Below are 72,089 nucleotides of genomic sequence, written 5' to 3'. Positions count from 1 at the left end.
ATGCATAATGGGAGAAATGGTGGTCTCTCTCTCTCTCTCTCTAGCTTTCTCTCTCTCTCTCTCTCTCTCTCTCCTCTAGCTTTCTCTCTCTCTGTACCCTGCTTTCTTCACCTTCTCAATGGACCTGCACCCCGAGTAGCCCGCTCCCTCTCTCTGGCAGCCCCTGCCTAGCATTCTCGCCACAGCCCCTGCCAATGGCTCCAATCGCAGCACAGGCTTTGAAGATGCAAGCATATGTCACTTCATTTGGAAGGATACCCTTTCACTGCATTTGTTCGAAACAGTCTAGAGCCTTCTGGCACTTTCCTTTTCAAGCATAGCCTGCTACTATTAATGTAATATAGCTGCTGTTATACATGTCAAGTAATGCTCGTGCTTTCTGAAGCTCACCACACTTTGCATACATTGCACCGGCCACCTGTAGTGCAGCAGCAGATCTGAGAGAGAGAGAGAGAGAGAGAGAGAAACCCTAATCTCTCTCTCTTTCTCTCACGCTTTTGCTTTCTGAAGCTCACCACACTTTGCATACATAGTTAACTAAAGCATCTGAGTAATTCTTGTTAACTGAACCCCTTTTCTGTAGCTCATTATGTATCCTGGTGCCTCTCAGCAGAGAGAGAGAGAGAGAGATCAGGGTAAAAGAAGAGGGAGAGAGAGAAGAGACTAAGTGAGGAGAGAGAGAGAGGGGAAACAAATCAGAGATTGCAACGCAGGGGTTGCGCAGACAGAACGAGAGAGAGGGGGGGGAAAAGTACCCAAAAAAAAAAGGCGCCCGCCCTTTTTTTTTCACCCTTCAATTTTTTGTTTCCAAGCCCCCCCACCCAAAACAAATTAATGAATACAATTTAATAAAAAATTGGGAGGGCATAACCCCCGAACCCGTGCTACTCGCCACGTATTAATTTGTTACTCACAACAAAGCCATTTAGTGAAAATGATTTAGAATTTGAGATAATTTGAGACACTTTTCAAAGATTTGGAGAGAGAGAGAGAGCTCAGAGCTTGGCTTTCCTTTACAGGCTTTAAGAGCAGAAGTCGAGCGCTTGTAGGGAGCGTCCATCTGTGGCGTTTCAGAAGAGGAAAGCTTGCAATGGTGTGCAAGTGTGAAGGACGGAGAGGGCGGGTACCTGTGTCCTTCTTGGAAAAGACATAGCCATGGCGTTGGCTGTTTTCAAGTACATGGCTTCAATGAGCGGTGTCAAGCAAACGAAGAGAATGAAGGAGATCACCAAAGGGAGTCCTGGAATGTTACTGCTCTTTTGAGGTAACACTGAAACCCTAACTCTTTCTTTCTTTCTTTCTTTCTTTTTTTTTTTTTTGGGAAAAACGATCCTTCTATTAGTTAATGAGAAGACGCCATAAGGCTACAAAGCTCACCTCACAAGGAGGGATAATATATACAGTGAACACCGGAGCTCCACCCTCGTGGTGGCTGGCCGCTCTCTGGGGGGGGGGCTACCTAGTAGTACATGCGGGAGGTGAGAAGAGCCAAACTGGAGGCCTGTAGTGCCAAGTGACATCCTCGCCCCTCGCGGTGAAGAAAGGGCCAGGCTGCCAAGTGCGGAGGAACGCCTTGCGGCGATCTCTCATGCGATCCGAGTCACCCTCCCCCAGTGTCCTCTCAAGGTGTGAATGATGTCCACCCAGAGAGCCTGTATGACCTCCGCCGGTGGAATCACCTGGCGGTCTATGGCCTCCCTGCATATCGGGCTCTCCATATGTGCCAAGCCGTCATGCTGCTGATCATCTCCCATCTGTGCCCGTCCCCCTCCTGGGAGACTGCCGAAGAGAAGTCTGGCGTCGGAACCACCGCCATCGCCCTGTTAGAGACCTGGATGGTCACACTGCCAGGGACGTCCTCGTATCCAGGGGACAGGCCGCTGTCCGTGGCCCAAGACACCGCACCCCACGTCACCATCATCTCACCTGGCGAGCCTGCAAAAACCATCCTGAGAGCGCGCTGCCAGACCTGCTGTGCCTGTGGGCAATCCCATAAGCAGTGCCGCTGCGACTCCTGTGCATGGCCGCACCGAGGGCAGGACACTGGTGGGTGTCTGCCAAAAGCTAGCCAAGCCCCCCCAGCCAGTCCTCTATGCGCTGTAAGCCAGAGAAAAAGCGTCACCTTCCGGGGCCGGAAGCTGTCCCAAAGGCGCTGCCAGAAGTCCCTAAGGAAGGCGGGGGAGAGCCCCTGTCGCCGCCAATGCTCGGCCGCCGCCGGGGTGCCCTCTATCCTGTGCCTCTGGATCCGCCGCCCCAGCCTCACTGTGTACTGAAAAAAGGGGGTGCCTGGGTTGGTAGGGGCCGAATAGGGATCTCGCCAAAGCCACTCGCCTGGATCCCACTGAAGGCGAATAAGAGGCCTGCTGTCCCAAGCCCATAATCTCCAAGAATAGTCCTCCCCTATCGAGGCCGGTGAGGGGTCTACATGCCATTGTCTCTGATGAAAGCCGACCACCCGCACCCTCTGAAAGATACAACCCTGGAACTCATCCAAATCCAGTCGGGTCCTCTGAAGCTGGCCTCCCTCTCCCACCTCGAAGGTGAGTGGGGCGACTCTCTCTGCTGAGCCGCAGACCGCTAGAAGGATCTCATGCCGAGTAAAGACGCCCATCCACTGTGGAGGTGGAGGGTCCTGTACTGGAGTCCGCCACTCCCGGGGGATGGCCGCCTCAATGTCCTGCCTCATCAACTCTCTGCCCCTCATCCCGCTGAGTCTCCTCTCCTGAACCTCTAGAGGCAGCTGCTGAAAACATATCCAGTTCTCTAAGGACTGGGCTGGGCCGGAGCTCAACGGGCCTCACGACACATGAGATCGCGATCCAACCATATGACCACTGGGAAGTCGGATCAAGGGGTTCCAGATCAATGGCTGCCTCAGGCGCTCCTCATCGGTGCCCGAGGGAGTCTGGAGGAAGACTGACGGCCTCAGATGCTCCCAGGCCCTCAGAAGGCTAGCTGCAACGCTCCTCGAAACCAAGGCCCACTCCTCTGGATCGCTGCTCTGTAAAGATCCACCTGATGCTGGGGGTCCAGGGGCCGCTAAGAGAAGAGGTGCGGCTGAGAATCCAGGAAACAAGAAACTCCTTCCACGGCTCAGCGCCTGGTAGGAGGCCACGAACCACCAACTTGCCAAGCAAAGCTCGGCTCTGACAAATAAGATCAACTATGCCCAGGCCGCCTCTCTCCCTCGGCTGAGTGATCACAGCCCATGCCACCTTGGCCCTGGCGGGCCGCCCGTCGCCACCGGACCAAAGAAAGTTCCTGATGAGCCTCTGCACCTGGCCAATGCACGCCTGAGAGAAGGCCCAGCAAGAAGTGATGTACCACATGGTAGCAAGCAGAACCTGGTTGGCCACAACCACTCATCAGCCAGCCAAAGATAAACGAGCGGTACTCCAATACAGAAGCTTCTTCCGAATGCTCAGAAAGGGGGGCTATCTGCTGCTCCGGAGATATGTCAATGCCCACATAGCATCCCAAATAGCGCACTGTAGTGCCGGGGGCCAGCCACTGAAACCCATCAACTGGCCTCCAAGTCGGGGGGGCACAGAACTGACCCACAACCCACACGACTTGTGCCAGTTGATCAAAGCGCCCGAAGCTCTGCAAAACCTGTCCATGGCTGAGGCGAAGCGGCGGAGGTTCTCCTCCCCTCCCTGAAGATAGACAGCAGTGTCATCCGCAAACTCCGAGTCTAGGAGCTCCTCCGAGGTGCGGATGGGGAGCTGGAGGCCCCGCAAACCTGTATCCTGTGCCATCAAGAAAGTGCTCATGGCCTCCGCCACAAAAAGAAAAAGAAAGGGCGCCAAGGGGCACCCCTGCCGCATCGAGCGCGAGAGCTGGAACCTCTCTCCGCACACGCCCTGTATCAGCACCTGGCTATGAGCCGATGTGTAGAGTGCAGAGACCCCACGGATCCACTAAGGGGGGAAGCCCATCCTCTCCATAGTGCCTTCCAAGAAGGCCCAGTCCACCCGATCATATGCCTTCTCGAAGTCGAGAAGGAGCACTGCCAGATCCTCCTGCCGAAATCTAGCCAAAGCCGTAGCCTCCCAGAAAGAGAAGATGTTATCCAGGATGCTCCTATCCTGGATGAAGCCTGTCTGCGTGGAGTGGATGATGTCCGGAAGGTGAGGCTGAAGCCGCCTGGCTGATCGCCTTAGCTAGGACCTTGTAGGCCGTGCCTAGCAAGGTGATCGGTCTCCACTGTCTAATCTCCAGTCTGTCTCCTCCCTCTTTGGGGATCAAGTGAATCAACCCCTCTGCCATGCTGTCCGGCATGTCTCCCGACTCCATGATCTCTTGGAATGCCAATCTGAAACCCCTATCAAGAGACCCCAATACCTCTGGAAGAAAGCCACTGAGAGACCGTCCTCTCTTGGGCATTTGCCTCGAGGAAGTGCCTGAAGAGCCGCCTCCAGTTCCGCATCCGAGAAGGGGGAGAGAAGGGAGTGCTGCAAAAATGGGCCGGCACAACCGGTCTCGTGAAGCTCCAAACTGCCTCCCGAGCCTCTCTCACCCTGTCATCTGCTGGCTTAGCAGAGAGCAGATCCCTGTAAAAATCTGTGGTGGCGATCGCCCGAACCCTGGGGGGATCCACCACTACCTGGCCATCAGCCTGCCGAAGACGCCTGAGACCCTCTCGTCTGAAGCGAGGCCCTGTCACCTCAAAGAAATCCCGAGTCACTCTGTCTCCAGCCTGTGTCCAAAAAGATGCCCGAGCATGGAATCGGAACTCCACCCTCCTCTCCTCGATGGATCTGATCTCTGTGCGAGTTGACTCCATCTGCTTTGAAATCCAAGGGCTCGTAGGATCCCTCTCCTGAAGTCTCTGAAGGGAAGCTAGACTCCTCCGCAAGCTCCTCTCCTGCTCTCTGAAAGCCTCCAGACGGTCCAGGGCAGCTTGTCTGAGCATCCTACTGATCTCCTGCAAACCCCTGTCAAGATCGCTGGCTGCCGATCCTCTCCTGAACTGAAGCTCCCGCCAGACCTGCTCAACTCTGGTCGCAATCTCGGGCTCCTTTATGAGACAATCTGGAATCCGGACGCTCTGGCCTCGCTCTCCTCTTGTAGGGTCCTCGATCTGGAGAAGCACTGGAAAGTGGTGTGAAAAAGAAGAGCCTGCAAGTATACCCACAGTGCCACCTCTATCGCAAGCCCACTCATCAATGTAAAACCTGTCGATGCGGGAAAGGTTAACTCTTGTATCCCGTCTATCCGAGCGTGAGAAAGATAAACTCCCCTGCATCCTGCCAAACTCCGAGAGAGTCCACGGATCCTGACCTCTCACCTGCAGCACTAGCTCCTCCCAGGCAGCGAGCTCCGGCCCATGAATGGTCTCCTGGCTGCCCCCCATCCTGTCCTCTGCATCCTCCAGCATGTTGCAATCCCCCCCTAGGCACCAATGGTCTGCCATGGGAAGGGACTGCCTAATGGTGCTCCAGAACTCAGCTCTCCCGGTCGCCCCATTAGGGACGTAGAAGTTGAGGAAGCCAATGCGGTCTTCCCCAACCCGAAGGATGAACCAGAGTGCCAGAATCCACAACCTCGGATAGAAGCTGCTCACTGACTGAGATGCATACTCCACCCTGGTTCCCCTGGGAGCCATATGCCGGTGACCAAAAAGTGTGACTCCTGCCTGGCTTGGAAGGGTTTCCATAAAGGCTGATGATACTAGCTTGAACTTGAGAAAGTAAGAGTTTTCGTTTTTGACAATGACATGAAAATTTTTAGCTTTACACAGTTTCTATGCAACTAGCCGAAATTTTGTGTGCTTTTTCAGTAATTTGTTGACTTACCTATTAGTGTCATATTGAGAAGGAAACTGCAATACCAGCTGCAATTTACTTGCTTGGTAAAAAAACATTCAAATCTGTCTAATATTGTCTATGTAGGTGTTAATTTTATCATATGAAACTTTCAGAATGCATGCAAAGAAGCTGCAACAGGTAGGCAGTTGCGATTTGCTTGTATTTGATGAAGCTCACAGACTGAAGAACGATCAGACATGCACCAACAAAGTATCAGATTTATTATGTTCAGTATAACTTACCAAAGTTTTCTCAAAAGTAAGTGTAGACTTTCTTAATCACCCTACAATCCCCTGCTGGTATCTTATTGCAACTTTTGAAGCAGGCTTTAGCGGGTCTTCAATGTCAAAGACGTGTGCTGTTATCTGGTACACCCATGCAGGTGAATTTTGGCTTTTATCTTCTCAAGGAGATTGAATCAGTACATGTACACTAACTATAAACTGTGTACAGAATGATATGGAAGAATTTTTTGCAATGGTCAATTTTACAAATCCAGGGATTCTTGGCGATGCAGCTACATTTCGACAATACTTCGAGGTTGTTACTTAAACATGGCCATTGGCACACCCAACTTGTACGCTCATTATGTTCAAGCATTAGGAAGGAGATCAGCTCACTTTGAGTTTTATACAGGCTCCGATTCTCAATGGGCGTGAACCAAGTGCAAGTAAAATGGACAGGGTCAAGGGGGCAGAGCGATCTGTTGAGCTTAGCGAAAAAGTTAACCCGGTAGCATGTGTGCTGCACTTCGATTGAAAAGCTTTTACTTTTTGAGAGAAACAGGTTGCTGACTGCTTGTTCTCTTGCAACGCAAAAACACAGTTCATATTACGACGCGAACAAATGCTTTGCTGTCAAACCATTTACCTCCAAAGGTATTCAACATTTCTTCAATTCAACTCTGCCAGACTGCCTGCCTCTATCCCTCTCCCTTGCACACACACACACACTCTAATCACGAGGGCTAACAAGGTCGGCTTGGCAACAAACCAGGATCAGCTTATTGGCAAAGAAAAAATATTTCTAGAGGTGGGATTAATGCATTTGCTCCCTCTACTTCTGGAAAACTTCGTCTTCAAGGATCAACACCTCATCAAGTGGTAGATTGGAGGGGACAAGATGTTTTTCCGCAGCCTGTTTTTAACCAAGGCACATGTGGAAGTTGTTGGGTCGCTGCGAGCTTGGCTTGTGTTGCTGCAGTACATAAGATTGCAAAAGGGGAAAAACCGGAAGCTTTGTCAGTTCAATATGTGTTGGACCACTGTGAAAGAGGGTGTCGAAAGTTGCCAACAAGAATTTGGACGAGGATGGAAGAGCTCCTCGGTTTCCATAAAGGAAAAGGGTGTAGTGGTGGCGATCCTTTTGATTGCCTTAAGTTTGTGGAGGAGAATGGAGTGTGCACGGCAAGGGAATATGTGGCATACAAGCCCGATGGTGATAGGCCTTGTACAGATATCTTCCTTGACGACAAACGGATGAAGCCAAGGCTGCTACACATCGACTCAATCTTGAGAGATGATGATGTGCCCCAACAAGCCATCGAAGACTATCTCACTAGGTCTCCGGTCATCACGGGCGTCAAGTGTGGGCTGGCAGCCGAAGGTTTGGATGGAGATGGGGTCTATAGGGGCCGGTACAGCCCAAACCTCCAACATTGCGTTGTTCTTGCTGGATACACAAGAGACAACTGGATTGTCTTGAACTCATATGGCTGGAGATATGGTTCTAGAGGCTTTTGCTTTGTTCCAAAGCGTGATCCATCTGGCATTGGTGATTTTATTCTCATGCCTTTGGTGGTGAGAACCTAAATGTATCAACAAACATCATTTGTGTAGATGCTGGACATTGTGGCCTTGGACCATATAAAAGGCTTACTTGGTGCCTGAAGTTTCTTTGTTATATGTGCTTAAGACTGTCGAGAAAACAAAGTGGTGTGCCTATTATCGATGGGGTTTCTCAAGAAGTCTCTGGTCTCCTCCGCATCCTAATTGTCTGTGTGTGTTTAATTTTCATGATGTTAATTAAATATGATTCCCTTGTTGAAATTTACTCTCTTTTAAGCATTTTCAACCTTGATATAATGCTGAATTTTCCCTCCATCAGTGTCACCATTGCTGATTTTTCCTCATTGGCTTGCCCATTGATGAGATTTACCCTTTGCAGATTTACTATGCAGCAGCTTAAGCCTTAAGATGGACCATGGACACATGTTGGAATTAGGGTTGCAGGAATGCACACACAACTTCAAGAAGATGAGGAAGCTTGAGCACAACACAGTAGTGTATTATGAGTGCCAAAAATGAAAGATAACAAGCCCTAGAAGATAATGGGCGTATATACAATGCACGGGGGAAAAAACCTCCTAGTGAGGGAAAAAGTGCCCCGGCGGTCCTAAGTGTGTTCACACACATCACTACTATAATATGGTAACAAATCCCCCCTGGAGTGATGCGGTGAACAAGAGCTAGCACTCATGTATAGGGAAGTGCCTAGCTATGTGGACGAATCCACAAAAGGGAGTAAGCCCAAAGCTTTGCGAAAAGCTTCGAACTTCTCACGAGGCAGAGCCTTTGTGAAAAGGTCTGCAAGGTTATCCTGTGTTGGCACATAAGCCAAACTGATCTCTCCTGCAGAGAGTCTCTCCCTGACATAATGGTAGTGCACCTCAATGTGCTTCGTACGAGCATGGAACACTGGGTTCCGCGCAACTGCCAATGCGCTCTGACTGTCAGTGAAGATGGTGGTGGCAGATGGCTGCCCAACACCCAAATCAGCCATAAGGCGTCTGAGCCACACACACTCAACCGTAGCTGTGAAAGCTGCCCTGTACTCAGCTTCACAACTAGAAGTGGCCACAGTAGGCTGCTTCTTGCTCAACCATGATATGCATGAGCTTCCAAGCATGAAGCAAAAACCACTCGTGGACACGCGTGTGTCATAACAACCAGCCCAGTCAGAATCTGAAAAAGCATGTAAATCTGGCGGCAATGATCCCCCCTTGGGATAAAACAACCCAAGATGCCGAGTACCACTCAAATAGCGAAAGATACGCTTCACTGCCTGCCAATGCTTAATGCCTGGGCTATGCATAAATCTGCTCACCTGTGAGACTGCAAACTGAATGTCTGGCCTCGTAATGCATACATAAATGAGGCAACCAACAGCTGTCTGATAGAGTGTGACATCAAAGTGATCTCCAGCATCATGAAGACTCAACTTCAAACCTGTCTCCATTGGAGTAGCAATAGGCTTGCAGTCTTCAAGGCCAAATCTCCGCAACAATGTTTCAATATACTTTGTCTGACACAAAGCAATACCTCCATCACACTGCTTAAATTGTATCCCCAAATAATGATGCAAATGCCCCAAATCTGACATCTCAAAAGAGGCATTCAAATCAGCCTTAAAATCAGCAATATGACTCTCATTTGGTCCTGTGAGCAGCATGTCATCGACATAGAGAGGAATGATTAGATGTACACCATCCACACGTTTAGCATACAAAGTGCTTTCTGTTGGACTATTCTGAAACCCATGTGCAGTCAAATATGCATGTATTTTTTCATACCAAGCTCGTGGAGCTTGCTTTAAACCATATAAAGCCTTTTTTAACCTGCACACTTTGTTTTCCTGCCCTCTTTGAACAAAACCACGAGGCTGCGATACATACACCTCCTCATGCAAATCTCCATTTAAGAACGCAGTCTTTATGTCCAGCTGATGTACATTCCAACCATTATGAGCTGCTAATGCACAGATGCTACGAACAGTGGTCATACGACATGTGGGAGCAAAAGTCTCATCAAAATCAATGCCCTTCTCTTGAGCATAACCTTTTGCAACAAGCCTAGCCTTATGGCGATCCACTGTGCCATCAGGCTTACGCTTCAATTTGTATACCCACTTAGTGCCAATGGCCTTCTTGCCAGGGGGCAAGTCACATAAGGACCATGTACCATTCTTCATAATAGCATCGTATTCTGCTTGCATAGCAGCCATCCAATTTTCTGAACTTTGTGCCTCATCAAATGAAACAGGCTCACTTTCATTGCACAGACTAGAAACAGCCAATGCATAACAATCTGACGCATAAGAGGCACCATGAGAGCCAGAACGAGTGCGACTAGACAAAGGGGCATCCAACTTGCTGTCACGCAAAGTCTGCACCAGCCATCTAGGCATGTTCCTAGAGCCCTCAATCTCTTGTCTCTCATCCTCAAGTGCATCATGCACATCTGCATCAGATATAGGCTGATCTGTGCCATCATTTAAAACCTGCATAGGCTGAAAAACTGCCTCATGAGGTATTGCACTTGACTGTGCACCACTGAAAAGAGGCAACAATGTATCATAGACATCACGTGAGCTGATATCTGTCTCCTTAGTACATGAAACCAAGGGCTGAACTGCATCTTCCACAAATACAACATCACGGCTAACCAAAATGCGCTTTGTCTGTGGATGATACAAACGATAGCCTTTGCTCTCAGCACTATATCCAACAAAAATACATTTGACAGCTTTGTCATCCAATTTTCTGCGATGTTGCACAGGCACTAATGCATATGCCAGGCAACCAAAAACACGTAAATGGCCAACAGATGGCTTGCGGCCATGCCAAGCCTCATATGGAGTGACAACCTGTAATGCTTTAGTGGGACACCTGTTTAGTACATAAGTGGCACACATGACAGCCTCAAGCCAAAAACCATGTGGTAGACTTTGACTCTTAACCATACATCTTGCCATTTCCATGAGAGACCTGTTTTTTCTCTCAGCCACACCATTTTGCTGTGGTGTATACGGCACTGTACATTGGTGTTTTATCCCACGCTCAGCCAGAAATGCATTAAATTCTGAAGACATATACTCCCCCCCTCGATCTGAACGGAGGGTGCCCATCTTACTTTCTGACACATTTTCAGCCATAACCAAAAACTGTTTGAAGCACAAAAACACTTCGGACTTTGCCTTCAAAGGATATACCCATGCATGCCTGGTAAAATCATCAATGAAAGTCACGAAGTAAAGGTAGTTTCCAAATGATGGAGTTTGCATGGGACCACAAACATCACTGTGAACAAGCTGCAATCTGCGTTCAGCTCTCACTGATCCATCTTTGGGAAAGGAAGCACGCTGCATTTTACCCAATATGCAGCCCTCACAAACATGCTTGACAGGTGCCTCAAGCTTAGGCAAAGAAGACACCATTTCAGATTTCTGCAGGCGCAGCAAACTTGCAAAATTCAGATGACCAAAACGTGCATGCCACAGTTTTGCATCTGAAATAGCCTGCGTATCCATAATAGCACATGCTGAATCCTCTACACATTTGCCATCCATATTGAGCTTGTACAGCCCTCGACATAGTGAACCAGATGCTACAATGATGTCACCACAAGAGAGATCATGAACAGTACATCTGTCATCCACAAATTTTACAACCAAACCTGTTTTGGCAAATGCGGAGACTGACAGCAGATTCTTTTTGATCCCTGGCACATACAATGCATCAAAAAGTGTAAAGGTGTTGCCATTTGCAACATTCAGCACAATCTGTCCAACTCCTTTAACGGGATAAGAGGAGTTATTGGCACAAGTGACAGTATTCCCTGTGGGAGCAGACTCAAGGAAAGTGAATAAACTGCGCTGCGAGGTGATATGCTTAGTGGCACCACTGTCAAAGTACCATACATCTGAATCTACTGCAGACATACATGTGTCATGCAAAGATGGGTCATAACTGCACTGCGCATTGAATGCCCATTCTGTATCTAGCACAACATTAGCAGATTCATTGTTAGAAGGAGAGGCATCTGCAACAGCCATACCAGCCTCTTTCTTCTTAGCCTCTTTCGCAGCCAGCTTAGGACACGCTTTGATGACATGATCATTTCCCTTACAGTACTTGCAAAATGTCTTCTGTTTGTCACCCTTCTTCTCATCTTTGTCTTCCTTCTTTGGTTGCGCAGCATTTGCAGATTTCTGCTTACTAGAAGAAAAGCCAGCTTTACCTTTCCCGCTTCTCTGACTAGCAACGAAAGCTTGATCTGCGACACGCATAATATTCCTGTTTTGCCTTGACTGGTCTTCTTGCAGCAAAACAGAAACTAACTCCTCAAATGATAAGGCATTGGGATTGCCTTTCATCATCAAGCGAAGAGTGGAAGCAAAACCCTGATAAGAATCTGGTAGACCATTCAAAACAGTCTGCACAAGTGAACTGTCTGACAGGATTTCATCTGCAGAAATGAGCTGCTCTTTGAAATCCTTGATCTTTGTCAAAAAGCTATCCATAGAATCACCTTCGTTCATATGCTCACTCTCCAACTGTTTTCGGAGGTAAGCAACACGAGCCTCATTTCTTGCCTGATACAATGTGGCAAGTACATCCCAAGCATCCTTAGAAGTCCTGCAGGAGCGAATATGTGGGATAATGGTACGTTTGACAGACAGCGCAATCAAGGCATGAGCCTGCGCATCTCTACCATCCCAACGAATCTGCTCTGCTGAAAGTGGTGGTTCTCGAACAGCTGCTACAGCACTTGTGCCTGCACCATCATCAACAGTACCTGTTTCTGATGTGTTTGCAGCATTCCCAGCCACAATAGGACGTGCATCAATACCCTGCACAATGTTCCATAACCCCTTTGCTACCAATACATGTCGCATCATATATGCCCACAATGGATAGTTGGTGCCATCCAACTTATCCTCAGCAGCCAACATGCGGAATACATCATTGTTGTCAGCCATGGCCAATGACTGTACTACTAGATGTAAATGCTGTCTGTAAGAGGAAAACCTGTATAAAATCGACCTGTGCTATGTAGCACAGCCCAAAACAGACGAATGGGCACCTGTCCTGCAGATTTTAATCTTGACAGAAAATCTGCACAGTAGGACGATTTTGCCTGCGCAGTACTTGGAATGCAAAAACGGAGGGCGAAATGACCTCAGATCAAAATTCTGAAATGACCAAGCCCTACGGGCTCTCCCACGGCATATACTAACCTGCAGTCGCTCGTGAAACCTCGTCGCAATCGGAGGAGATGAAGCGGCAGGTGCTGGTGATGCTGCCCGGGAGGAGGAAGCCTGCTCTGATACCAATTGTTGGAATTAGGGTTGCAGGAATGCACACACAACTTCAAGAAGATGAGGAAGCTTGAGCACAACACAGTAGTGTATTATGAGTGCCAAAAATGAAAGATAACAAGCCCTAGAAGATAATGGGCGTATATACAATGCACGGGGGAAAAAACCTCCTAGTGAGGGAAAAAGTGCCCCGGCGGTCCTAAGTGTGTTCACACACATCACTACTATAATATGGTAACAACACAAACATGGATTAGCTTGCCCCAATTCATAAGGTTTCCATACCTCCACAAGCCTATTATGTCGCCTTGTGGATAACCAATTTCTTCCAGCATTCCAAAGGAGTCTTTAAAAGAAAATGCAGTCCTTTTACATGCACACCTTTGCATTGATTTCCATGGGCATGTAGCTCTAGATGCTTGTGCTTTGACCATTGTGCATAGGCATCTGGCAGGGTGAGAGGGGGCAGAGAGGATGCACCTATACAAGCAGTTTGGCAGCAGGAAACTTATGAATTTTGGCCTGAAGAGAGCCAATCTATTAATGTGCTATTATTTTAGCTCAGCATCTACATGTAGAGCAAATCTCTACCTTAGCCACGTAGGAGACGAGCCATTTTAAATAAGGAGACTAGTTAAACTCCAAATGGGTCAAAATGTAAAAATTACAGATTCTCACTAATCCCCATAACTTTCACTATTCATCATGAGGTTGGTGTGAAGCAAGTGGAGGGCTATCTAAAACAGGGGTCATGTCTGCATAAGGTATGCATGCGACCATTCAAGATCCTAGTTCTCAAAATAGGTCAAAAATGGACAAATTAGCACTAGTCACCATAACTTTTGCAACACTGGTCTTATGTTGGACAGAATTCAATCATCACTAGGTGGGTCCAAGGACTTGAACTATCCTATTCTGACAAAGTTACCCACAGTCGAGTTCTTGTTGCACAGCAAATGTTTCAAGAAAGCCTGAGGGTGTTGACTAGAAAAGGTTAAAAACCCAGAGTGGAATAGCTCTTGGTGCAAGACATGTGTTTTACAGGTCCTTGTGAAGTATCAGTGAATTCAAAAAGGGAAAAATCACATATTTGCACTAATCCTCAAAACACAGATTCACATTGTTCTCCGGGATGAGGAGAGTAGTGTGAAAATTATCCTTGGAAGGCTATGCATGGCATTTTTCTTGTAAAAAAACAAAAGTTTTGCATTATCAGCGAAGATGAATGGGTCACATCCTGCACGTGCCCCAAATCCTAACCCTACCTCTGCGTGCGCACTCTGCCCTTGCCCATCAACACTGAGCTCCTCGGCCCATGCGCCCTAATGTCCCATCCTCACTCACTCTCCCCCCCCCCCTATCAGCTCTCCTTTCGACACGCTGCTCTCCTCCCCTCTCTGTGGAATTAATACAACTTGGAGTGGGAGTACGGAGTCCGTCTTGCTTGTCAAATCCCCGTCCCCCTCCAGCGCGTGGGGAAAGGGCCCCTCCCACACTTTAATCCTGTTCGCAACGCCGTCCTCCCTGCCTCCCCTGTATCAGCCCTTCTCTGTGGAAAAGGAGCGAAGACTCCAATTCCTAGAAGATCTTCTCAGATAGCACGAGGGGTCCAAAGAAAGGTGACCTGACCTCCAGGGAGCAGACATGCATATGGAAATTCCTCAGCAAACTGCCATGGGAAATAGGGGTGCCGATACCGAGGTCCTTCTCCTCGACCAAAGCAAACCTACTGCTGCGAATGGCGATAGTAGTCGTCTCCAAGGTAAACCCTTCCCCCTCTGTGATTTTACCTGCATCTCTTATTAGGAAAACAGAAGAGGACTTCAGCTCCCGCGCTGTTGTTGGGCTCCTCTTTGGCCCCCGTCCTCCCATGGAGATTCTGAAGGCCTGGATGAGAAACTATTGGGACCCCCTTCGGGTCGAGGTCTTCATCACCCAGGTGCTGCCCAAAAAACACTACATATTTCTAGTGGATGATACGCAACTCCCCCTTTACCTCTTCAGGTGGTCACCGGACTTCACCCCTGCAAAACCCTCTACCGTGTCTGGATAGAACTCCCCAGCCTCCCCCTGCAATATCAGCCCTTTCTGAAGAGTATTGTGAGCCCTCTTCGTAAGGCCTTAGGCGTTCGCCCTGCTCAGTCTTTTAACCCCCGTTGACACCCGCAGATCCTCGTAGAGGTAGATTTGGAAGGAGAGATGCCAGAGAAGATCAACATCGGGTTAGATGATGGCTCGTCTTTCATGCAACCGGTGGTTTACAAGCATCTCCCGATTGCATGCTTCCACTGTGGACTGACCAACTGAAGGCACTACCAAGCAGGGCGCACAAAACAGGCCAAGCAGCGGAAAAAACCCCCCAAGCGGAGGTGCATGCAGAGCCTCAACCTGAGGCTCCCAAGATGGGATGGACATGGGTGCAAAGTTTCGCCCCCATCCGACACCGAATGTGGGTTGGGGTTCGCCCAAATCGTCATTCTTTGCACGCATGTCTATGGGGATGGGATGGACATGCGTGCAAAGTTTCGCCCCCATCCGACACCGAATGTGGGATGGGGTTCGCCCCGCGTTTGTGAAGTAAAAAGCGACGATTTAGGCGCACGCCATCCCACATTCGATGTCCGATGCGGGTGAAACTTTGCACGCAAGTCTATGGGGATGGGATGGACATGCGTGCAAAGTTTCGCCCCCATCCGACACCGAATATGGGATGGGGTTCGCCCAAATCGTCACTTTTTACGTAGGGAATCCCTGCGTTTGTGAAGTAAAAAGCGATGATTTAGGCGCACCCCATCCCACATTCCATGTCCGATGGGGGTGACTTTGCACGCGTGTCTATGGGGATGGAATGGACATGCGTGCAAAGTTTCGCCCCCATCCGACACCGAATATGGGATGGGGTTCGTCCAAATCGTCACTTTTTACGTAGGGAATCCCTGCGTTTCTGAAGTAAAAAGCGACAATTTAGGCGCACCCCATCCCACATTCGATGTTCAATGGGGTTGAAACTTTGCACACGTGTCTGTGGGGATGGGATGGACATGCGTGCAAAGTTTCGCCCTGTGAGACTAGTGGATGTGAGCCATGCGATTAACCACCCAACCATGACCTTATATAGCCCCTGGCTGGCCCATGGCCCTTTCACACTAAGGACGCCCACTTAACTGCATGGCAGGGCCCGTGTCCTCACATTACCCCCCCTTGGAAAAATGTTTTCGTCCTCGAAAACAAAGGTAGGGAATTACTTCTTAAGCGTAGAGACTTTCTTCCTAAGTGGAACCTTCTTCAGATCTTTCTATCCACTTGACTAACACCCTTGTGTTTATCAAAACCTAGGTGACAACTGAGCCACTAGTCCAGTCTTCAAATTATCTGAATGCTCTCAGACCATAAGACAACCTCTTTCTCCTCCTGCTAAAGTAACGAGATAGTGATGCTAATCTATGTACTTCTTGCAACTCTCCTGAGCTTACATCAGTTACTAGTTCTTTATTATCAATTTTGGGTGATCAAGCCAAAAGAATAACCCGACTGCTAACTGCCTGAACGATACGTATAGACCATAAAGTTTATAAATATGTTTTATAAACAATCTTGCAAGTTTTGGTCGCCTAACCGTCTATAACGGCGATGTCGTAACCGTCGTTTCCTATGGGAATAAATTGACACATTTTGGTAAGATAGTCTCTCGGACTCATAAGTGGTAATCTTACTATAACATTCATAAAGATTCGTTCTCACATACTTTGTGTAATCTCGAATGTTTACCACAGGCCACCTTCCTCAAGGTGCTTTAGCTTCTTCTGTTAACTCTGTTGGCACTCTAGTACGTACTCTTGAACATCATGATGCAACTCTGGCCAGAACATCATGACGTAATCCTTGCCGAAAACTATCGCCTTCCCAGAGCATACGTTAGTAATGCCTGGATCAACAGCGTATGGACTATCATGTGACACTCTCTTCACAAAGGTGGGCATGCCTGATGTCTCAGTCCATTGGCTCTCCTACTCACCTCTTGTGAAGTAGTAGCCACCATATAAGCTCATCCTACAAGAGGGTAGAGCCCTGTGGGGAGGACAACTCTGCACTTGTAACATCATGTAAATGTGAGGGATCCCTTCAAAACTTGGCTCCACACTTTCTCGTAAACTTCAAGAATCTCAGCTCTTGTAGCCGTTCGATTCTTACAATGTATCTGGGTAGTATACGATTTGATACTTTTACGATCAATCACTACCTCTAACTTAACACTTTCTCGTGAAGTTTAGCACTTAGCTCGTGAATTTTAGCTCTTTTGCTAACCTTCCAAACCAATGAAAAGAAGTGTACTGTTATACCCAAATCGTGGTGTCCCATTCCACCACTGTAACCAGGGTTGAGAGTATTTAATGTCCCATACCATTAAATATTATCAACAAGGATTACGATAGATGTTAAGAGTATTTAATGTCCCATACCATTAAATATTCCCAACAGCTAACAATGATTACAACAACTGATAAGAGTATTTAATGTCCCATACCATTAAATATTCTCACAATCATTGTTAGGTATAATAGCCAACTGCTTCCTCTGTTCGATCACTGATTAGACTTCACATCATCTTGTTTACCAAAATGAGTAACCCAACTGTAAAACAAATAGTGAGACAAAAATACTTATTGAATTAAATCTGCTTCTAGTAAATAAAGAAAACTCCCTATTACATAAAAGAGGCACATTGGCTATCTACAATGTATGACCTAAAAATATTCATGACTGGAATATAAAGGATGTCCTAATCCTTACTCTTAGCAGTCTCCGCCTGCTTGCCTTGCAAAAAAGGACAATCTTTCTTTGTGTGTTGATCAGACATACACACAAAGCACAAATTATTCTTCTTGGCACGTTCAAATTCAGCATAAGAGAGAGGCCCTCTTCGAGTATCTCGTGCTTGTTTAGGCATCTTGGCCTCGTGCTTATGTGGCGAGGTTCTTCGCTTATTTTCGTTGAAACACTGTGGAGAACGACTCCGCCAGGTGCTCTTTGCAATAGATGGCGTGCCCTGTTTATCTTGATCATCATCAAAATTTTGAGCGTGCTTAACCGCCTCTTCAAAATTCTTGGGGTCTTGTGTCCTCACGTGGAGACTATATTCTGCATCAAGGCCGCGTATAAAACCTCTCATCTTATGAAAGTCGTCCAGATTGTCCAACTTGAGAATAATCTCTCTATACGAAGAGATGTACTGTGTGAGAGACATGTCAGTCATACGTAATGATCCCACGCCTTCCAATTCTTTGCCTGTTCATTGTCTGGCAAGATTTCTTTGAAAAAAACCTCCTGAAACTCATTCCATGCCTTAGGACGAGCAATGAGTGAAAAAGCCATCCACCACTTATAGGCCTTGCCTTTAAGTGATAGACTTGTTTTTGTAGCCCTGGCATGGTCTGGGGTACCTTGTAGGCGATGAATATCTCCCCACTTAAATAAAAAGGTGTTCACCGCGTCCTTGTTGCGGTCTCGTTCCTCACCTTTGTACTCCGGAATTGTCACGTTCTTCAGGTGAAGAGCCGTATATTCTGCTACCACCGGAGTAACTGTTGGCCTTGCCATGACAGTTGCATGCATGTGCTGTGTCTTGAACCTGCTTGTCCATGAAAGCCCGAATAAGGTCCATCAGTGCTGTAATATTCTAGTTCATCGTGGTGAAGTTTTTCTCGAGTGCTGCTTGATGCATTTCCAGAGCCGTAAAAGCTCGGTCATGCTTGTACTGCGTGTCGTCTAAACTATCATCCATATAAGTGTCATCATTGCCGAGCGCGGCTCCAGACGGTACATTAATGTCATCGATCACCGGTGCCTCCGTGGTGAACACAAGGGATGGTTGACAAGTGCTAGCCATAGGCGATCAGTTGCGTGCTCAAATTTGCTTGTGCTGGGGCTGGAACGTACACCTCTCGTAGAACTGCTTGCTTTTATGCTGGCTAGACGACGTAAAATCCCTTGGTGAAGTTTTCCACTTGTGCACTCAAGCAACGCTGTGCTTGCTGAAATATACAACCTTGCTTGTATGTTTGGGTTGTGGAAAATGATGACTTTTGGCTTCCCTTATATAGGGACTTTGAGAAAAAGCAGTATGCTTTATTGAAGCTTAAAAAGCTCTTAGCTTTTCAAGTGTGCTTTTTTGGTCCTTGTGAAACTTGCTTTTAGCTACAAAAAAGCAAGATAAATCAGACAAAACGTATGAAAAGAACTTTTACTTGTACGCATGGAGGTAAAATGCGCGTTGGAGACCGTTAGCCCACGGCCGTGTACGCAGCTACACATGCTTTGTGCTCATGGAGCTTGGCTACGGCGCATGTGTGCTGCTACACTTCGTCTTGTGATGCATGGGAACAAGGAAAGAAATAAAGCTTAAAAGCTTTAAGCTTTAAAAATAAAGCTTTAAAAAAAACTCAACAGTAGCAGCGATGGCGGCAACACGAGACGGAAGAAGCGCTCGATCCGGCTTGGGCGGTCGTTTTCTAGACGAACTGCATAAACGAAAACCGTAGCAACTGCTGTGGCGCTCCTATTTGGTGCCAGTCTGCAGCGTTTCCGTGAACATCCATCTCCTCCCTCTATGGCCACAAGTTGGGTTTCCCGCACGGCACTCAGTGCTAGAAGAAAGCACTAGAGTGCTTGAAAAAAGCTATGCGACCTCTCATGCGCAGAGAAGATGGCATGAGCGTTAGCGTACGTGAGTCCCTCCCCTTCGTGAGAGACATTCTTGCTTTGATACCAATGTGAGAATACTGGATGTGAGCCATGCGATTAACCACCCAACCATGTCCTTATATAGCCCCTGGCTGGCCCATGGCCCTTTCTTACTAAGGACGCCACTTAACTGCATGGCACGACCCGTGTCCTCACACGCCCCCATCCGACTCCGAATGTGGGATGGGGTTTTGCACGCCTGTCTATGGGGATAAGATGGAGAGGCGTGCAAAGTTTCGCCCCCATCCGACACCGAATGTGGGATGGGGTTCGCCCAAATTGTCGTTTTTTATGTAGGGAATCTTCGCGTTTGTGAAGTAAAAAGCGACGATTTAGGCACACCCCATCCCACATTCAATGTCCGATGGGGGTGAAACTTTGCACGCGTGTCTATGGGGATGGGTGGACACGCATGCAACATTTCGCCCCCATCTGACACCGAATGTGGGATGGGGTTCGCCCAAATCGTCGTTTTTTCCGTAGGGAATCCCCGCATTTGTGAAGTAAAAAGCGACGATTTAGGCGCACGCCATCCCACATTCGATGTCTGATGGGGGTGAAACTTTTCACGCGTGTCTATGGGGATGGTATGGACATGCATGCAAAGTTTCACCCCCATCTGACACCGAATGTGGGATGGGGTTTGCCCAAAGCGTCGTTTTTTACATAGGGAATCCCCACGTTTGTGAAGTAAAAAACGACGATTTAGGCGCACCCCATCCCACATTCGATGTCCGATGGGGGTGAAACTTCGCACGCATGTCTATGGGGATGGGATGGACATGCGTGCAAAGTTTCGCCCCCATCCGACACCGAATGTGGGATGGGGTTCACCCAAATCATCATTTTTTACGTAGGGAATCCCCGCGTTTGTGAAGTAAAAAGTGACAATTTAGGTGCACCCTATCCCACATTCGGGGGTGAAACTTTGCACGCAAGTTTATGGGGATGGGTTGGACACGCGTGAAAAGTTTTATCCCCATCCGACACCGAATGTGGGATAGGGTTCGCCCAAATCGTCACTTTTTACGTAGGGAATCCCCGCATTTGTGAAGTAAAAAAAGCGTTGATTTAGGCGCACCCCATCCCACATTCGATGTCCGATGGGGGTGAAACTTCGCACGCGTGTCTATGGGGATGGGATGGACATGTATTCAAAGTTTCTCCTCCATCTGACACTGAATGGTCGAGACAAACTCTTACCCTCGCGTATTTTAACTACGTGCACGTGGTGGAAAAAATGCCAGGGTAAGACCTCGTCTCGACCATACGTTGTCAAAATGGGATGAAACTTGGCATGCGTGTGGATCCTATCACCATTGAGGCTCGTGTCAAGTTTCATGTCCATCGGACACGGTATGGTCGTGACAAACTCTTACCCTGGCGTATTTTAACTACGTGCACGTGGTGGAAAAAACGCCAGGGTAAGGCCCTGTCTCGACCATACATTGTCAAAATGGGATGAGACTTGGCATGCATGTGGATCCTATCACCATTGAGGCTTGTGTCAAGTTTCATCCCCATCCGACACCGAATGGTCGAGACAAACTCTTACCGTGGTGATTTTAACTATGTGCACGTGGTGGAAAAAACGCCAGGGTAAGGCCCCGTCTCAACCATACGGTGTCAAAATGGGATGAAACTTGGCATGCATGTGGATCCTATCACCATGGAGGCTCGTGTCTAGTTTCATCCCCATCTGACATCGTATGGTCGAACAAGGCAAGTTTCTATCCTCGGACACTCATCAGTTAGGAGTTACAACCTGATTAGGCAAGATGGGCTAAAAAAAAGGGGGGACTGCTCTTGTAACAACTCCTTACAAAGGATGAGGCATGCCTACCTAATTGAGATCAGGCTCAGACTCTCACTACGCCTGCTTCCTCATAATAACAATGTATGCATATTTGGGCATGTGAATATGTCCTGAGTGTGAATCATAATAACAATGGCATCGTGGCACTTGTTGCAGAAGGGTCAATGAAGGTGCATTTTGTGTGGATTTTTAGGTTTTGAGTCTCATTCTGTTGAGAAGAAGAGGTATTTATCTCGCACACTATTGTGCACAGCTTGTGTCTAGCCTAGAGGATGATAATTGATAGAACTCGATGATGAGAGGATATTGATGTTGACTATGGCATTTACATGACTGAAACGCCTTTGCTTATAAGTACTGAATGTCATGGTGCAAAGTTTCAACGCATACTTATTACTGAATGGCATGATTGTATAATTTATGATTTTTTATGCCTTTTTATAGTCATTAGTCTGCTGTTGATATTATGACATTTGATGCTACTTTGATGTCATTGTGTTTTAATACTAATATGATGACACTTACCCACTTTTGGTGTCATCAGGTTTATTATGCTCGTGTATTGTGTGTGTGTTTGTGCGCGCGTGCATGTGCGTGCTTTATTTATCCCCCAAAATTTCAAGGTTTTCTCTCCTAGAAAATTTATTTTAAAAGGTAAATTTCAAAATTTGAAGGTGGGATTACACTAAACCTAGGTTTTTTTTTGAAGTTAATGTCTCTCTCTCTCTTACACACGTGTCGCTGGAAAAGCAACGCGGTAATGGTACACCTACTCTTTAAAGGTGCCACAGTGCCAGTGGTTTTTCTTAACATGCCTCTTAGTGCCATGAAGAAGGAGAGGAATACTGGGCTGAAGTTGGATCCGAAGAATTGGCCCGGATTGCAGCATGACACCACCATTCGCGGCAGAAAGTGGTGTTGCGAGGGCCAGTTATCTGCTGCAACAAATAGAGTTCTGTACTATGATAATGAGGGGGTCCTCTTGGTGGGTCCGCGCCCCTTCGAATTTGATTGGAGAAAAGAGACACCCCATGGAGAAGCCCTTTTTCTTGAGAGCAGGGCTACTACGGGCGGCTCCAGCTCCAGCTCTGGCTCCGGCTCCAGCTGCTGCTGTTTGGGGGCATCCAGTCTGGACTGCGCATTTGCAATATGCAAGATGGCAGAGCTGCCAATGCATAGTGCCAAACTTGAGCTTTTATCAAAGCAGCATATGTGTAACCATGCCTCTGTTTGGAGAGGCTTCTTTGATCGATTCTTGTAATGTTTCAAATCACATCCTTATGGTCGAATCATCATCCTTGATGAAAGCAAGCTATGCCTCCAGTCCATTATCAGGATAGATCATCCCTCACAGGAAGAAATTATGTGCTTACTCCATGGGCATCCGCTTGTGACATGCATCCGGTGTGAGGACCTGTCTAATCGCTTTTTGAACGGAGACGGGGTTTACAGGGGCACTTACAACATGCACCGCCTTCTGTGCTACGTTGTGCTGCTGGGCTACACTTGCAGTGATTGGATCCTGTTCAATTCTTCATCCGGTCCTGTTTTTGGGATGAATGGTTTCTTCAAGATCAGAAGATCAGATCAATCAGGAGTTGGGGAATTTGTCATGCTGCCGCAAGTACACCCTTGATCTTGTAGCTATTACGCCTGTTACGATTTGGTTTTGGTAAAAATCCTCTGTTTAATGATGGTGTGTGTATCTTGAAAAAATGTGTCACCTTGTGACCCGCTCTGAGGAAAAAAGGGAAGAATGTTTTTGTCGATGCTGTAGATAGATGCATTACCCTTGCACACTGCAAAATCTTTCACGGGTTAATACCTTCTCACATATAATTTGTGAAGTCCTTGTATGCATGTATACATCTGTGTGTGTGTGTGTGTGTGTGTGAGAGAGAGAGAGAGAGAGAGAGAGAGAGAGAGAGAGAGAGAAACAAGGTGATGGAATGCCCTCAATTATGTATTTCAATACTGCTTTGTAATTATTCTTTGATATGAACTATGTTATTCCAATGAAAGTGTCTCCAATGATCGGACTCGCTATAGGAACGATATTTTTTTTTCTCATTCAAGGACCCTCCTCCGGCTATAGGACTGCAATGGGAGCTCCAGCTGGAGGCAGGGACTTGACAGGCTCGCATGTGGAGAGAGAGAGAGAGAGAGAGAGAGAGAGAGAGAGAGAGAGAGAGAGAGAGAGCATCCTTGCCATCGTGCAGAGGAGCTTTCCCTTGGGTCCAGCCTACCTTGACCATCAATTTCTTTCATTTACCATGTATTTTTCATGGTCTCATTTGCTTTGCTACATTATGCTCTGAAACTCATGACACAACTCATGTTCATGAATGTGTGGCTTAAATCTCCCATCATTTTGATGAAAGGAGCATACCAATGCACTCCACTCATAAAGGGCTTCAATCTCACACCATTTTGATGAAAGGAGCATACCAATGCACTCCACTCATAAAGGGCTTCAATCTCACACCATTTTGATGAAAGGAGCATACCAATGCACTCCACTCATAAAGGGCTTCAATCTCACACCATTTTGCCATGTCTCTTAAATAGTGTAAAACTGTGTAGGCTTACATTAAATGATCTCAAAACTCACATTCTAGTGGAAATAAATACATCAAGGCATAGGGCTTCACTTCCAATAGCCCTTATTGGGCTTCGCTTCCCAATAGCCCTAATGTAATTTTCAAGAACCTTTTTTTTTTGCAAAAAAAGGCAGCAGATTTATATTTCGAAATGGGTCTAGCCCTCAAAACATTACAAACCCAAGTGTTCGTGGGCGGAGCCCTTAGTATATATCTATCCAGAAGTCTACCAGGCCAAGCCCATTTTACAAGATAAAAACTAATCCTACTGTGCATTATTGGGTTGGGTGAGTTTGATCATCTTCAAGGCCTCAGCCAGGTGTGTCCGCAACTGGAACTCTTTGTTTTCCTGCTCTGCAATTTCAGCTTGAATGTCCTCCCACCAAGTCCTGTAAAAAACCTTATTTTCATTCATTATGGCCCTCGTCAGGTGCCCATTTTCCAGCATTGAATCTTCTTCAGCATGCTGCCCTATCCATGTTGTATGAGCTCTTCTCTGGAGTGCCTCTTTCTTGCAGCCGGTCTCAGACTGTAGCTGCAGTGGAGGGGGGACCCTTAAAAATAGCCGCGTTATGGTCCTTCCATATATACCAAAGGGAAACCCTCTGATGATATTCCAGAGTGAGGTGGGGACCCCATAGACTCCCCCACCAGCCAAGTTTTCCAATCTATCTCCCTCTTCACCAAGGGGTGTAGGATCTGGCAATCACCGGTGCATTCGCAGGACAACTGAAGAAGAGGTGAGTGAGAGTTTCACACTATCTCTTACATCTTTGGCACGGGTCTTTTGCAATTGCTAGCTTCCTGGCTTTTTCTCCCGTCCATACGCCTTGATATATAATGAGCGACATCAAGCATGATACCTTGGGAGGGATATCCAAACTCCAATGGTTTTGGAATTTGAACTTCCGCTGTCTTCTGTCCAGAAGCAGACCCCATTTGTCGTTAAGTCTGCAGTGGATGGGAGGGGAGGGGGAGACCCTCCGGATGTGAGTGAGGGAGGACCTCTCCACCATCAAATACGACCAGATTTTGCTTAAGGGAGGACCAGGCTGCTTTCTCTGACACTCTTATGACACTGCCCTTTTGGAGGAATCTGTCTTCCATGTCCTCTACCATGTTAAAATCCCCAATTAAAATTACTGGCCCCTCCAGTTGGTGTAGAGATTCCCACAGCTGGGTTCTCTCCTGAACAGAACCGCCTGCATAGATCGAGATGAGGGAGTAAGGGAAAGGGTCATCCATCCTCCAGCTTTCTTCTCCATCCAGTAGCACTTCTGCAATGGGGAATGATGATTTTTTTTAATACCCCCAGCACTGCTCCTCCTTTTCCTCTTGAATGAGTGGTTGAGAACCATATGTGCTTGTCTGAAATCAAACACAACCAGTTTTTGCTGAAGGGAGGACCAGGCTGCTTTCTCTGACACTCTTATGACACTGCCCTTTTGGAGGAATCTGTCTTCCATGTCCTCTACCATGTTAAAATCCCCAATTAAAATTACTGGCCCCTCCAGTTGGTGTAGAGATTCCCACAGCTGGGTTCTCTCCTGAACAGAACCGCCTGCATAGATCGAGATGAGGGAGTAGGGGAAAGGGTCATCCATCCTCCAGCTTTCTTCTCCATCCAGTAGCACTTCTGCAATGGGGAATGATGATTTTTTTTAAAACCCCCAGCACTGCTCCTCCTTTTCCTCTTGAATGAGTGGTTGAGAACCATATGTGCTTGTCTGAAATTCTTTCAAGCCTTTGGAACAGGTCATCACCTGTCACTTTAACCTCCTGCAGGCAAATGTAGTCCAAGGAGGAGAGTTGAGGATGTAACCAGGACTTTACGGCTTCCACCTTAAGGGGGTCTGTGAGACCCTTGTTGTTCATGGAGAGGATTTTCATCGGTTTCTTGTTGTTTTGCGCCCCTGGCTTGTGGGGCAACCTCTCCACTTCAGTATGAGGGCGCTTGTTGTCATTCTGGGTATCCATCGGGGTCGTCTAGGGAGTCTGCTCTTGAGCAATCTCCTTGCCCTTGGTGGAGATCTGTGGTGACTCGCTAAGGCATGCATCAAGATTATTGATCTGAATCTCCAGGGTGGCTTTTTCCTGCTATGACAGGTCTGAGGGTTCACTGGGGGCTTGGGTTCTTGATCTTGGGACGTCGAAGATTCTCCTTGCTCATTTGTTTCTTCTTCAAGCCCAGCAAGCAGGGCATATCTATTTGCCTTCTGCCCTCTTTTCTTGGCCTGCGGTGGTTTTCTGGGATTGGGTCGCTGTTCTGCACCTTACCTTGGGAGCCTCAGGTTGAGGCTCTGCATGCACCTCCGCTTGGGGGGTTTTTTCCGCTGCTTGGCCTGTTTTGTGTGCCCTGCTTGGTAGTGCCTTCAGTTGGTGAGCCCACAGTGGAAGCATGCAATCGGGAGATGCTTGTAAACCACCGGTTGCATGAAAGACGAGCCATAAAACAAATTCAAAGCAGTGCGGAATGCTTCGAATTTCGGACGTGGTAATGCCTTGGTGAAGATGTCTGCCACATTCTGATCTGTAGGACAGTAGATCAGACTGATATCTCCTGCCTGGAGTCTCTCCCGAACAAAATGATAGTGAATCTCAATGTGTTTCGTGCGAGCATGAAACACAGGATTCCTGGCCACAGCAATGGCACTCTGACTATCAATATAGATAGGTGTAGGCTCCTCCACTGAAATATCCATATCAATCATGAGACGACGCAGCCAAACACACTCAACAGTAGTAGTGTGGGCTGCTCTGTACTCTGCCTCACAAGACAAAGTGGCCACTGTGGTCTGTTTCTTGCTTAGCCAAGAAATGCATGAAGAGCCAAGAAAGAAACAATTTCCACTAGTGGAATGTCTGGTATCAAAATCACCAGCCCAATCTGAATCACTGTAAGCGTATAACTGCATGTCACCCCCCTCAGGATAAAGCAATCCAAGAGACAAGGTACCCTGCAAATAACGGAATACACGCTTCACAGCTTGCCAATGTGACAACCGCGGGCTGTGCATGAATCTGCTCAACTGAGAGACTGCATACTGAATATCTGGCCTTGTATTACACAAGTAAATGAGGCACCCAACAGCCTCAGCATATGTAGTGGCATCAAAGGAAACACTGTCATCTTGTAGTGACAGTTTCATCCCAGGCTCCATAGGAGTACTAATAGGCTTGCAATCCTGAAATTTAAACTTCTCCAGTAGTTTAGTAACATAACGTGATTGCAACAACCCAATGCCTCTGTTATCCTGCACAAACTGTATGCCCAAATAGTAATGTACAAGCCCCAAGTCAGACATGTCAAATGTCTGTTGCAGTATCTCCTTAAAAGCTGCAATTTTGTCATCATTTGATCCCATGAGCAAGAGATCATCCACATCAAGACTGATGACCAGCAGATCTGTCTCTTCTTTCTTTACATACAGAGTGGCTTCTGATGGACTGTTCACAAATCCCTGAGTGAGTAGAAAATCATCTATTTTTGCATACCAAGCTCGTGGAGCTTGTTTCAAACCATACAAGGCCTTTTTCAGCCTGCAAACTTTCCCCTCATGACCATGTTCTGCAAACCCCATGGGCTGAAATACATAAACTTCCTCCTCGAGGTCCCCATGTAGGAATGCAGTCTTTATGTCCAACTGGTGAACAACCCAACCACGATGTGCAGCCAATGCAATGACACACCTAAGTGTCGACATACGGGATGTAGGAGCAAATGTCTCCTCATAATCAATGCCCTTCTTCTGTGCATAGCCCTTTGCAACTAGACGGGCTTTGTACCTGTCAATGGATCCATCTGCATGTCTTTTCAACTTATAGACCCATTTAGTACCAATTGCTTTCTTGCCTTTGGGCAGATCAACCAAATCCCATGTTTGATTCCTTTTAATAGAATCAAGCTCATCCTGCATGGCTTTGTTCCAATGCACATTATCTCGTGCATCCACAAATGAATCAGGCTCATCATCATCCTGTAAACTGGCTGCCATAACCAAATTCAAATCCATGATGTGTGCATGCTCATTGGTCCTTGTCTCCCTACGAGTACGACCAGCAAGAGGACCCTCTAAATGGCTGTCCTGTAATGTCCTCAAATACCATCTAGGTATGTGTCTGACCTGTGGTGCCTGCTGCCCCATATTTGGTTCAGCTTCTGGCTCATTTTGCTGCTGAATTTCTGCACCACCTACATCATTTGCTGGCTGTCCTGTACCCTCATTAGTTGGATCACCAACTGTAGAATGAAATTCCATAGGTAGTAGACCTTCAAACACATCATTTTCAGCCTGATTTGCCTCATAACCAGCCATGGATATTTCTGATTTTTCATCAAAAATCACATCCCGACTAGTGAATATCTTCCTGGATAGTGGGTCATATAACCTGTAGCCCTTGCTCTCACGGCTATACCCAACAAAAATGCATTTTGTGGCTTTATCATCCAGCTTCCTCCTCAACTCTTTGGGTATGTGTGCGTATGCAAGACACCCAAAGATACGAAAATGCGATACAGAAGGCTTGCGGCCATGCCAAGCCTCAAAAGGAGTAATAGAAACCAATGCCTTTGTGGGACATCGATTCAAAATATGACAAGCACACATGACTGCTTCCACCCAAAAGATATGTGGTAGCCTTTTTGCCTTTAGCATACATCTGGCCATCTCCATGAGTGACCGATTCTTCCTTTCTGCAACCCCATTCTGCTGTGGAGTGTAAGGAGTAGTATACTGATGTTTTATACCTCTACTCCCAAGAAAGGAATTCAGCATATATGACATATATTCCCCCCCTCGGTCAGAACGGAGAGTCTTCACCTTGCATCCTGACTCTGTCTCAGCAAGTGCTACAAAGGCCAAAAATGCATCATATACCTGTGATTTCTGTGTCAAAGGATAGACCCAGCATATATGAGAGAAGTCATCAATAAATGTTGCAAAATAGAAGCAACCACCTAATGACTTCGTCTGCATGGGACCACAAAGATCACTGATCTGGAGGCTTCTCCATGAGAGGTAGATCTGTAAACATGTTATGTCGCTGCATAAGCATAAGACTACCAAAATTTACATGCCCCATGCGAGCATGCCATAACTCCGCATCAACCATAGCTGGAGTAAGAGTGAATGCATTATAAGCAGACTGATCCACTGGCTGAAATGCATCCAACTGATAAAGTCCATGACATAATGTACCAGTAAGCATCAAGGTCAAGGCATTAGCTTTGTCTCTGACCATGCATTTATCATCATCAAAGTGGACTTGCATTCCACAATGTGCTAAAGAAGAAATGGACAACAAATTCTTCTTTATCCCTGGTACATATAAGGCATCTGTAAGGCGGAGAATGGAGCCATCAATGGCTGTGAGCTGAATCTCCCCAATGCCACGAACTGGATATGAAGCATTGTTGGCACACTGAACAGTTTTGCCAACAGGGGCAGGGCCAACATGACTAAACAAATCCCTGCGAGATGTGATATGCTTTGAGGCACCACTATCAAAATACCAAGTACATGCATGCTCTGTCAAACTGAGTGCTTGTGAAGACCAAGGGGCATCATAGCTGCATGTATAAAAACAGTAATCCCTGTCCTCAACAAAAGAAGCAGTCTCTTGAGGAGCTTTAGAAGCATCATTAACAGACATCCCAGCTTCCTTTGCCTTCTCTTTGGCAATCCTCTTCCTACATTCAGTGATGTAGTGACCTGGCTTCTTACAGTAATGACATTTGCCCTTCTTCTTGGGCTGTCCATCACCTTTCTTGGTATCCTGTGAAGAACCACCATCACCTGAAGTTTGATTTGAACTCTTTGGCTGAGTTTTTCCTTTCCCCTTTTGACCTGTAGTAAATGCTTGTTCAGCATTTGTGTTCATATTCATATTCTTCCTCATTTGCTCCTCTTGTAGTAAGAGAGCAACAAGTTCCTGATACTTGAGGGGTTCAACAGCATTCCTCATGCTGAGGTTCAAAGAGGTATGAAAAGCCAAGTAAGATCTTGGCAAAGAGTGCAAGATGGTGGACACAAGCTGTGTCTCAGGAATAATCTCATCCACATTGATGAGTTGCTCTCTCAAATCCTGCAGCTTGTTTAAGTGGCTAGACATATCATCTCCTTCATTCATTTTCTGATTTTCCAGCTCTCTTTTCAAAAATGAGATCCTAGCCTCATTACGAGCAGCATACATCTGCTCCAAAGTCACCCATGCATTCTATGAAGAGCCAGCTGAACGAATATGAGGTATAATGAACCTCTGTACTGACAATGCAATGAGTGACAAAGCTTGTGCATCCCTAGCATCCCATGTCTTTTGAGCATTTGTTCTTTGAACAGGCAATGGCTGTCCTGGAGCCTGTACCTGTTGTCCTCGTCCACGAGCACCCCCTTGGGGAGGAGTCTCTGGAGCCAATGGACCTGGACATGGTTCATCACCACTAACAAAATCCCAAAGACCTTTTGGCACAAGCACATTTTTCAGCATAAAACTCCACAAGGAGTAGTTCGTGCCATCCAATTTGTCTTCCTTAGACAAATATGTGAATACATCACTTTGCTGTTGATTTGCCATTATGCTTACGCACAATGTTGTACCTGTTTATCAAAAAACCCAATAGCAGAAACCCTGAAAATAACTGTACTCCACTGAATACAGTTCACCCAAATATGCCTGCACTCTCAATCCTCTGAATGTGCAGTTCAAAGCACCAATGACTGAGTAGAGCAGCAAATGGTGTACACAATGCCAAAATGCCCCAAAAATGCCCAAATTTGCTGCACCCAAACTGTGCAAAAAAACCTGTATAGTTCTTTGCTAGAAAATCTGCCTGTTGTGCCTGTATATTTTCACAGAGAAAAAAAAATGCCCAATATTCAAAACTTGCAATGCTTACCACAGTGTGATGTTAGCAGGTACAAGTTGACTTCAATGCGAATAGACTGCAGGTACAGTTGAAGTACAGTGAATGTACTCTTACGAAGCACTGTATTGAACAATGCGAACAGGTACTTTGCAAGTCTGGAAGTCGTATTGGGCATTGCAGGTACAAACGAAACAGGTACAGTACTGAAAACTCGTACTGAACAGGTACAGAACACCAAATACTGCAGGTCGCCTGTACTGACAGCTGTACGGCTTGTCTACGCAGGTGTGAACAGAAGCGCTGTCTGTGTACGGAGCAGGCAGTGCTGTACGGTGCTGGGCGAGCAGGTACACGTCAGCTGCTGCTGATGACTATATGCAGGTACAGTACGGGGTACTGAAGGCGGCGCTTACTATACGGGCAGGTACAGTACTTGAAGGCTGCGCTTACTGTACGGAAGCAGTAGTACGGCACACAGATGTACGGGCTGCAACAGTAGTGTACGGCGCACAGATGTACGGGCTGCAACAGTAGTGTACGGCGCACAGATGTACGGCGCACAGGTGTACGGGCAGCAGCAGCAATGATGTACTGGCAGTGTACGGGCAGGGCAGGGCAAGGCTTCAATGCTCTGATACCAAATGAAGGTAATGAAGTGTTAGGGTTAGGGTTTACAGAAGCTTCAAGCAGGCGTGGAAACCAAGAGAGAGAGAGAACACGACTTCAGTCTATTGCTTGATAAAAAAAAAGTGAAGTACAATAGCCACATAATAGTGACCCTAAAGATAAGTGTTCACATGTCCGGCCATAAAATGTGCCGGGTGGACCAAAACACTTATAAACTGCATATAAGTGAAACTGAGCTAAACTGGGGAAAAAAACCTCCACTAACTGAAGTAAAAAGTGCCCCAGTAATCTACTGATGATCACTAGCACTCCTCTGGGTGCATACACAGCGTAAAACCCAACACCATCATCTAACCCGATGTTGATCTTCTCTGGCATCTCTCCTTCCAGATCTACCTCTACGAGGATCTACGGGTGTCAACGGGGGTTAAAAGACTGAGCAGGGCGAACGCCTAAGGCCTTACGAAGAGGGCTCACAATACTCTTCAGAAAGGGCTGATACTGCAGGGGGAGGCTGGGGAGTTCTATCCAGACAGGGTAGAGGGTTTTGCAGGGGTGAAGTCCGGCGACCACCTGAAGAGGTAAAGGGGGGAGTTGCGTATCATCCACTAGAAATATGTAGTGTTTTTTGGGCAGCACCTGGGTGAGGAAGACCTCGACCCGAAGGGGGTCCCAATAGTTTCTCATCCAGGCCTTCAGAATCTCCATGGGAGGACGGGGGCCAAAGAGGAGCCCAACAACAGCGCGGGAGCTGAAGTCCTCTTCTGTTTTCCTAATAAGAGATGCAGGTAAAATCACAGAGGGGGAAGGGTTTACCTTGGAGACGACTGCTATCGCCATTCGCAGCAGTAGGTTTGCTTTGGTCGAGGAGAAGGACCTCAGTATCGGCACCCCTATTTCCCATGGCAGTTTGCTGAGGAATTTCCATATGCATGTCTGCTCCCTGGAGGTCAGGTCACCTTTCTTTGGACCCCTCGTGCTGTCTGAGAAGATCTTCTAGGAATTGGAGTCTTCGCTCCTTTTCCAGAGAGAAGGGCTGATACAGGGGAGTCAGGGAGGACGGCGTTGCGAACAGGATTAAAGTGTGGGAGGGGCCCTTTCCCCACGCGCTGGAGGGGGACGGGGCTTTGACAAGCAAGACGGACTCCGTACTCCCACTCCAAGTTGTATTAATTCCACAGAGAGGGGAGGAGAGCAGCGTGTCGAAAGGAGAGCTGATAGGGGGGGGGGGGGAGAGTGAGTAAGGATGGGACATTAGGGCGCATGGGCCGAGGAGCTCAGTGTTGATGGGCAAGGGCAGAGTGCGCACGCAGAGGTAGGGTTAGGGTTTGGGGCACGTGCAGGATGTGACCCATTCATCTTCGCTGATAATGCAAAACTTTTCTTTTTTTACAAGAAGAATGCCATGCAGAGCCTTCCAAGCATAATTTTCACACTACTCTCCTCATCCCGGAGAACAATGTGAATCTGTGTTTTGAGGATTAGTGCAAATATGTGATTTTTCCCTTTTTGAATTCACTGATACTTCACAAGGACCTGTAAAACACACGTCTTGCACCAAGAGCTATTCCACTCTGGGTTTTTAACCTTTTCTAGTCAACACCCTCATGCTTTCTTGAAACATTTGCTGTGCAACAAGAACTCGACCGTGGGTAACTTTGTCAGAATAGGATAGTTCAAGTCCTTGGACCCACCTAGTGATGATTGAATTCTGTCCAACATAAGACCAGAACAGTGTTGCAAAAGTTATGGTGACTAGTGCTAATTTGTTCATTTTTGACCTATTTTGAGAACTAGGATCTTGAACGGTCGCATGCATACCTTACCCAGACATCACCCCTGTTTTAGATAGCCCTCCACTTGCTTCACACCAACCTCATGATGAATACTGAAAGTTATGGGGATTAGTGAGAATCTGTAATTTTTACATTTTGACCCATTTGGAGTTTAACTAGTCTCCTTATTTAAAATGGCTCTACGTGGCTAAGGTAGAGATTTGCTCTACATGTAGATGCTGAGCTAAAATAATAGCACATTAATAGATTGGCTCTCTTCAGGCCAAAATTCATAAGTTTCCTGCTGCCAAACTGCTTGTATAGGTGCATCCTCTCTGCCCCCTCTCACCCTGCCAGATGCCTATGCACAATGGTCAAAGCACAAGCATCTAGAGCTACATGCCCATGGAAATCAATGCAAAGGTGTGCATGTAAAAGGACTGCATTTTCTTTTAAAGACTCCTTTGGAATGCTAGAAGAAATTGGTTATCCACAAGGCGACATGATAGGCTTGTGGAGGTATGGAAACCTTATGAATTGGGGCAAGCTAATCCATGTTTGTGTCCATGGTCCATCTTAAGGCTTAAGCTGCTGCATAGTAAATCTGCAAAGGGTAAATCTCATCAATGGGCAAGCCAATGAGGAAAAATCAGCAATGGTGACGCTGATGGAGGGAAAATTCAGCATTATATCAAGGTTGAAAATGCTTAAAAGAGAGTAAATTTCAACAAGGGAATCATATTTAATTAACATCATGAAAATTAAACACACACAGACAATTAGGATGCGGAGGAGACCAGAGACTTCTTGAGAAACCCCACCGATAATAGGCACACCACTTTGTTTTCTCGACAGTCTTAAGCACATATAACAAAGAAACTTCAGGCACCAAGTAAGCCTTTTATATGGTCCAAGGCCACAATGTCCAGCATCTACACAAATGATGTTTGTTGATACATTTAGGTTCTCACCACCAAAGGCATGAGAATAAAATCACCAATGCCAGATGGATCACGCTTTGGAACAAAGCAAAAGCCTCTAGAACCATATCTCCAGCCATATGAGTTCAAGACAATCCAGTTGTCTCTTGTGTATCCAGCAAGAACAACGCAATGTTGGAGGTTTGGGCTGTACCGGCCCCTATAGACCCCATCTCCATCCAAACCTTCGGCTGCCAGCCCACACTTGACGCCCGTGATGACCGGAGACCTAGTGAGATAGTCTTCGATGGCTTGTTGGGGCACATCATCATCTCTCAAGATTGAGTCGATGTGTAGCAGCCTTGGCTTCATCCGTTTGTCGTCAAGGAAGATATCTGTACAAGGCCTATCATAATCGGGCTTGTATGCCACATATTCCCTTGCCGTGCACACTCCATTCTCCTCCACAAACTTAAGGCAATCAAAAGGATCGCCACCACTACACCCTTTTCCTTTATGGAAACCGAGGAGCTCTTCCATCCTCGTCCAAATTCTTGTTGGCAACTTTGGACACCCTCTTTCACAGTGGTCCAACACATATTGAACTGACAAAGCTTCCGGTTTTCCCCCTTTTGCAATCTTATGTACTGCAGCAACACAAGCCAAGCTCGCACAGCGACCCAACAACTTCCACATGTGCCTTGGTTAAAAACAGGCTGCGGAAAAACATCTTGTCCCCTCCAATCTACCACTTGATGATGTGGTAATGGCGGATCAACTGAAGTGCCTTTGGTACCATATGAAGTTTTGCCCGAAGAGAGAAGTCGTTTTTTGCAAAAAATTGGCCAATTCTCTTTCCTCAGTTTCAATCCTTTGCAATCCTACATGACCTAGTAGAGCACTCCAAACATTAGAAGCACTTTGCTTGCTCGTATTGAAGCCCATAAAAACGGCACATTAGGTTATCAAATGCACCACAAAATTCCGGAAGACAATTAAGCCTAGGTGTCAGACAACCACATGTACATGTACGCTTTGTATGCAGAAAAATAATGTAGTAAAAATGTGCTAACAACAACTTGAAACCTTACTGTCTCATCTGTATGTGTTGATCCTTGAAGACGAAGTTTTCCAGAAGTAGAGGGAGCAAATGCATTAATCCCACCTCTAGAAATATTTTTTCTTTGCCAATAAGCTGATCCTGGTTTGTTGCCAAGCCGACCTTGATAGACCTGGTGATTAGAGTGTGTGTGTGTGTGTAAGGGAGAGGGATAGAGGCAGTCTGGCAGAGTTGAATTGAAGAAATGTTGAATACCTTTGGAGGTAAATGGTTTGACAGCAAAGCATTCGTTCGTCGTAATATGAACTGTGTTTTTGCGTTGCAAGAGAACAAGCAGTCAGCAACCTGTTTCTCTCAAAAAGTAAAAGCTTTTCAATCGAAGTGCAGCACACATGCTACCGGGTTAACTTTTTCGCTAAGCTCAACAGATTGCTCTGCCCCCTTGACCCTGTCCATTTCACTTGCACTTGGTTCACGCCCATTGAGAATCGGAGCCTGTATAAAACTCAAAGTGAGCTGATCTCCTTCCTAATGCTTGAACATAATGAGCGTACACATTGGGTGTGCCAATGGCCATGTTTAAGTAACAACCTCGAAGTATTGTCGAAATGTAGCTGCATCGCCAAGAATCCCTGGATTTGTAAAATTGACCATTGCAAAAAATTCTTCCATATCATTCTGTACACAGTTTATAGTTAGTGTACATGTACTGATTCAATCTCCTTGAGAAGATGAAAGCCAAAATTCACCTCCATGGGTGTACCAGATAACAGCACACGTCTTTGACATTGAAGACCCGCTAAAGCCTGCTTCAAAAGTTGCAATAAGATACCAGCAGGGGATTGTAGGGTGATTAAGAAAGTCTACACTTAATTTTGAGAAAACTTTGGTAAGTTATACTGAACATAATAAATCTGATACTTTGTTGGTGCATGTCTGATCGTTCTTCAGTCTGTGAGCTTCATCAAATACAAGCAAATCGCAACTGCCTGCCTGCTTGCTGCAGCTTCTTTGCATGCATTCTGAAAGTTTCATATGATAAAATTAACACCTGCATAGACAATATTAGACAGATTTGAATGTTTTTTTACCAAGCAAGTAAATTGCAGCTGGTATTGCAGTTTCCTTCTCAATATGACACTAATAGGTAAGTCAACATAGAAAATTTCGGCTAGTTGCATAGAAACTGTGTAAAGCTAAAAAATTTCATGTCATTGTCAAAAACGAAAACTCTTACTTTCTCAAGTTCGAGCTAGTATCATCAGCCTTTATGGAAACCCTTCCAAGCCTGCAAGTATTATGCGAAGAGTTTCTAGACCCGGATGACATGTGGCAAAGTCAAATTGTCTTTTGAAGACATGTATGGAACCAGATGGCAATGCTATGTTGAAGCTACTTTTTTTGGAGGAAAAAACACAAGCATTGTGGGTGCAAACTATTAGAGCACCTCTTACAAGCCACCCATGATTATTTTTTTACCAAAGAAACAGAGCTGATTATATTACTAGAAATCCCAATACATACGTGTGCTTACAGCACCAAGAGATACAAGTGCGCCCAACCACACTAGAAAGGGCTGATGCCCAACAAGTTATGTACAATCAAAGGGGGTAGATCGGTGGGCCATCATGGAGTCATGTATTCCCAATGGGCCAGACCTCATTGTAAAGAAGATCTGCTGCTCACTCCAGGTGCGCAAGAAGCCAGCCACCCATGATTATTGCAACACAAAAGAATCGAAAAAAGAGCCCTCGCACATGATCCAAAAAAATATCTCCAGGATACGCTGCCATCAGAGAACTGTATAACCATTACAACACAAAGAATGCTATCGTACATGAGCAAGTGCTCGGAGAGGAGGGCTGTTACAAGGAAGAAGGGGAGAAGACCACTAATGGCCTTTGGTAATGAAGATAAGAAAAGGGCAATGCAATCAGGTGCGGACCCCTAATTAACATAAGTAAGAATTGATGGCTCTTCTAAAGCCCCAACACTCCCATTATTAAGCATGTGTTAGCACTTGATTAGAAAAGGCAGACAATGGGAGGATTGAAGCATGGTATAGGTATAAAATGACACATAATAAGGCTCTAATGATCCACACACTACTAGCTACTTGCAATTTCACCTTTAAATTATTCCATTCTCTTGAACATTTCTATTTCTCCTTGATCATTTCCCACCAACTCTGCTACATAATTTCTCCACCTATTCACTGCTTATAGCAACAACATTTCTCCCCCAATTCTTAGATGCAAGATTTGAGAGCCAAAACGGCTCTTAACTTGGTTTTGGAAGAAAGATTGGAGTTTCATTATCACTATTTGTGTCATTCTAGGCCTGAAAGGGCTATAGAATGAACAAAGTTTTTCAAAGCCCATGGGCAGAGGGCAATGGGTGATCATGTCAAATGCTTATGAGATAGTGATGGTACCCTTGGGAGGGGCCTAGATGAGGCGATGGATATTGCTACTGAGTATTTCTCTTCGCTTTTCACTACTACTCCTCGAGCTTTAAGGGATATGGAGATTGTGTGGGACAGCATTCCAAGTCTGGTTACTCAGGAAATGAGTAGAGCTTCGATGACTCCCTTTTCTAAGCAAGAGATTCTTGAAGCTTTCAAGAGCCAAGAGGCACAAAGTGTGGATGGACTCTCTAAGATTTTCTTTGTTGCTTTTTGGGATTGTTTGAGGAGATCCCTTCTTGTATCCTTTGGAAGGAATTTTTCATCTGGGTGGATGCTTCAACTAGCTTGATCTGCCTCTTTCCAAAAGTAGGTGATAGAAAGGACTTGAGATAGTGGAGATCGATCATTTTGATGTCAATTGTCTACAAGGCATTGGCAAAAGTCATCAACAACAATTTAAATTCTTCTTATCAGATCTATCACCTCATCCATGACTCGCACACGCGTTTTGTCCAATATCGTAGAATCTTAGACATTGCCTTTATTTTCTTTCAAGCTACTAGACAACGCCTCTTAGAAGTTTCTACTCTCTATAGGTTTGCTCACAATAGATTGATCATTGGGCATCACATCTGGGAGTCATTTGTAGTTATAAAGATCTATCGACGAGGGTTGTCCTCTTGCACCTTATTTGTTTTTATTCTTCGTAGAGCCTATGTCCTTTCATAAGGGCTGTCGAACAAGTATTAGAGGTTTGACATTACCTATTGGAGAGGAGTTGCTAGATCAAGAGAATGCAGATGATACAGCAACCTACCTTGAGGAGGACGAGGGAGGTATGAAGAGATTCAGTTCAACAATGTCTATTTTTTTGTTCAATTGTAGAAGCCCGGATTAAAGTTCAACGATGTCTATTTTTTGTTCAATTGTAGAAGCCCGGATTAACTGGAACAAATATGTTGAAAGTTATCTTCCACATACACAATGGTACTTGTAATGAAAGTTCTTTACTAGTGATTTAGGAGGATTCACACATTAGAAATGAGGTTTGGTCCGTTTTGAGCAATATACTCTCAAGTTATTGGAGAGACGCCTTCCATAATGCAAGGTCTTATGGATGTTTGAAGAGATACAGTCCATGTCTTGAGGGGTGCTTGGGATTAGATGCAACCTACAAGGTTTATCCAAGGCTACAGAGAGTAGGAGACTTGAGTTCTTGTGTAGATATTAGGTTTTCTTCTCCCTCTTGGATGGTTCACCGAGATGGTCCTATGTTCCTAATGATTGGTTATTCATGCCATTAACCCCACCTTTGTTTTTTATTTTGTTTCCTTAGTGTGATTTACACTCAGTTTTGTACCTCCAGTTTTTTGATTGCTTTAGGACTGTGGTAGCCTATTGAGCTATAACACTTGTGGATGCAATTGTATCTTGATTCATGTTGGAATATAATGAGCCATGTTTTATTGTGCAAATAATAATAATAATAATCACTACTTTTCAAGCTAAAACAAGTTTTATTTTTTACCATCCAGATTTCTCCTGTAAAAATCTCCAATACCCAAGTGCACAACACAACATTAAACTTTCCTCTTTTGCTAACTTGTGCTAGTTACCAGTTATCAGGGTCTATGCATTTGATGTTGTAGACCTGTCATAGGCCGTATTAGGGAGACATTACACGTCTTACAAAGTAAGGGCTTAAAGAGCATATCTGATATACACTGCCAGGAGCCAAAAATCCAGCTATGGCAGAGATGACTTCTCCCCATGTAGGCTCACACAAAGCCATAACTTTCACTTGTCCTGCAAGCCACTTTTGAATTTCTGTTTCCCAGTTGCTAACGAGACTTGGTGTAACTATCAAAACCTTTTTTGCCATGGGAGAACCATCAAAGCCTTGCTTTAGCAAAGTCCAAAGCAGTGTGATTGACTGCAATATCTTTCCCAACCTGTATGAATGACCGCTACCAAAGTAAGCAAGTACAATTGTATGGTGTATGACCTCAACTTGAACACAAAAGAGCAATTAATTACCCCAAAAGAGCAAGTATGCAGCCAGCAAGACTTGTGTTAGACTTTGAAAACTCACGTTAACCAGTGACACATTCAAACATAAACTGCACACCCTCCCTGCATTACGCACAAAGGAAAACTGAATGAAGAGATTGTGTCCAACAGGCTACTGTCCAGCAAGAAAGGTAACCATTTTTAAACCTTAATCAGAACACATTTAGAATGCAGCTTCACATTCGGATGTGAACCACAAATGATGAAACACCTAAATGGTGGCATTATGAGAGAAGAACAAATTAAGTACAACAAACATATAGTTTAGCAAATCTGATAGCTAATGAGGAAAGCCTCTAGCTTTGGCAGCATGGCAAAGCCATGAAATTATTGCAGACCTCTCTCTCTCTCTCTCTCTCTCTCTCTCTCTCTCTCTCGCGTAATGGTTGGTTGGTTAAATTTCTAAAACGGAATACAAAACAAAGGTTGCATGACCTGCATGGAAAACATATACATAGTGGCCCTCAGACCACAAACTAAGACACTCTCTCTCTCTCTCTCTCTCTCTCTCTCTCTCTCTCTCTCTCGTAATGGTTGGTTGGTTAAATTTCTGAAATGGAATACAAAATAAAGGTCGCATGACTTGCATGGAAAACATATACATAGTGGCCCTCAGACCACAAAGACTAAGTCTCTCTCTCTCTCTCTCTCTCTCTCTCTCTCTCTCTCTCTCTTTCTCTCTCTCTCTCTCTCTCTCAATACAAAAACTGGAGATTAAATGGAGTTGAGAACTGTTAAGACAGTTTTGGCATTGTCTGCTTCATAATTGGTATGCACTTATTCAAGAATTGTATAGACAAACAATAGGAAAAAGTAAACACTGTACATACATAGGTATGTTAAACATGCTGCTAAGTCTCTGCTTTTCCCAAGAAAGATAGTTGACAGATTGAAAAATATTATGCAAGAAAAGATGGGAAACTAGCTGCTTGCTCTATGAGGGGAGCTCCCTTACCAACACAGCCACTAATCCCTAGCCTTCTCTATGAAAGGACACAAGGTCAATGGCTCTTGGAGAACTTTTTTTAATGGCATTCCTCATATCAGACACTCCTCAATTGAAAGCATCTAGACAAAATTTAGCAGATTGAGAACACGAAAACACAATATAGAACCTCTCCTCATGTCGAAGCTCCTCGATCATTGAAGAATATAAATTATAATAGGTAAATACAATTGATGAGGACGTAAGAACCTGACCAAACGTGGGTCAACAACAATAGGTGTGTATTTTTGATCCATTTTGTCATCATCTTCTGGCTGCCACAAAACAAGTGGCTCAATACCAGGGGGAAGCTCCTCTGATGTGTCATCATCCACCGCAGAACTTGAAGCTGGAGGTATGGGTATGGTTTTTATGAGAGGGGATAAAGCCTCTCTTGAAGAGCACCACGGCTGCGAGCATTAAGATGGCGCAGAAGGTCTGCTGTTTTTTCCCCATTGACAGTACCCGGGCAAGGAGACTCTACTGAATCAGACACTGATAGCACTTTTGGAAGTAGAGGTTGCCTTGACACAACCAGGTTACCACTGCAACAGACCAAATTACAACATGTCTTATATAGATGCCATCGCAATTCCTGAATGCTTTCTTTACACGGCCGCATGTGTTGGTTCTTCAAAACAATAATGTAGGTCTGCTATAGAGATTTCCTGTTAGCTTTTCCTACAAGAAAGAGTTAGGGTTTCAGTGTTACCTCAAAAGAGCAGCAACATTCCAGGACTCCCTTTGGTGATCTCCTTCATTCTCTTCGTTTGCTTGACACCACTCATTGAAGCCATGTACTTGAAAACAGCCAACGCCATGGCTATCAATGGTGTGCAAGTGTGAAGGACGGAGAGGGCGATCAGAAGAGGAAAGCTTGCAATCTTTTCCAAGAAGGACACAGGTACCCGCCCTCTCCGTCCTTCACACTTGCACACCATTGCAAGCTTTCCTCTTCTGATTGCAAGCTTTCCTCTTCTGATCGCCCTCTCCGTCCTTCACACTTGCACACCATTGCAAGCTTTCCTCTTCTGAAACGCCACAGATGGACGCTCCCTACAAGCGCTCGACTTCTGCTATTCAAGCCTGTAAACGAAAGCCAAGCTCTGAGCTCTCTCTCTCTCCTTTTTTTTTTTTTTTTTTTCCCGGGAAAAAGATCCTTCTATTAGTTAATGAGAAAACGCCATAAGGCTACAAAGCTCACCTCGCAAGGAGGGATAAAACACAGTGAACTCCTGAGCTCCACCCCCGTGGCTGGCCGCTCTCTGGGGGGGGCTACCTAGTAGTACATATGGAAGGTGAAAAAAGCCAGACTGGAGGCCTGTAGTGCCAAGTGACATCCTCGCCCCTCGCGGTGAGGAAAGGGCCAGGGTGCCAAGTGCGGAGGAAAGCCTTGCGGCGCCCTCTCATGCGATCCGAGTCGCCCTGGAGTTTCCCCCAGTGTCCTCTCAAGGTGTGAATGATGTCCACCCAGAGGGCCTGTATGACCTCCGCCGGTGGAGTCGCCTGGCGGTCGATGGCCTCCCTGCATCGGGCTCTCCATATGTGCCAAGCCGTCATGCTGCTGATCATCTCCCATCTGTGCCCGACCCCCTCCTGAGGGGCTGCCGATGAGAAGTCTGGCGTCGGAACCACCGCCATCGCCCTTTCAGAGACCTGGATGGTCGCGCTGCCAGGGACGTCCTCATATCCAAGGGCCGGGCCGCTGTCCGTGGCCCAAGCCACCGCACCCCACGTCACCAGCATCTCACCTGGTGAGCCTGCAAAAACCATCCTGAGAGCGCGCTGCCAGACCTGCTGAGCCTGTGGGCAATCCCATAAGCAGTGCCGCTGCGACTCCTGTGCATGGCCGCACCGAGGGCAGGACGCTGGGTGTCTGCCAAAAGCTAGCCATGCCCCCACAGCCAGTCCTCTATGCGCTGTGAGCCAGAGAAAAAGCGTCACCTTCCGGGGCCGGAAGCTGGCCCAAAGGCGCTGCCAGAAGTCCCTAAGAAAGGCAGGGGAGAGCCCCTGTCGCCGCCAATGCTCGGCCGCCGCCGGGGTGCTCGCTATCCTGTGCCTCTGCATCCGCCGCCCCAGCCTCGCTGTGTACTGAAAAAAGGGGATGCCTGGGCTGGTAGGGGCCAAGTAGGGATCTCGCCAAAACCACTCACCTGGATCCCACTGAAGGCGAATAAGAGGCCTGCTGTCCCAAGCCCATAATCTCCAAGAACAGTCCTCCCCTATCGAGGCCGGTGAGGGGTCTACATGCCACTGTCTCTGATGAAAGCCGACCACCCGCACCCTCTGAAGAATACAACCCTGGAGCCCATCCAAATCTAGTCGTGTCCTCTGAAGCTGGCCACCCTCTCCCACCTCGAAAGTGAGTGGGGCGACTCTCTCCGCTGTGCCGCAGACCGCTAGAAGGATCTCATGCCGAGTAAAGACGCCCATCCACTGTGGAGGTGGAGGGTCCTGTACTGGGGTCCGCCACTCCCGGGGGATGGCCGCCTCAATGTCCTGTCTCATCAACTCTCTGCCCCTCATCCCACTGAGTCTCCTCTCCTGAGCCTCTAGAGGCAGCTGCTGAAAACATATCCAGTCGTCTAGGGACTGGGCTGGGCCGGAGCTCAAAGGGCCCCACGACACGTGAGACCGCGATCCAACCATATGGCCACTGGGAAGTCGAATCAAGGGGTTCCAGATCAATGGCTGCCTCAGGCGCTCCTCATCGGTGCCCGGAGGAGTCTGGAAGAGTGACGGCCGCAGATGCGACCAGGCCCTCAGAAGGCTAGCTGCAAAACGCTCCTCGAAGCCAAGGCCCACTCCTCTGGATCGCTGCTCTGTAAAGATCCACCTAATGCTGGGGGTCCAGGGGCCGCTAAGAGAAGGGGTGCGGCTGAGCATCCTGGAAACAAGAAACTCCTTCCACGGCTCAGCGCCTGGCAGGAGGCCACGAACTACCAACTTGCCAAGCAATGCTCGGCTTTGGCAAATAGGATCAACAATGCCCAGGCCGCCTCTCTCCCTCGGCTGAGTGATCACCGCCCATGCCACCTTGGCCCTGGCGGGCCGCCCGTCGCCACCGGACCAAAGAAAGTTCCTGATGAGCCGCTGCACCTGGCCAATGCATGCCCGAGAGAAGGCCCAGCAGGAAGTGATGTACCACATAGTAGCAAGCAGAACCTGGTTGGCCACAACTACTCGGCCAGCCAGAGATAAACGAGCGGTACTCCAATACAGAAGCTTCTTCCGAATGCTCAGAAGAAGGGGGGCTATCTGCTGCTCCGGAGATATGTCAATGCCCACATAACATCCCAAATAACGCACTGTAGTGCCAGGGGGCAGCCACTGAAAACCGTCAACTGGCCTCCAAGTCGGGGGGGGCATAGAGCTGACCCACAGCCCACACGACTTGTGCCAGTTGATCAAAGCGCCCGAAGCTCTGCAAAACCTGTCCATGGCTAAGGCGAAGCGGCGGAGGTTCTCCTCACCTCCCTGAAGATAGACAGCAGTGTCATCCGCAAACTCCGAGTCTAGGAGCTCCTCCGAGGTACGGATGGGAAGCTGGAGGCCCCGCAAACCTGTATCCTGTGCCGTCAAAAAAGTGCTCATGGCCTCCGCCACAAAAAGAAAAAGAAAGGGCGCTAAGGGACACCCCTGCCGCACCGAGCGCGAGAGCTGGAACCTCTCTCCGCGCACGCCCTGTATCAGCACCTGGCTATGAGCCGATGAGTAGAGCGCAGAGACCCCACGGATCCACTGAGGGGGGAAGCCCATCCTCTCCATAGTGCCTTCCAAGAAGGCCCAGTCCACCCGATCATATGCCTTCTCGAAGTCGAGAAGGAGCACTGCCAGATCCTCCTGTCGAAATCTAGCCAGAGCCGTAGCCTCCCAGAAGGAGAAAATGTTATCCAGAATGCTCCTATCCTGGATGAAGCCAGTCTGCGTGGAGTGGATGATGTCCGGAAGGTGAGGCTGAAGCCGCCTGCTGATCGCCTTAGCTAGGACCTTGTAGGCCGTGCCTAGCAAGGTGATCGGTCTCCACTGTCTAATCTCCAGTCTGTCTCCTCCCTCTTTGGGGATCAAGTGGATCAAACCCTCAGCCATGCTGTCCGGCATGACTCCTGACTCCATAATCTCCTGGAATGCCAATCTGAAGCCCCTGTGTAAGAGGCCCCAGTACCTCTGGAAGAAAGCCACCGAAAGACCGTCCTCTCCTGGGCATTTGCCCCGAGGTAATGCCTGAAGAGCCTCCTCCAGTTCCGTATCCGAGAAGGGGGAGAGAAGGGAGTGCTGTAAATGGGCCGGCACAACCGGTCTCGTGAAGCTCCAGACTGCCTCCCGAGCCTCTCTCACCCTGTCATCTGCTGGCTCAGCAGAGAGAAGGTCCCTGTAAAAATCTGTGGCTATAGCCCGAACCCTGGGGGGATCCACCACAACCTGGCCATCAGCCTGCCGGAGACGCCTGAGACCCTCTCGCCTGAAGCGAGGCCCTGTCGCCTCAAAGAAATCTCGAGTCACTCTGTCCCCAGCCTGTGTCCAAAAGGAAGCCCGAGCATGGAATCGGAACTCCACCCTCCTCTCCTCGATGGATCTGATCTCCGTGCGAGCTGACTCCATCTGCTCTGAGATCCAAGGGCTCGTAGGATCCCTCTCCTGGAGTCTCTGGAGGGACGCTAGACTCCTCCGTAGGCTCCTCTCCTGCTCTCTGAAAGCCTCTAGCCGGTCCAAGGCAGCCTGTCTGAGCATCTGGCTAATCTCCTGCAAGCCACTGGCAAGATCGCTGGCTGCCGATCCTCTCCTGAACTGCAGCTCCTGCCAGACCTGCTCAACTCTGATCGCAATCTCGGGCTCCTCTATGAGACAATCTGGAATCCGGACGCTCTGGCCCTGCTCTCCTCTCGTGGGGTCCTCGATCTGGAGAAGCACTGGATAGTGATCTGAAAACGAGGAGCCTGCAAGTGTGCCCACTGTGCCACCTCTATCACAGGCCCACTCATCAATGTAAAACCTGTCGATGCGGGAAAGGTTAACCCCTGTGGCCCGTCTATCCGAGCGCGAGAAAGATAAGCTCCCCTGCAACCTGCCAAACTCCGGGAGAGTCCACGGATCCTGGCCTCTCACCTGAAGCACTAGTTCCTCCCAGGCAGCTAGCTCCGGCCCATGAATGGTCTCCTGGCTGCCCCCCATCCTGTCCTCTGCATCCTCCAGCATGTTGCAATCCCCTCCGAGGCACCAGTGGTCTGCCAAGGGGAGGGACTGCCTAATGGTGCTCCAGAACTCGGCTCTCCCGGTCGCCCCATTAGGGGCGTAGAAGTTGAGGAAGCCAATGCGGTCTTCCCCAACCCGAAGGATGATCCACTGCGCACGACCCTGGACCAGAATGCCAGAGTCCACAACTTCAGATAGAAGCTGCTCGCTGACTGAGATGCATACTCCACCCTGGTTCCCCTGGGAGCCATATGCCGGTGACCAAAAAGTGTGACTCCTGCCTGGCAAGATCTTCCCGCACGTGCGGGTACGCCCGGCAGAAAGGTGGTGCTCCTGGATGAAAAGGATATCGATGGGTCCTCCAACGAGAGCCCTCTGGATCTCCTGGCGAAGTCTGCCCCGGCCAATGTAGCAGCGATGTCCACCGAGACCCTGGATGTTCCATGAGAGGATCCTCATGGATGAGCTATGGCAAGTGAAGCAGCCTCCACTGGCTCACCCCTCTCAGCCGGCCCGGATGATCTGCCCTCCACTCTGTGAGTCTTGGGCGCCGGCTTGAAGGGAGAATAATCACTGTCTGTCCGGGTGCGGAGTCTCTCCAAAAAGAGGGTGACCTGTCTCTGTGTCCAGCCCCACTCCGCCTTCGCCCTGTCCAGGGCATAGGCGTGAGACCAATCCTCTGCATATATGTATCTAAAGGTAGGCTGCACCCTCGGGGCGGCATGGAGGAGAATCAGAAGCACCGCCTCAACTGAGGTGTGGACCGGATCCGCCCGCCAGTCTCCTATACCAAACAGGCTCATGCGGGCTGAGTGTAATCGGGTCTGCAATAGGTCCGTGAGCCCCAAGTCACTGAAGTGGTGAGAAAACTCCAGTATCTGATCACGCAAAACTTCCTCTACAGAGTTGCAATCCCATGCTGTGTCTGGGGCAACACTGAGAGGAAAGGAGAAAGCCACCATGCTGCTCACCACAGAGGGAGAACGAGAGGGATGGCACACCACGCAAACGCGCAAGGGCGCGACCAGTGTCTCGAACGGGCCAGCGTCCAGCTGGAGGCACCTGAAAAAACCGTAATCCACTGGTAGCCCCATCACTCGCGGGGGCCCCCCAGGGGAGGCTGGAGAGAACTCTGTGGCGGGCGAGGCGAGGATTGCCATCTCCACCGGCCCGGAGTGGCGGTGGAACAGCCGCTGGACTGAGCTCTGGCCTACCCAGCTGCGCTGCCCCGGGGCAGTGGGTGGTCTGGCGAAGTATCCTGGAGAGGCCGAGGGAGGGATGGGGGCTCGTGGCGAGGAGGGGGGAGAGCGAGGAGAGGATGGAGAGGCATCTGCCAGAGGATAGGTGTCAGGGGGGGCCGCCGGGGGAGGCGGGAGAGGGGGGGCTGGGGGGGGAGAAGGAAGGGTGGAAGGAGTGCTCTCCGGGTGAGGGGAAGGGGAGCCGGGGGTCGAAGAGTGCGGCCCAGGATCCTCAGGAATCTGCTCCAAGGAGGGTGGGGGGCCCCCCGCGGGGGGAGGCGGGAGCGGGATCTCCACGTGGGAGGCTCCACCAGCGGCCTCAACGGGCACTGAGTCTGAATCCTCGTCCATCGGGGTGGGACCTGCTGGCCGCCTATCCCTGACAGGAGCATAAGTGCGGATAGGTGCCTGTACGCCAGCCGGAGTCGCCTGTCCGCCAGCCTGTGCTGCCTGCTGGCGTCTGCGACGACGGCCCCTGCGGGCCGGGCGTTTCCGCCGGCGAACCTCCTGCCGTCCGCCAGCCTCCTGGGACTGCGCGGCATCCTCCGCCGGGGCCTGCTCGTCAGATGATGGCGCCTGCTGTGACGAGCCAGGGATGTCCGGTCTCTGAAGTGGATGGCCACCCCTCGGGTCTCCTGCAGGGGGTCCGGAGGCGGCATAACGTGAAGGATGAGCCCCCTTGCGGGGACAGGCGCGTGCGAGATGGCCCATCTCCCGACATATGTAACACTGGCCGGGGAGGCCCGAATACTCCACGCGCTGTATCATATGTCCTCCAGAAAGACAAGGGAGAAGGATCGTCTTCGGGAGGGACTCCGATGACGGAACCACAACCCGAATGGCCGGGAGTCCTGCTGCCCGAGCAATCACTGAAGCCGCTGTCTGAGGCGTCTCCACCACCTGCCCGAACGCCTTGCCAATGGATGACAAGAGGGGCAAGTACTCCCTACGGAGTCCAGGAAAACAGATAGTGACGGGGAAACCTGTCGCGCCTGCCTAGCGGGTCAGAAGCGGGGTCGAAACCATGAGTCCATCGCGCCAGGAACGCCCGGGAAGAGCGGAGGGCAATGGGGCTCCGAGCCAGCACCATCTGAGCTGCCTGTGGGGACTCGAAATCCACCTGATAGTAGCCACGTCCCAAAAAATCCACGCTGACGATCTTGGCGGGCACGCCAACAAGGCTGCCTTGCAGAAGGTCGCGAAGCTCTCTCCGCATCGGACGGCTACCCACTATCTTGCAGACCAAGGAGGAGGCCTCAAGAGCGGAAACTGTGGAAACAAACAACTGAAGATCTTCAGCTGTGAACTCCAGACGGAGACCGGAATCGGCAGGGTTAGTCGGAGCGGCTTCCATGGAGTCCTCCAGAGGGAAAAAGCCAGAAACCGGGGTCACCAACGGGAGGGACACAGCCCTGCGAGGAAAAAAGAGAAGCGGAGGGCTACAGGATAGCGGGGGCGGGGCGCGGGGGGGGGGAGCTGAGGCGGGGAGGAGTTAACGGTGGGCGGAGGGGCGGGACGAAAGGGAGGAGAAAGAGGGCGGAGGGGGGAGAGGTGGCGGGGGAGAGAAGAGAGAGGGAGGTGAAGGATGTTAGAGAGGCGGAGGGGGAAAAAAAAAAAAAAAAGAATGGGCAAGGAAGTAAACGGCGGGGGGAGAGGCGGGGAATGCAGCGAGGAGGGAGGCGAAGGAAGAGAAGGCGGGGAGGGAAGAAAGCGGAGAAGAGGAGGGAGGCGGGGGAGTGGAGGCGGGGGGGTGAAGGCGGGGGAGAAACGCGAGGCAGAAGGCGGTGGGGAGGTGGCGCAGAGGGGCGCGATGAAGAAGGTGGGGGAGAGGGCGGAGGAGACCGCGGAGGGCTGGCGGGGGGGGAAAGTGAGGCGCGATGGCGAGAAGCAGCGGGGGGGGGGGGGGAGAGCGGAGCTCGCAGGCGAGTCAAATCGTTCCAGGATGAGCTCTCTCTCTCTCTCTCCAAATCTTTGAAAAGTGTCTCAAATTATCTCAAATTCTAAATCATTTTCACTAAACGGCTTTGTTGTGAGTAACAAATTAAAACGTGGCGAGTAGCGCGGGTTCGGGGGTTATGCCCTCCCAATTTTTTATTAAATTGTATTCATTAATTTGTTTTGGGTGGGGGGGCTTGGAAACAAAACATTGAAGGGTGAAAGTCTGTACAGTTCAACAAATAGAACCTGCAGCAGCAGCCAGATTTATTATATGAATTTGGGCATGTTCCTGGACTCTTCTAGGAACTTACATTTGAGCAAATAAAATCAGCATACCACAAAAAAGTACCTGTATGTATGATTTCGTACGACACCGTACCATACGAGTACGACACCGTACCATACGAGTACGTTCGTACGCCATACAAAAACAACTATGGTAGAGAATGTGGGAAATTTAGTGTCCGATCAGGTGCATACCACAGATGTCATCATTGCAACTGCTGTAGGTGCTAAAGTGGAGAAGGAAGATGTTACGACAAATTCTCATGGTGCAGCTCATAGGCCAGATGCAATATCTGATCATATTTTTGGAGATAATGTGAAAAATGAAACATTGACATTGACCGTGTAGTAGATGTGCCCGTAACTATTATGTCCTCACTGAGTGTGCCCATTCCTGTCATCTACATGCCCTTACCCTCATATGTAGAACTTTTTTGCTTACTGCGCCTCTTGTGGCATCATGTAACTTTTTGAAAATTTATAATGAAAAAGGTCTTTTTGGAGTAAATATAAGTGTGCAATAGTCCAGTATATTTTGTTTGTCTTTTATGATTTCTTCATTCGACACCTGTGTTGTGTTGCAGGGGAAGAGAAATACGTTTTAATTGCCCTGCATGATTTAAATTTTTCCATTGAATGGAAAAAGCTACAAAAAGGCAAATCGCCAAGGCCAGGCAGCTTAAAAGAGAAAAATTTGAGATTGAGAGGCGCCTGCACCGCTACTGTGTACGCGTCTATCAAATATGGATGTACTTGAATTTTGTTCATCCCTCTGAGGAGGTTATTATTAGTGTCACCAGGAGGTGAAACTTTTTGCAGTTGTTTTCTTTATTTACATTTCTTTATAAATATATTTATTTTTCTTTTCTTTCTCTTTGGTTGCTGTTGTTTTCCCCCGGGATCTCTTGGAAGGGCTTGGGCCATTGCAATGTCAGAATGGGTCAGCCAGTGGGACTTTGGACCAGTGGTTGGCTAAGCCTGAGAACTGCACTGAAAGATGAATGACAGTGTCCAGGACATGGCCACTGAATGAGGGCATAGGCCGGTTTACACTAGTAAGTGGCCGCCACCGAAATGTGAATGTATCTTGAATTCTAGGCAAATTTTGAAGTGACCATAGTGGTCAAAGATGGTCAGGAGACCAGAAGGAATGCAGATGACATCATCCCTAAAATCTAGGGAACTGCTATTTTTGGCAGTGTCGGAATTGAAAAGTGTTCGCGTCAGTTTGTGCGGAATGTCAAGGGGACCAAAAGCTGACAAAGGACTGTTGTGAGAATGTGAACCAGTCAGGAGATTTTTAGCCTGGAAGATTGCATGTGGAAAAGGCTTAAAAATGTGCCAAGTGTCAAATTTTGGTGCATTTTCCTCATTGAGAAGAGGGAAGCGTGGGAATTTGGGAAGAGTAGGCTCATTTGCAGCCATCGTGTGGTTTTGTTGCAGGAAAAACAGCTATGGTGGTGTACTCCCTTGCCCTACAACTCATCAATTGAGGATTGAGCTTGCTCCCCACAGCCTCTCTCTCTCTTTCTCTCTCTTGCAGACTATGGAAACGCTCTCATCAGATAAAATCAGGTACAGTTGTGTGAATTTCATGCTTATATGCAAAGGTTAGTTGCCTCCTTGAACAGGAACAGGTGTAGTTGGTTCCTACACCAAAGCAGGGACGGAAGAGGGTAATAACCTCTTCAATACAATGCTGTTTCAGCACTGTTTAGGTGCTGTTTTTGGGCTGTTATGTTCCCCGGTTGATGCCAAAATGCAGTAGGACTTTGCTAAAGTCCTCCAGGACAGTACAAGGGTTATTTTGGGCTGAAAACAGAGCTGAAAACAGGTCTATGCAAAAAATTACAGCAAGCTGATGGACTCCATTGGGTAGCCTGATGCCTATGGAAGTGAGCCTGTCAGTTGGGACTCATTCTGAGATGTTATGGAACAGTTTTAATGCAGTTATGCTGGCAAATTTCTCCCAGAATTTGTAAAACTCAGCTGATGCATGTAGAGTGCTTTGTTGCACTTGTGCTTTGTATTTCCCAACCTTTTTAACAATAAAGAAATACCGCAAGGGGCGCCGGACTTCGGGGCCAATGTGTTGTTGAGCGAGGGAGCGAGGATTCTGTGATTGTGTGTCTGAGTAAGTCCAGGTTATTTGTGAATGAACTACCGCTTTATGTGTCCATAGACCGGTTTTATGGTTCCATTGCCGGGATCGGGTCCTCTTTTCTGCAAGAGCCCGGACACGGATTGGATTGGGTGAACAAGAGACACACATAGTGAGGCACAATTGATTACAGGTGAGAAAGAGTACGTTCTCTTTCTTTGGATACAGGTTCCCTTAAACTTTCAGTTGACAGTATGACAGAAAAAGGGAAAGGCAAGCTCCCTGCCGAAGAGAGTTCCTCTCCTACTTGCAGACACCATATAGAGGTGACAGGTGCCCAGGTGTCAGCCTCTGCTCGGATGGAGCCAATAGTACAGCCAGCCTTGTTAGAGGAAGAACAGGAACAAGAGGATTTATTTCATGCGCAACTCCTGAGCATGGTTGGTACCTTTGAACAGTTGGTGAAGAATCCCAGGATAAAGAGGTATTTGCAGTCAAGGACAGGGGATTCCCAGGCTGAATCATCTGAGCATGCAGTTGAGAGGGCACAGGAACAAATGCCAAGGATGCCACAGCATGTAGAGCAGACACCAGCAGTGGCAGCTGATCCAGTGCAGCATGTTACACAGGCACAGGTACATGCATTTAATGGCCAGGAAAGTAATGTGCAAAGGGTCATGCCGACCATTCCTCCATTCGTTGCTTTCCAGCCTGGCTATTTTGGTGGTGGGTCTGTTTTCCAGGCCATGGCTAGGCCGCCCACAGTTTTACCAGGACTGATGTCAAGAGGGTCACCAGGAATGATGCCTATGGAAGCTGTGAACCCTCTTTATGCCAATATAGGTGTGCAGCCCGGATTTCAAACTTATTTTAGTCCAACATTGGGGCCCGCAGCACCTGTCAGTGTGGCTGAATTTTCTCAACCTAGTGGACAAAGAGCAGTAAGGACTGATGCAGAAAAGGTGCAAAAGGATTACAAAGAAGGAGGTCAAGCAGTAAAGTTTGAGACTTTCAGTGGGATGCGGGACAAATTGAAAGCGCTGACTTTCATTCAGCAGTTTGATGCAGCATACACTGGGGGTAACTTTACAGAGTCTTCTAAGGTGCGGAAGGCTGCTACTTTCTTGAAAGGTAATGCATTGCAGTGGTGGACTTCATTGTTGATGCAAGGACAGGCACCTGCTACATGGGTCCAATTCAAGCAACAATTCTCTTTTGCATGGCTGACAAACACCTTCGAAGTGGATGTGATGACAGCATGGCACAAACTGGATGCAGCTAATTGTGCAAATCTGGAAGAGTACAATAAGAAGTTTTGGGATGCACTCTTGCCAGTAACTTCTTACAGGACAGTGCCACTGTCAGAGCAAATAGAGAAGTATTGCTGTGGTTTGCCCAAAGAAATCAGGGATTATTGCATTAAGACCAATGTTTCTAATATGACTCAGCTCATTGAGAATGCAAACATGGCTAATGCATTGCTACAGGGAGGTTCACGTGGCTTTAAGAGCACAGTGAAGAAGGAACCTCAAGACAAAGGACAGAAGAGGCCACTCTATGGCAAGTCATTTGAAGAGAGAAAGGCATTGATGCAAGCTGGGAAATGTTTCATCTGTGAACAGAAAGGACATATGGCTGCAAAATGTCCACAACAGCCACCAAAAGATGCGGAGGATAAACAAGGGCCACCCAAGAAGAAGACAATGCCGAGTGCAGGATTGATACCTGACATGGTTGGTGACCAGCCATGTGATGATGCGACAGAATTGTGTAGAGCATGGGGTAAAATCAGAGATGCTACAGTGCTGATTTTCTTTGACCCTGGTGCTCGAGCCAACTTTATTTCACCGGCATTGGCAGCCAAGTTGGGAATTCGTGCTGAAGAGATGGGACCAGTTGGACAGGCTGATTTGGCATGCCCTGGGCATTCAGTTCCTGTCACTCCCATACTTGGCAAACTTCACATGCATATACAGAGTTATGTCAACATAGAGGAGTTTCTTATCATGCCCTTGAAGGGATGTGATGTCTTATTGGGAATTCCATGGTGTCATAGGAAACATGCAGTGTTGGATGCTTTCAACAGGAAAATCACAATTGTAAATAGGGACAAGACTCATGTTCTGGATGTGAAGCTAAAAGGAGAGTCTGTCCCAGTTATTTCTGCTTTTTGAACTTGAATTCTGAATCACCTGTACATTTGTATTATATGTTTGGCAATGTACAGTTTTGACATTTGTTGTCAATGACTTAATCAATGAATGAACTTTCAGTGCTTTGAAGTTATATCTGTTACGCTTCAAATGAATGATTTACATGTTGTGACACTAATAGTACAAGATATATGCTATCGCCCTGTGTTGCATCTGGAAACATGTATTTGAAAGGCTTGAACCTGCGATGGCACAAATGGTAGTGGGGAATGCCTATCATCGCCCCGTGTCATCCGTTGGCAGGAGATACATGCGATGACACTAATCACCTCCGGAATCTTGTGATCGTCCTGTGTCATCCGTTTGCATGTGGACTTGCAATCGAGGTCGCCTGCTTCTATCAAGAGGGGGGTATGTCACCAGGAGGTGAAACTTTTTGCAGTTATTTTCTTTATTTACATTTCTTTATAAATATATATATTTTTCTTTTCTTTCTCTTTGGTTGCTATTGTTTTCCCCCGGGATCTCTTGGAAGGGCTTGGGCCATTGCAATGTCAGAATGGGTCAGCCAGTGGGACTTTGGACCAGTGGTTGGCTAAGCCTGAGAACTGCACTGAAAGATGAATGACAGTGTCCAGGACATGGCCACTGAATGAGGGCATAGGCCGGTTTACACTAGTAAGTGGCCGCCACCGAAATGTGAATGTATCTTGAATTCTAAGCAAATTTTGAAGTGACCATAGTGGTCAAAGATGGTCAGGAGACCAGAAGGAATGCAGATGACATCATCCCTAAAATCTAGGGAACTCCTATTTTTGGCAGTGTCGGAATTGAAAAGTGTTCGCGTCAGTTTGTGCGGAATGTCAAGGGGACCAAAAGCTGACAAAGGACTGTTGTGAGAATGTGAACCAGTCAGGAGATTTTTAGCCTGGAAGATTGCATGTGGAAAAGGCTTAAAAATGTGCCAAGTGTCAAATTTTGGTGCATTTTCCTCATTGAGAAGAGGGAAGCGTGGGAATTTGGGAAGAGTAGGCTCATTTGCAGCCATCGTGTGGTTTTGTTGCAGGAAAAACAGCTATGGTGGTGTACTCCCTTGCCCTACAACTCATCAATTGAGGGTTGAGCTTGCTCCCCACAGCCTCTCTCTCTCTTTCTCTCTCTTGCAGACTATGGAAACGCTCTCATCAGATAAAATCAGGTACAGTTGTGTGAATTTCATGCTTATATGCAAAGGTTAGTTGCCTCCTTGAACAGGAACAGGTGTAGTTGGTTCCTACACCAAAGCAGGGACGGAAGAGGGTAATAACCTCTTCAATACAATGCTGTTTCAGCACTGTTTAGGTGCTGTTTTTGGGCTGTTATGTTGCCCGGTTGATGCCAAAATGCAGTAGGACTTTGCTAAAGTCCTCCAGGACAGTACAAGGGTTATTTTGGGCTGAAAACAGGTCTGTGCAGAAAATTACAGCAAGCTGAATTGTGATGTTTTGGACTCCATTGGGTAGCCTGATGCCTATGGAAGTGAGCCTGTCAGTTGGGACTCATTCTGAGATGTTATGGAACAGTTTTAATGCAGTTATGCTGGCAAATTTCTCCCAGAATTTGTAAAACTCAGCTGATGCATGTAGAGTGCTTTGTTGCACTTGTGCTTTGTATTTCCCAACCTTTTTAACAATAAAGAAATACCGCAAGGGGCGCCGGACTTCGGGGCCAATGTGTTGTTGAGCGAGGGAGCGAGGATTCTGTGATTGTGTGTCTGAGTAAGTCCAGGTTATTTGTGAATGAACTACCGCTTTATGTGTCCATAGACCGGTTTTAATTAGTGAGTGGTATCCTCTAGCTGACCCAATATGGGTGCCAAAGCTTCTAGCAAGCGATAAGTGGGCTCTCATACTTGATTTGAATGGCCTACTGGTTTGTGTTGTAGAGGGTTAGTATGGCGAACAGCCTCCTGCATATGCAAAGAAAATGGTAACGTACAATATCAATGTTGAGCGAACATTGTTTTGTCACAAAGACAACCACAGATTTTTGGATTGGTGCCTCCAATATTTCTATGTTTTTATATGGAGCACCAGCATGCAGCGTAAAGTGAATGGAATACTAGATATTGTATTCAAAGAGTAGCAGTCAAGGCTAGCAGGTGTTTTTACACACTACCATTGCAATGGCTAGCCTTGGAAGATTATGAATAAGCCTGTGTTCTTCAAGAACTTGAAGCTCTTTTGGATGCACGTTCCGGATTTCGGGCCCAAAAACACTATTATCATTGATGATAGTTGATACAAAGTGTACTAGAACAATGAAGGAACTTGCTTTATTACTCCCAAGTTAGAGCATCAGACTATTGAGCAGCGACAACAATTCCTAGGAGGCACTTTGACTGACTGGCTATTTCTATGGTTGCAATCAAAGGATCGTGCAGCATATACAGCTGAAAACATGTTTGATACCGGCCCTGACTTATTTTATGATGCAGTCATCGGCAAGGTGCAATTAGATATAAGACAAAAGGATGAAGCCATGTTGAGGGCAGCGATCCGTCAGCAACAAAGGGAGGCTGACCTAGAAGCTGAAAGGCATGAGAGGGAAAGGCTGGACAGGGAAAGATTAGAGAAGCAGATGCAGAAAGAAGAGGCTAAGCAGAAGCAGGAACCAGTGAAGCATAAATACGTGCACCGTGGGCACGGCAAATAGGCTTGGCAGTAGAATGTCCTTCCTATGTATTTTTTTATGATGTAACTTTATGGAGTTAGCAGCAGCAGACTTTTTGTAAAATTCAAAACTATCTAAAGTCATTTGATATTGTGATATCATGATGGGATCACCTTTTCAATGTCCAAAACTGTTCTGACTTTCATTTAAGATGTTAAGAATCACCTTTTGTACTATTCGATTCTTTTGTGACCAAAACGGGGTTCTTATGTGTTGTGTCACCCTACACTTACAAGGCATGTGGGACATACCTATTCTAGTGTTGGCATACTCTGTATTCTTATAAACATTCTAAGAATGCAATACTAGCATATTGAGTGTGTTGGTGAACACTTGAGTAAGCTAATTAGCATAAACAATATGCTAGTTAGCATACCCGGTATGCTAGATTGCAAACCTTATATTCTGTGCTGGTTTAGAGTCTGATTAAGCTAGTTAGCATACATAGTATGCTAGTTAGCACCACTAGAGCATACCCAATATACTTATAGGCATAACTATTATACTGACTAGCATACCAAGAGTTAGCATAATCAGTATGGTAGTTAGGATACAAGGTATGCTTGTAAATTGACTTGCCAACAAAGTTGAGAACTTGAATATGCTAAGGCTGGTTTCTTGAACATGGCCGTAAAGATAGATTTAACCAGCATACAAGGTAGTTATCATGATTGGCTACGATAAACGCCATAGCCATATACACACACAAGAGACACAAAACTGACATTGTGAGAGAACTGCATTACCTGTAGCAAAAAGTATATTGAAAGTCCTTAGGTTACAGCTTAAAAACTGAAGGGCATGCTATTATAGATTGCTTCATAGCTTTCTGAGGTGATTGTGTACAGTTGCCTTCTCTTTGGGATGTGCTGCATAGGTATTTTGATACATCATACTAGATGCGAAAGTAGGTGGATGATGGGCTGTTGTGGTCTAGCTTGAAGGTGTATGCATCAAGTTGCTTGTAATACAATCCTTGCACAACATACAAGCCTCTATCAATTACATTGCTCCATTCATCGATGTACCCCTTCTCCACCTTCTCCCTTACTGCAACACACTTGACTAGGTAGAAATTCACATCCTCAGCATTGGTTGAAGAATCTGGATTTACCGCAAATGTGTCGCCAACACATAACTGGGAATGCTAACTAGCATACACACTGTGTTAAACAACATACTCATTATGCTAGCTATCATACTAGAAATGCTAACTAGCAGACATATGTGTTAACTAGCATGTTAACCAGCATACCCAGTATGCTAGTTAGAATACAGGGAATGCTAACTAGCATACACATTGTGTTAACCAACATACTCATTATGCTAGTTAGCATACTATAAATGCTAACTAGCAGACAGATTGTGTTAACAAGCATACAGTGTGTTAACTAGCATACCTAGTATACTAGTTAGCTGGGTATGCTAGTTAGCATACTGGGAATGCTTACTAGCATACACATTGTGTTAAACATCATACTCATTATGCTAGTTAGCATACTAGTAATGCTAACTAGCAGACACAGTGTGTTAACCAGCATACCTAGTACGCTGGTTACTATACTGTGAATGCTAAGTAGCATACATACTGTGTTACACAGCATACTCATTATGCTAGTTAGCACACTAGAAATGTTAACTAGCATACACATTATGTTTAACAACATACTCATTATGCTAGCTAGCATATTAGAAGTGCTAACTAGCAGACACATTGTGTTTACTAGCATACTAGGTATGCTAACTAGCCTACTCAGTGCAAACTAGCATATGAGGTATGCTAAACTGAATAGCATGTGTGCTAACTAGGTATGTTAATTAGCATGGTGGGTATGCTAAGTAGCATACAAAGTGTGTACAAGCATACCTGGCACGGTAAAGTTCTATCATACACAGTGTGTTAACAAGCATCCTCTGTGTGCTAACTAGTATGCTAACAAGCATACTAGGTATGCACTAACTAGCATGGACTGTGTGCTGACTTGCTCATATAGTATCCTGACCTACTCACATAGTATGCTGACCAGCATGCACAGTATGCACTAACTAGCATAGACTGTGTGCTGACCTACTCACACAGTATGCTGACCAGCATGCACAGTGTGGATATCATTATTAGACTATAGAATAGTATGGTAGTTATCAGACTATATAAATTATTATGCACTAGAGATGTAATGCATGGAATACCAAAGTTATGGCATATCAATTGGATTGATCACCTGAGGCTCATCCAGGAGGTGCACAGGGTGTTTTATGTAAATTTTCCTCCCCATGCTCTTCCAACAAACATCCTTCTTGTTGGGGGATACGCGAGTCTCCTCTCTCCAAAATGTGTACACCAATTCCTTAATTTCGTCTGTGATAGGGCTATGACGGTGTTGCTTGTGACATGCAGCCAATGAAAGCAATCCACCATTGTTGGGGGATACGTGAGTCTCCTCTCTCCAAAATGTGTACACCAATTCCTTAATTTCGTATGTGATAGGGCTATGATGGTGTTGCTTGTGACATGCAGCCAATGAAAGCAATCCACCATTGATATCAGGCTTCATCCGTGATTTCGCCTTGAACAAGGAGCGATGGCCAACACTGCATTCTTCAAAAACAACTCTTCGTTAGAACCTGGCTGCTTGACAGTAGCCAATGTGTTGTGGACATTGGAGATGATTGAGCTCTATACAACAACCTCCTCCACTAAAGAATGATCATGGATTGCCTGAACAACAGGATATTCAGCAACTAGATTCCAGATCTCCCGTTTCACTTCTGTACCAAAACCTTCTATCCTACTCTTGAAAGCTATTACAATCTCGGAGGAGATTTTCTTTTTCTCCTCATCATTGAGGGCATGATGTCCTCGCTCACCCTGCATCTATTTCTGCCCCCTCTGTTTTCTCTTTCTTTCTCTCTCATATTTCCTGATCACAGAAAGAGCTGGATCTTGGGAGTTATGATTCATCACCTGTAATGGCTCCCTTCTGCAAGTTTCTCATTAATCACTTAAATGTCATATATGCCTGCATCATAAGTTAACATTAGCAATTTATTAACAACATTGAACACGTTGTCTGCATATCCAACATTGGAGCTAGTGGAAATGTTGTTGTCTGGTTCTTCATAGCTCTATGGAGATGGGAGGAGAAGGGAAAACACAGATAGGAGGGCAGGTTAGTGCCAGCGAGAGAGAGAGAGAGAGAGAGAGAGAGCTCAGCTTGGACAACGCAGTCGCGGTTCAGAATGCCTGCTAGATGCAGAGAGAGAGAGAGTAGGAGCTCAGCGTGCCTGCTGCGAGAGAGACTGCGAGTTTGAGAGAGAGAGAGAGAGAGAGAGAGAGAGAGAGAGAGTATAGGAGCTCAGCATGCCTGTGAGTTTGAGAGAGAGAGAGAGAGACCGCCGTCCATGACCCCACGACTCCAGTCTGAAAAAGAGGCCTCATTTGATCGGATAATAATTTTTTATGGACATTTTAAATTGAAAATGGACATTGTCCTGGGTTATCAACATATGCTAACAAGCACTACTACCTAGCATTGTCTTGGACATTATTTTCAGTGCCATGTTAGCATGCTTACACCCCTAAGCTAAGAAGTAATACCTTAGCATTCACCTAGGTCTCTCACACCTAAGAGAGCTTAATAGTAAAACATCATGGACTCAAGAGAGACACATTTAAGGTAATGAGTATCCCCCTCCCCTTGCTCTCATTACATAGAAAGTAAGGCTCATCCCATATGCCACATGTCAAACATAGGTGAGTCCTCTCAATTACAACCAATAGGGAGTGGGCAAGCTCCCATCCCCTCAACACCATTAACTTTTGCGCATAAAAGAGTGGAAAATGTGTGTCTATGTGCACAAACATAATGAGATACAAGGGTGAATCTAGGCGGTTATTAATAGCTTGAGCTTGAAAGTAAAAGCTATGTAGAGATGCACAAGCTTCTCCACTTCCCTATCTCACTTTCATCAAGTTTGATTACAAAATTTGCCACCCCTTTTGCTTTGACATGTGAGAGATTGTAGAACTTTATCATTGCCTTTTGCATAGTCTCAAGGTCAAAGAAGACATTGTTATAGTCATCATATGACATATCCCTCTTCTTTCCTTGATATGTGCTTTGGTGCATTGGCTCCCTCACCGTCTTCATTATGTGTTCATTAATATGTTGTCAGTCTCTCCTTACATGCAGTGGCTGAGGGAGTATACTACCCATGAGTTTATTTTGCTTCATCTTCCCTCGCATAGCCTTGTAATGTTATGAGTATACCTTAAGACTCGTTCCTACATCATCCATAGTTTTTTGTACCTCCTCTGATGCAAGTACATTTTCCCTCAAGAAATTCTAAACACATTTTCTCCTGAATTTTTTAAAAGTTTTCTCCTCCAAGAAACCTCCTGTGGCTAATACAGGTACAACATCGCTAGAACACTATGCCACAACATGTAAGTCTCTGTTTCTCTTGTTTTTATTGAAGATAAGACGTACAAAAAATTGAATCTTACATAAGAGACAACAAAACAGAGGAATGAAAATAGTTATGTAAGCTATATGTTAAAGAAAAGGACACTCCACCTTGTTGCTTGGATTCTTTTGATGCAACCTCCGCTTCCACACTTTAAACTCTCTATATTTTTTAGTGTTATCTCCCTCATGGGAATACCTAGCAATGTTCACCTTGTTTTTACCCTAGCTAGTCATTTTTGAAGATTATCAATCCTATTGGAGCTCTCTTTAAGCTCCTCCCTTAGTTGAGTGACCTCTCCACGCTATTGCACATTGTTAGCGGATCGCCGCCGACGGATGTCTAATAGCATAGCTATACACACTAACATACTCAATGTCAATGCAAGGAAGCAACCTGATTAGTGCACGGAGGCTATGTAGAGTGTCAATCTATCTCTCACACACACACACACACACAGATGTGAGTTGATGTGGGAGTGATGTGATTGGATGTAAATTGATGTGGGATAATGAGAAATGATATGGAATGATGAGAAATGATATAGGACAATGAGAAATGATGTGAAATAATGTGTAATGATGAGGAAAGATAAGAATTTTGTTGGAACTGTAATTGTATGTGAAACCTATTTTTTAAAGATTATTTTATGTTAATAATGTAGGGGAAGCATTTTGACTATCTTGTGGAATGAGGTTGTGTGTGGTGACCTAAGTGAAATAGTTGCAACAATTGATGGAGAGTCAATGAAGGACGTCTCGTGTGGCAAGGTCGGTAGAGGTCTTGACCAGCCTTGGTTCGATTAAAAAAATGGTGAGCTTCCGATGTACGGTGGATGATGAGGGACCAAGGAAGTGGCCTATGAGTGAAATGCTAGGTCACTTGTGAAGGAACCTAGAGGGTGCTGACCATACGGTGCTCGGGCTTTGGCACTTGTATCTCTTGGTGCTGTAAGCACACGTATGTATTGGGATTTCTAGTAATGTAATCAGCTCTGTTTCTTTGGTAAAAAAATAATCATGGGTGGCTTGTCAGAGGTGCTCTAATAGCTTGCACCCACAATGCTTGTGTTTTTTCCTCCAAAAAAGTAGCTTCAATATAGCATTGCCATCTGGTTCCATACATGTCTTCAAAAGACAATTTGACTTTGCCACATGTCATCCGGGTCTAGAAACTCTTCACATAATACTTGCAGGCTTGGAAGGGTTTCCATAAAGGCTGATGATACTAGCTTGAACTTGAGAAAGTAAGAGTTTTCGTTTTTGACAATGACATGAAAATTTTTAGCTTTACACAGTTTCTATGCAACTAGCCGAAATTTTGTGTGCTTTTTCAGTAATTTGTTGACTTACCTATTAGTGTCATATTGAGAAGGAAACTGCAATACCAGCTGCAATTTACTTGCTTGGTAAAAAAACATTCAAATCTGTCTAATATTGTCTATGCAGGTGTTAATTTTATCATATGAAACTTTCAGAATGCATGCAAAGAAGCTGCAGCAGGCAGGCAGTTGCGATTTGCTTGTATTTGATGAAGCTCACAGACTGAAGAACGATCAGACATGCACCAACAAAGTATCAGATTTATTATGTTCAGTATAACTTACCAAAGTTTTCTCAAAATCAAGTGTAGACTTTCTTAATCACCCTACAATCCCCTACTGGTATCTTATTGCAACTTTTGAAGCAGGCTTTAGCGGGTCTTCAATGTCAAAGACGTGTGCTGTTATCTGGTACACCCATGCAGGTGAATTTTGGCTTTTATCTTCTCAAGGAGATTGAATCAGTACATGTACACTAACTATAAACTGTGTACAGAATGATATGGAAGAATTTTTTGCAATGGTCAATTTTACAAATCCAGGGATTCTTGGCGATGCAGCTACATTTCGACAATACTTCGAGATTGTTACTTAAACATGGCCATTGGCACACCCAACTTGTACGCTCATGGCCATGGCCATTGGCACACCCAACTTGTACGCTCATTATGTTCAAGCATTAGGAAGGAGATCAGCTCACTTTGAGTTTTATACAGGCTCCGATTCTCAATGGGCGTGAACCAAGTGCAAGTGAAATGGACAGGGTCAAGGGGGCAGAGCGATCTGTTGAGCTTAGCGAGAAAGTTAACCCGGTAGCATGTGTGCTGCACTTCGATTGAAAAGCTTTTACTTTTTGAGAGAAACAGGTTGCTGACTGCTTGTTCTCTTGCAACGCAAAAACACAGTTCATATTACGACGAACGAATGCTTTGCTGTCAAACCATTTACCTCCAAAGGTATTCAACATTTCTTCAATTCAACTCTGCCAGACTGCCTCTATCCCTCTCCCTTACACACACACACACACTCTAATCACCAGGTCTATCAAGGTCGGCTTGGCAACAAACCAGGATCAGCTTATTGGCAAAGAAAAAATATTTCTAGAGGTGGGATTAATGCATTTGCTCCCTCTACTTCTGGAAAACTTCGTCTTCAAGGATCAACACATACAGATGAGACAGTAAGGTTTCAAGTTGTTGTTAGCACAATTTTTACTACATTATTTTTCTGCATACAAAGCGTACATGTACATGTGGTTGTCTGACACCTAGGCTTAATTGTCTTCCGGAATTTTGTGGTGCATTTGATAACCTAATGTGCCGTTTTTATGGGCTTCAATACGAGCAAGCAAAGTGCTTCTAATGTTTGGATAACTTTTGTGCTCTACTAGGTCATGAAGGATTGCAAAGGACTGAAACTGAGGAAAGAGAATTGGCTAATTTTTTTGCAAAAAACGACTTCTCTCTTCGGGCAAAACTTCATATGGTACCAAAGGCACTTCAGTTGATCCGCCATTACCACATCATCAAGTGGTAGATTGGAGGGGACAAGATGTTTTTCCGCAACCTGTTTTTAACCAAGGCACATGTGGAAGTTGTTGGGTCGCTGCAAGCTTGGCTTGTGTTGCTGCAGTACATAAGATTGCAAAAGGGGGAAAACCGGAAGCTTTAACAGTTCAATATGTGTTGGACCACTGTGAAAGAGGGTGTCCAAAGTTGCCAACAAGAATTTGGACGAGGATGGAAGAGCTCCTCGGTTTCCATAAAGGAAAAGGGTGTAGTGGTGGCGATCCTTTTGATTGCCTTAAGTTTGTGGAGGAGAATGGAGTGTGCACGGCAAGGGAATATGTGGCATACAAGCCCGATGGTGACAGGCCTTGTACAGATATCTTCCTTGACGACAAACGGATGAAGCCAAGGCTGCTACACATCGACTCAATCTTGAGAGCTCCGCATCCTAATTGTCTGTGTGTGTTTAATTTTCATGATGTTAATTAAATATGATTCCCTTGTTGGAATTTACTCTCTTTTAAGCATTTTCAACCTTGATATAATGCTGAATTTTCCCTCCATCAGCGTCACCATTGCTGATTTTTCCTCATTGGCTTGCCCATTGATGAGATTTACCCTTTGCAGATTTACTATGCAGCAGCTTAAGCCTTAAGATGGACCATGGACACAAACATGGATTAGCTTGCCCCAATTCATAAGGTTTCCATACCTCCACAAGCCTATTATGTCGCCTTGTGGATAACCAATTTCTTCCAGCATTCCAAAGGAGTCTTTAAAAGAAAATGCAGTCCTTTTACATGCACACCTTTGCATTGATTTCCATGGGCATGTAGCTCTAGATGCTTGTGCTTTGACCATTGTGCATAGGCATCTGGCAGGGTGAGAGGGGGCAGAGAGGATGCACCTATACAAGCAGTTTGGCAGCAGGAAACTTATGAATTTTGGCCTGAAGAGAGCCAATCTATTAATGTGCTATTATTTTAGCTCAGCATCTACATGTAGAGCAAATCTCTACCTTAGCCACGTAGGAGACGAGCCATTTTAAATAAAGAGACTAGTTAAACTCCAAATGGGTCAAAATGTAAAAATTACAGATTCTCACTAATCCCCATAACTTTCACTATTCATCATGAGGTTGGTGTGAAGCAAGTGGAGGGCTATCTAAAACAGGGGTCATGTATGGGTAAGGTATGCATGCGACCGTTCAAGATCCTAGTTCTCAAAATAGGTCAAAAATGGACAAATTAGCACTAGCCACCATAACTTTTGCAACACTGTTCTGGTCTTATGTTGGACAGAATTCAATCATCACTAGGTGGGTCCAAGGACTTGAACTATCCTATTCTGACAAAGTTACCCACGGTCGAGTTCTTGTTGCACAGCAAATGTTTCAAGAAAGCCTGAGGGTGTTGACTAGAAAAGGTTAAAAACCCAGAGTGGAATAGCTCTTGGTGCAAGACATGTGTTTTACAGGTCCTTGTGAAGTATCAGTGAATTCAAAAAGGGAAAAATCACATATTTGCACTAATCCTCAAAACACAGATTCACATTGTTCTCCGGGATGAGGAGAGTAGTGTGAAAATTATCCTTGGAAGGCTATGCATGGCATTTTTCTTGTAAAAAAACAAAAGTTTTGCATTATCAGCGAAGATGAATGGGTCACATCCTGCACGTGCCCCAAACCCTAACCCTACCTCTGCGTGCGCACTCTGCCCTTGCCCATCAACACTGAGCTCCTCGGCCCATGCGCCCTAATGTCCCATCCTCACTCACTCTCCCCCCCCCCCCCCCCCCTATCAGCTCTCCTTTCGACACGCTGCTCTCCTCCCCTCTCTGTGGAATTAATACAACTTGGAGTGTTAGTACGGAGTCCGTCTTGCTTGTCAAAGCCCCGTCCCCCTCCAGCGCGTGGGGAAAGGGCCCCTCCCACACTTTAATCCTGTTCGCAACGCCGTCCTCCCTGCCTCCCCTGTATCAACCCTTCTCTGTGGAAAAGGAGCGAAGACTCCAATTCCTAGAAGATCTTCTCAGACAGCACGAGGGGTCCAAAGAAAGGTGACCTGACCTCCAGGGAGCAGACATGCATGTGGAAATTCCATAGCAAACTGCCATGGGAAATCCTTCTCCTCGACCAAAGCAAACCTACTGCTGCGAATGGCGATAGCAGTCGTCTCCAAGGTAAACCCTTCCCCCTCTGTGATTTTACCTGCATCTCTTATTAGGAAAACAGAAGAGGACTTCAGCTCCCGCGCTGTTGTTGGGCTCCTCTTTGGCCCCCGTCCTCCCATGGAGATTCTGAAGGCCTGGATGAGAAACTATTGGGACCCCCTTTGGGTCGAGGTCTTCCTCACCCAGGTGCTGCCAAAAAAACACTACATATTTCTAGTGGATGATACGCCAACTCCCCCCTTTACCTCTTCAGGTGGTCGCCGGACTTCACCCCTGCAAAACCCTCTACCCTGTCTGGATAGAACTCCCCAGCCTCCCCCTGCAGTATCAGCCCTTTCTGAAGAGTATTGTGAGCCCTCTTCGTAAGGCCTTAGGCGTTCGCCCTGCTCAGTCTTTTAACCCTCGTTGACACCCGCAGATCCTCGTAGTGGTAGATCTGGAAGGAGAGATGCCAGAGAAGATCAACATCGGGTTAGATGATGGCTCGTCTTTCATGCAACCGGTGGTTTACAAGCATCTCCCGATTGCATGCTTCCACTGTGGGCTCACCAACTGAAGGCACTACCAAGCAGGGCGCACAAAACAGGCCAAGCAGCGGAAAAAACCCCCCAAGCGGAGGTGCATGCAGAGCCTCAACCTGAGGCTCCCAAGGTAAGGTGCAGAACAGCGACCCAATCCCAGAAAACAACCGCAGGCCAAGAAAAGAGTGCAAAAGGCGAATAGATATGCCCTGCTTGCTGGGCTTGAAGAAGAAACAAATGAGCAAGGAGAATCTTCGACGTCCCAAGATCAAGAACCCGAGCCCCCAGTGAACCCTCAGACCTGTCACAGCAGGAAAAAGCCACCCTGGAGATTCAGATCAATAATCTTGATGCATGCCTTAGCGAGTCACCACAGATCTCCACCAAGGGCAAGGAGATTGCTCAAGAGCAGACTCCCTAGACGACCCCGATGGATACCCAGAATGACAACAAGCGCCCTCATACTGAAGTGGAGAGGTTGCCCCACAAGCCAGGGGCGCAAAACAACAAGAAACCGATGAAAATCCTCTCCATGAACAACAAGGGTCTCACAGACCCCCTTAAGGTGGAAGCCGTAAAGTCCTGGTTACATCCTCAACTCTCCTCCTTGGACTACATTTGCCTGCAGGAGGTTAAAGTGACAGGTGATGACCTGTTCCAAAGGCTTGAAAGAATTTCAGACAAGCACATATGGTTCTCAACCACTCATTCAAGAGGAAAAGGAGGAGCAGTGCTGGGGGTTTTAAAAAAAATCATCATTCCCCATTGCAGAAGTGCTACTGGATGGAGAAGAAAGCTGGAGGATGGATGACCCTTTCCCCTACTCCCTCATCTCGATCTATGCAGGCGGTTCTGTTCAGGAGAGAACCCAACTGTGGGAATCTCTACACCAACTGGAGGGGCCAGTAATTTTAATTGGGGATTTTAACATGGTAGAGGACATGGAAGACAGATTCCTCCAAAAGGGCAGTGTCATAAGAGTGTCAGAGAAAGCAGCCTGGTCCTCCCTTCAGCAAAAACTGGTCGTGTTTGATTTCAGACAAGCACATATGGTTCTCAACCACTCATTCAAGAGGAAAAGGAGGAGCAGTGCTGGGGGTATTAAAAAAAATCATCATTCCCCATTGCAGAAGTGCTACTGGATGGAGAAGAAAGCTGGAGGATGGATGACCCCTTTCCCCTACTCCCTCATCTCGATCTATGCAGGCGGTTCTGTTCAGGAGAGAACCCAGCTGTGGGAATCTCTACACCAACTGGAGGGGCCAGTAATTTTAATTGGGGATTTTAACATGGTAGAGGACATGGCCCAGACAGATTCCTCCAAAAGGGCAGTGTCATAAGAGTGTCAGAGAAAGCAGCCTGGTCCTCCCTTAAGCAAAATCTGGTCGTATTTGATGGTGGAGAGAGCGGAGACTTTACATGGCAGAATTACAGTTTGGCAGAACTCTGCAGGAAGACAAGGCTTGATCGGGCATACATCTCAGCTGCCCCTTAGCTGCACTGTTTGCCATCTCAGTGGATGGGCTTAACACTCTGGTTAAGCATGAGATTAACCAAGGGAAGATTGCAGGTATTGCCCTCCCTGGGAGGGAGAGAGGAGATGTGTATGCAACAGTTCGCTGATGATACGAATGCAGTGGTAAAGAATGAGGAGAAATCCCTCATAACCTTCTGGGAATGCCTGGAGACATTCTGCAACGCCTCCCGCTCCAAGATAAACCACAGCAAAATAGGAATAAGGGCTCTCCAGAAACCTCCACCCAATGGATGATGGAGCAAGGGTGCACCCAAGGAAGAATCTTCCGATTGCTTGGTATACCGATGGGCTTCAATGTCGGCATGAAGCAGAGGTGGCAGCGGCTCTTGTGCAGACTAGAAGAAAAGCTGAAGAGATGGACAGGTATGCAGACATCCCTGCCGGGAAGAGAAAATGGTGGTAAATGTCACGTGACACATTCATATGTGGTCACATGGACATTAATCCCGCAGCAGAAAGCCATCAAATAATTCAGCCACGTCACAATTTCGCATTTTCATGTAATTACGTGCATGAATGGCCGACTAGCAGACTGGAAAAATATATAAGTTCAGCGTGGGCTTCATTTGATGCAACCTGGCACAAGATGCATCAAATGAAGCCCACGCTGAACTTATATATTTTTCCAGTCTGCTAGTCGGCCATTCATGCACGACCTCATAATTGGATATTACATGAAAATGCGAAATGGTGACGTGGCTGAATTATTTGATGGCTTTCTGCTGCGGGATTAATGTCCATGTGACCACATATGAATGTGTCACGTGACAATAAACCATTTTATCACTCCGGTAGCTCTGTTCTACCTTTTCTGTTGCCAAACTCAGCCATCAAACAACTGGAAGCCATGTGCAGGACCGGTAGCTCTACCTTTCTGTTGGAGGCCCCCAGACTCGGCCATCAAACAACTGGAAGCCATGTGCAGGAAATTCCTGTGGTCAGGGGATTGGGAAGGTAAAGCTTTAAGCGCTCCCCAAGGTCAAGTGGGACGTTTGCACCCTACCTAAAGATAAGGGTGGTGCATTCATGACCTAGAGAAATGGCCGACCGTCTCGCTGCCAAATGGATTGTGAAAAGCATCCAATGTCCAGAGAAGGAATGGGCTCGCTTGTTATGCAGACACCTCCCTAAGTTTACCCTAGAAATAGACAAGAGGTGGAAGGGGCTTCCACTACCCACCTTACTGTACAGTAAACACTCCTTCAAACCAAAGGGTTCACATCTGATAAACTCTCTCTAGGGAGCTTGGAACAGAATAAAGGAAAATCTGGGGTGTCTCCTCCAATCGAAGGAAGCAGCATGCCTGGCTACGGAAGACTCAATCAAGCAGATCAATGCAGAGGAGGAAGAAAGGGCCCTCAAGCTGCACATGAAGGGATTTAAAAGATGGAAAGATCTCTGGGCAGCAGTGGCTCAAGGTAAGTCCATACGTACGATATGTACAATGCGGTACGAGTATGGTACGCAGTACGGTACGTTCTCTGAGCAAAAGTACGTAAAGTACGACTATAACTTTTTATAGTAAAGAAATTATGCATGTGTATATAGAATTTGATAAACTTAAATTATTTAGAATTGAAAAGAGTCAAGAAAAAATACATTGCACTCCAATCACTTGATTATCATACGTATTGTACGTTTTCTACGTAAGTAAGAGGAAGGATGAAAGGACGAACAAAAAATCGATCTGATTGTTCGGTACTGATGGTTCGGTACGTACAGGTACCTATGTATGGAATGTATCGCTCAAATACGAGTACTGGACCCAACCTTGCAGTGGCTCTCAATGGATTGCATCAGAGCTAGCTTCTCTGCCCAGGATAGCAATCTCATTCTAGCCCAAATCTCTCTGTGGCAGGAGAAGGAGAGTTTGAGAGTTGGGTTCAATGGTGATCTCAACTGGAAGGCCTTCAGATGGGAAGGGGGGTCCTCCCTCACTCACATCCGGAGGGTCTCCCCCTCCCCTCCCATCCACTGCAGACTTAACGACAAATGGGATCTGCTTCTGGACAGAAGACAGCGGAAGTTCAAATTCCAAAACCATTGGAGTTTGGATATCCCTCCCGAGGTATCATGCTTGATGTCCCTCATTATATATCAAGGCGTATGGACGGGAGAAAAAGCCAAGAAGCTAGGAATTGCAGAAGACCCGTGCCAAAGATGTAAGAGATAGTGTGAAACTCTCACTCACCTCTTCTTCAGTTGTCCTGCGAATACACCGGTGATTGCCAGATCCTACACCCCTTGGTGAAGAGGGAGATAGATTGGAAAACTTGGCTGGTGGGGGAGTCTATGGGTCCCCACCTCACTCTGGAATATCATCAGAGGGTTTCCCTTTGGTATATATGGAAGGACCGTAACGCGGCTGTTTTTAAGGGTCCCCCCTCCACTGCAGCTACAGTCTGAGACCGGCTGCAAGAAAGAGGCGCTCCAGAGAAGAGCTCATACAACATGGATAGGGCAGCATGCTGAAGAAGATTCAATGCTGGAAAATGGGCACCTGACGAGGCCATAATGAATGAAAATAAGGTTTTTCACAGGACTTGGTGGGAGGACATTCAAGCTGAAATTGCAGAGCAGGAAAACAAAGAGTTCCAGCTGCGGACACACCTGGCTGAGGCCTTGAAGATGATCAAACTCACCCAACCCAATAATGCACAGTAGGATTAGTTTTTATCTTGTAAAATGGGCTTGGCCCGGTAGACTTCTGGATAGATATATACTAAGGGCTCCGCCCACGAACACTTGGGTTTGTAATGTTTTGAGGGCTAGACCCATTTCGAAATATAAATCTGCTGCCTTTTTTGCAAAAAAAAAAGGTTCTTGAAAATTACATTAGGGCTATTGGGAAGCGAAGCCCAATAAGGGCTATTGGAAGTGAAGCCCTATGCCTTGATGTATTTATTTCCACTAGAATGTGAGTTTTGAGATCATTTAATGTAAGCCTACACAGTTTTACACTATTTAAGAGACATGGCAAAATGGTGTGAGATTGAAGCCCTTTATGAGTGGAGTGCATTGGTATGCTCCTTTCATCAAAATGGTGTGAGATTGAAGCCCTTTATGAGTGGAGTGCATTGGTATGCTCCTTTCATCAAAATGATGTGTCACGTGCACACCAGTCAGGTGTACAGTGACATGGCATCATTATGGCTTCATTAGCATCATCAGTAGTCATCAGGCATTTAATCAGCATTTTACAGGCATTTTTCAGGTATTTATGACCAGCCGACTGGCATTTATGGTATTTATGCTCAGTCGTGGACATACAGCATCTGGCCGACTGCATTAATGATGGCCGACCAGCATCCCTCATGCATATAAATAGAAGAGCATCTCCATTCAGCCATCCAGGTTGAGCATAGCAGCATTCAGTCCATTGTGCTCCAACGCATCTCCTCCAGGAAGCCTTGGGAGCATCATCATCAGTTAACGCATCATCCTCAGCAGCATCAACAGCAAACGCATCATCATCAGCCATCATCATCAACAAAACGCAGCCAATTCAGCCCTACAGGTCTGCGTTTCATCATCCCTTCAGCATACAGCATCTGTTCCCTAAGCCTCCCTTCAGCATTTCCCTCCAGGAGACAAGGGAAAGAGTGGACAGCAGTTCAGCCTGCATTTACAGCATATAGGCAGCATATTCAGCAGTACAGATCCATTCGGATCTCATTGTAACATCATTCATTCATCTAATATAGCTGCATTGCATTGACACATATCTGTTTGTCTCTTAAACATCATTAAGTGCAGTTAAGTGTAGACTAAGGTTGTGATTACTACGGTCATAAGCTCTCCCATGTCACATGATGGGAGATTTAAGCCACACATTCATGAACATGAGTTGTGTCATGAGTTTCACAGCATAATGTAGCAAAGCAAATGAGACCATGAAAAATACATGGTAAATGAAAGAGGATGATGGTCAAGGTAGGCTAGACCCAAGGGGAAAGCTCCTCTGCACGATGGCAAGGATGCTCTCTCTCTCTCTCTCTCTCTCTCTCTCTCTCTCCACATGCGAGCCTATCAAGTCCCTGCCTCCAGCTGGAGCTCCCATTGCAATCCTATAGCCGGAGGAGGGTCCTTGAATGAGAAAAAAAAATATTGTTCCTATAGCGAGTCCGATCATTGGAGATACTTTCATTGGAATAACATAGTTCATATCA

General features: G+C 46.7%; 1 protein-coding gene, 2 long non-coding RNA genes and 2 pseudogenes across 4 annotated transcripts in view; 3 read left to right on the top strand and 2 right to left on the bottom strand.

Moving 5' to 3' along the window:
* Positions 1-13, bottom strand: part of LOC147629332 (uncharacterized) — a 2,157-nt gene extending 2,144 nt beyond the window's left edge. The window contains exon 1 of the long non-coding RNA XR_015267924.1: positions 1-13. This exon is cut by the window's left edge and continues 302 nt beyond it. This is a non-coding gene — a long non-coding RNA (uncharacterized LOC147629332).
* A 7,107-nt stretch (positions 14-7,120) lies between these two features.
* LOC147629331 (oryzain beta chain-like) lies at positions 7,121-7,621 on the top strand. The gene has a single exon (XM_086812900.1). The coding sequence runs from the start codon at positions 7,121-7,123 to the stop codon at positions 7,619-7,621; it is 501 nt and encodes a 166-aa protein (XP_086669026.1).
* Positions 7,622-23,049: 15,428 nt separating this feature from the next.
* LOC147629328 (protein CHROMATIN REMODELING 25 pseudogene) lies at positions 23,050-62,777 on the top strand (annotated as a pseudogene).
* Positions 35,197-41,789, bottom strand: LOC147629330 (DNA repair and recombination protein RAD54-like; annotated as a pseudogene). Its single transcript, XR_015267946.1, has 11 exons — positions 41,779-41,789; positions 41,487-41,696; positions 40,964-41,319; positions 39,757-39,852; positions 39,410-39,671; positions 36,234-36,363; positions 36,062-36,118; positions 35,904-35,990; positions 35,712-35,807; positions 35,568-35,618; positions 35,197-35,484 (listed from the first exon to the last, which is right to left on the bottom strand). The product of XR_015267946.1 is annotated as a DNA repair and recombination protein RAD54-like (transcript).
* On the top strand, positions 49,380-56,493 carry LOC147629329 (uncharacterized). Its single transcript, XR_015268006.1, has 2 exons — positions 49,380-51,262; positions 55,138-56,493. It is a non-coding gene; the product is annotated as an uncharacterized LOC147629329 (long non-coding RNA).
* Positions 62,778-72,089: the final 9,312 nt, after the last annotated feature.

This window comes from Cibotium barometz, chromosome 18 (genome assembly GCF_041138505.1).
Source record: "Cibotium barometz isolate CiBa-2024 chromosome 18, ASM4113850v1, whole genome shotgun sequence".
Classification (NCBI taxonomy): Eukaryota; Viridiplantae; Streptophyta; class Polypodiopsida; order Cyatheales; family Cibotiaceae; genus Cibotium; species Cibotium barometz.
The sequence above is the reverse complement of the archived record's forward strand: the minus strand, read 5'-3'. Positions and strand labels throughout refer to the sequence as shown.

Bases quoted from the DNA above. Each gene is read 5' to 3' on its own strand.
- LOC147629331 (XM_086812900.1), top strand. From the start codon at position 7,121: ATGGAAGAGCTCCTCGGTTTCCATAAAGGAAAAGGGTGTAGTGGTGGC.